This window comes from Coregonus clupeaformis, unplaced genomic scaffold, assembly GCF_020615455.1.
Source record: "Coregonus clupeaformis isolate EN_2021a unplaced genomic scaffold, ASM2061545v1 scaf1668, whole genome shotgun sequence".
In the NCBI taxonomy this organism is placed as follows: domain Eukaryota; kingdom Metazoa; phylum Chordata; class Actinopteri; order Salmoniformes; family Salmonidae; genus Coregonus; species Coregonus clupeaformis.
The window spans coordinates 18,721-90,809 of NW_025535122.1; the positions used below are offsets into that span (position 1 = coordinate 18,721).

Consider the following 72,089-nt stretch of genomic DNA (forward strand, 5'->3'; position numbering starts at 1 on the left):
TGTCCATATGATTACTACACAGGATAAACCAGGTTATACTTTACTTACCCACTAGATGTTTGTCCATATGATTACTACAAAGGATTAACCAGGTTATACTTTACTTACCCACTAGATGTTTGTCCATATGATTACTACACAGGATAAACCAGGTTATACTTTACTTACCTACTAGATGTTTGTCCATATGATTACTACACAGGATAAACCAGGTTATACTTTACTGACCCACTAGATGTTTGTCCATATGATTACTACACAGGATAAACCAGGTTATACTTTACTTACCCACTAGATGTTTGTCCATATGATTACTACACAGGATAAACCAGGTTATACTTTACTTACCTACTAGATGTTTGCCCATATGATTACTACACAGGATAAACCAGGTTATACTTTACTTACCCACTAGATGTTTGTCCATATGATTACTACACAGGATAAACCAGGTTATACTTTACTTACCCACTAGATGTTTGTCCATATGATTACTACACAGGATAAACCAGGTTATACTTTACTTACCTACTAGATGTTTGTCCATATGATTACTACACAGGATAAACCAGGTTATACTTTACTTACCTACTAGATGTTTGTCCATATGATTACTACACAGGATAAACCAGGTTATACTTTACTTTACCTACTAGATGTTTGTCCATATGATTACTACACAGGATAAACCAGGTTATACTTTACTTACCTACTAGATGTTTGTCCATATGATTACTACACAGGATAAACCAGGTTATACTTTACTTACCCACTAGATGTTTGTCCATATGATTACTACACAGGATAAACCAGGTTATACTTTACTTACCTACTAGATGTTTGTCCATATGATTACTACACAGGATAAACCAGGTTATACTTTACTTACCTACTAGATGTTTGTCCATATGATTACTACAAAGGATAAACCAGGTTATACTTTACTTACCCACTAGATGTTTGTCCATATGATTACTACACAGGATAAACCAGGTTATACTTTACTTACCCACTAGATGTTTGTCCATATGATTACTACACAGGATAAACCAGGTTATACTTTACTTACCTACTAGATGTTTGTCCATATGATTACTACACAGGATAAACCAGGTTATACTTTACTTACCCACTAGATGTTTGTCCATATGATTACTACACAGGATAAACCAGGTTATACTTTACTTACCTACTAGATGTTTGTCCATATGATTACTACACAGGATAAACCAGGTTATACTTTACTTACCTACTAGATGTTTGTCCATATGATTACTACACAGGATAAACCAGGTTATACTTTACTTACCCACTAGATGTTTGTCCATATGATTACTACACAGGATAAACCAGGTTATACTTTACTTACCTACTAGATGTTTGTCCATATGATTACTACACAGGATAAACCAGGTTATACTTTACTTACCCACTAGATGTTTGTCCATATGATTACTACACAGGATAAACCAGGTTATACTTTACTTACCTACTAGATGTTTGTCCATATGATTACTACACAGGATAAACCAGGTTATACTTTACTTACCTACTAGATGTTTGTCCATATGATTACTACAAAGGATTAACCAGGTTATACTTTACTTACCCACTAGATGTTTGTCCATATGATTACTACACAGGATAAACCAGGTTATACTTTACTTACCCACTAGATGTTTGTCCATATGATTACTACACCGGATAAACCAGGTTATACTTTACTTACCCACTAGATGTTTGTCCATATGATTACTACACAGGATAAACCAGGTTATACTTTACTTACCTACTAGATGTTTGTCCATATGATTACTACACAGGATAAACCAGGTTATACTTTACTTACCCACTAGATGTTTGTCCATATGATTACTACACCGGATAAACCAGGTTATACTTTATTTACCTACTAGATGTTTGTCCATATGATTACTACACCGGATAAACCAGGTTATACTTTACTTACCTACTAGATGTTTGTCCATATGATTACTACACAGGATAAACCAGGTTATACTTTACTTACCCACTAGATGTTTGTCCATATGATTACTACACAGGATAAACCAGGTTATACTTTACTTACCTACTAGATGTTTGTCCATATGATTACTACACAGGATAAACCAGGTTATACTTTACTTACCCACTAGATGTTTGTCCATATGATTACTACACAGGATAAACCAGGTTATACTTTACTTACCCACTAGATGTTTGTCCATATGATTACTACACAGGATAAACCAGGTTATACTTTACTTACCCACTAGATGTTTGTCCATATGATTACTACAAAGGATAAACCAGGTTATACTTTACTTACCCACTAGATGTTTGTCCATATGATTACTACACAGGATAAACCAGGTTATACTTTACTTACCCACTAGATGTTTGTCCATATGATTACTACACAGGATAAACCAGGTTATACTTTACTTACCTACTAGATGTTTGTCCATATGATTACTACACAGGATAAACCAGGTTATACTTTACTTACCTACTAGATGTTTGCCCATATGATTACTACACAGGATAAACCAGGTTATACTTTACTTACCCACTAGATGTTTGTCCATATGATTACTACACAGGATAAACCAGGTTATACTTTACTTACCCACTAGATGTTTGTCCATATGATTACTACACAGGATAAACCAGGTTATACTTTACTTACCTACTAGATGTTTGTCCATATGATTACTACACAGGATAAACCAGGTTATACTTTACTTACCCACTAGATGTTTGTCCATATGATTACTACACAGGATAAACCAGGTTATACTTTACTTACCCACTAGATGTTTGTCCATATGATTACTACACCGGATAAACCAGGTTATACTTTACTTACCCACTAGATGTTTGTCCATATGATTACTACACAGGATAAACCAGGTTATACTTTACTTACCTACTAGATGTTTGTCCATATGATTACTACACAGGATAAACCAGGTTATACTTTACTTACCTACTAGATGTTTGTCCATATGATTACTACAAAGGATTAACCAGGTTATACTTTACTTACCCACTAGATGTTTGTCCATATGATTACTACACAGGATAAACCAGGTTATACTTTACTTACCTACTAGATGTTTGTCCATATGATTACTACACAGGATAAACCAGGTTATACTTTACTGACCTACTAGATGTTTGTCCATATGATTACTACACAGGATAAACCAGGTTATACTTTACTTACCCACTAGATGATTGTCCATATGATTACTACACAGGATAAACCAGGTTATACTTTATTTACCTACTAGATGTTTGCCCATATGATTACTACACCGGATAAACCAGGTTATACTTTACTTACCCACTAGATGTTTGTCCAAATGATTACTACACAGGAAAAACCAGGTTATACTTTACTTACCTACTAGATGTTTGTCCATATGATTACTACACAGGATAAACCAGGTTATACTTTACTTACCTACTAGATGTTTGTCCATATGATTACTACACAGGATAAACCAGGTTATACTTTACTTACCTACTAGATGTTTGTCCATATGATTACTACACAGGATAAACCAGGTTATACTTTACTTACCTACTAGATGTTTGTCCATATGATTACTACACAGGATAAACCAGGTTATACTTTACTTACCTACTAGATGTTTGTCCATATGATTACTACACCGGATAAACCAGGTTATACTTTACTTACCCACTAGATGTTTGTCCATATGATTACTACACAGGATAAACCAGGTTATACTTTACTTACCTACTAGATGTTTGTCCATATGATTACTACACAGGATAAACCAGGTTATACTTTACTTACCCACTAGATGTTTGTCCATATGATTACTACAAAGGATAAACCAGGTTATACTTTACTTACCTACTAGATGTTTGTCCATATGATTACTACACAGGATAAACCAGGTTATACTTTACTTACCTACTAGATGTTTGTCCATATGATTACTACACAGGATAAACCAGGTTATACTTTACTTACCCACTAGATGTTTGTCCATATGATTACTACACAGGATAAACCAGGTTATACTTTACTTACCACTAGATGTTTGTCCATATGATTACTACACAGGATAAACCAGGTTATACTTTACTTACCCACTAGATGTTTGTCCATATGATTACTACACAGGATAAACCAGGTTATACTTTACTTACCCACTAGATGTTTGTCCATATGATTACTACACAGGATAAACCAGGTTATACTTTACTTACCCACTAGATGTTTGTCCATATGATTACTACACAGGATAAACCAGGTTATACTTTACTTACCTACTAGATGTTTGTCCATATGATTACTACACAGGATAAACCAGGTTATACTTTACTTACCCACTAGATGTTTGTCCATATGATTACTACACAGGATAAACCAGGTTATACTTTACTTACCTACTAGATGTTTGTCCATATGATTACTACACAGGATAAACCAGGTTATACTTTACTTACCTACTAGATGTTTGTCCATATGATTACTACACAGGATAAACCAGGTTATACTTTACTTACCCACTAGATGTTTGTCCATATGATTACTACACAGGATAAACCAGGTTATACTTTACTTACCTACTAGATGTTTGTCCATATGATTACTACACAGGATAAACCAGGTTATACTTTATTTACCCACTAGATGTTTGTCCATATGATTACTACACAGGATAAACCAGGTTATACTTTATTTACCTACTAGATGTTTGTCCATATGATTACTACAAAGGATTAACCAGGTTATACTTTACTTACCCACTAGATGTTTGTCCATATGATTACTACACAGGATAAACCAGGTTATACTTTACTTACCCACTAGATGTTTGTCCATATGATTACTACACAGGATAAACCAGGTTATACTTTACTTACCTACTAGATGTTTGTCCATATGATTACTACACAGGATAAACCAGGTTATACTTTACTTACCCACTAGATGTTTGTCCATATGATTACTACACAGGATAAACCAGGTTATACTTTACTTACCCACTAGATGTTTGTCCATATGATTACTACACAGGATAAACCAGGTTATACTTTACTTACCTACTAGATGTTTGTCCATATGATTACTACACAGGATAAACCAGGTTATACTTTACTTACCTACTAGATGTTTGTCCATATGATTACTACACAGGATAAACCAGGTTATACTTTACTTACCCACTAGATGTTTGTCCATATGATTACTACACAGGATAAACCAGGTTATACTTTACTTACCTACTAGATGTTTGTCCATATGATTACTACACAGGATAAACCAGGTTATACTTTACTTACCTACTAGATGTTTGTCCATATGATTACTACACAGGATAAACCAGGTTATACTTTACTTACCTACTAGATGTTTGTCCATATGATTACTACACAGGATAAACCAGGTTATACTTTACTTACCTACTAGATGTTTGTCCATATGATTACTACACAGGATAAACCAGGTTATACTTTACTTACCCACTAGATGTTTGTCCATATGATTACTACACAGGATAAACCAGGTTATACTTTACTTACCCACTAGATGTTTGTCCATATGATTACTACACAGGATAAACCAGGTTATACTTTACTTACCTACTAGATGTTTGTCCATATGATTACTACACGGATAAACCAGGTTATACTTTACTTACCCACTAGATGTTTGTCCATATGATTACTACACAGGATAAACCAGGTTATACTTTACTTACCCACTAGATGTTTGTCCATATGATTACTACACCGGATAAACCAGGTTATACTTTACTTACCCACTAGATGTTTGTCCATATGATTACTACACAGGATAAACCAGGTTATACTTTACTTACCTACTAGATGTTTGTCCATATGATTACTACACAGGATAAACCAGGTTATACTTTATTTACCTACTAGATGTTTGTCCATATGATTACTACAAAGGATTAACCAGGTTATACTTTACTTACCCACTAGATGTTTGTCCATATGATTACTACACAGGATAAACCAGGTTATACTTTACTTACCACTAGATGTTTGTCCATATGATTACTACACAGGATAAACCAGGTTATACTTTACTGACCTACTAGATGTTTGTCCATATGATTACTACACAGGATAAACCAGGTTATACTTTACTTACCCACTAGATGTTTGTCCATATGATTACTACACAGGATAAACCAGGTTATACTTTATTACCTACTAGATGTTTGCCATATGATTACTACACCGGATAAACCAGGTTATACTTTACTTACCCACTAGATGTTTGTCCAAATGATTACTACACAGGAAAAACCAGGTTATACTTTACTTACCCACTAGATGTTTGTCCATATGATTACTACACAGGATAAACCAGGTTATACTTTACTTACCTACTAGATGTTTGTCCATATGATTACTACACAGGATAAACCAGGTTATACTTTACTTACCTACTAGATGTTTGTCCATATGATTACTACACAGGATAAACCAGGTTATACTTTACTTACCCACTAGATGTTTGTCCATATGATTACTACACAGGATAAACCAGGTTATACTTTACTTACCACTAGATGTTTGTCCATATGATTACTACACAGGATAAACCAGGTTATACTTTACTTACCCACTAGATGTTTGTCCATATGATTACTACACAGGATAAACCAGGTTATACTTTACTTACCTACTAGATGTTTGTCCATATGATTACTACACAGGATAAACCAGGTTATACTTTACTTACCCACTAGATGTTTGTCCATATGATTACTACACAGGATAAACCAGGTTATACTTTACTTACCACTAGATGTTTGTCCATATGATTACTACACAGGATAAACCAGGTTATACTTTACTTACCTACTAGATGTTTGTCCATATGATTACTACACAGGATAAACCAGGTTATACTTTACTTACCCACTAGATGTTTGTCCATATGATTACTACACAGGATAAACCAGGTTATACTTTACTTACCCACTAGATGTTTGTCCATATGATTACTACACAGGATAAACCAGGTTATACTTTACTTACCTACTAGATGTTTGTCCATATGATTACTACACAGGATAAACCAGGTTATACTTTACTTACCCACTAGATGTTTGTCCATATGATTACTACACCGGATAAACCAGGTTATACTTTACTTACCACTAGATGTTTGTCCATATGATTACTACACAGGATAAACCAGGTTATACTTTACTTACCCACTAGATGTTTGTCCATATGATTACTACACAGGATAAACCAGGTTATACTTTACTTACCCACTAGATGTTTGTCCATATGATTACTACACAGGATAAACCAGGTTATACTTTACTTACCCACTAGATGTTTGTCCATATGATTACTACACAGGATAAACCAGGTTATACTTTACTTACCTACTAGATGTTTGTCCATATGATTACTACACAGGATAAACCAGGTTATACTTTACTTACCTACTAGATGTTTGTCCATATGATTACTACACAGGATAAACCAGGTTATACTTTACTTACCTACTAGATGTTTGTCCATATGATTACTACACAGGATAAACCAGGTTATACTTTACTTACCTACTAGATGTTTGCCCATATGATTACTACACAGGATAAACCAGGTTATACTTTACTTACCCACTAGATGTTTGTCCATATGATTACTACACCGGATAAACCAGGTTATACTTTACTTACCCACTAGATGTTTGTCCATATGATTACTACACAGGATAAACCAGGTTATACTTTACTTACCTACTAGATGTTTGTCCATATGATTACTACACAGGATAAACCAGGTTATACTTTACTTACCTACTAGATGTTTGTCCATATGATTACTACACAGGATAAACCAGGTTATACTTTACTTACCTACTAGATGTTTGTCCATATGATTACTACACAGGATAAACCAGGTTATACTTTACTTACCTACTAGATGTTTGCCCATATGATTACTACACAGGATAAACCAGGTTATACTTTACTTACCCACTAGATGTTTGTCCATATGATTACTACACAGGATAAACCAGGTTATACTTTACTTACCTACTAGATGTTTGTCCATATGATTACTACACAGGATAAACCAGGTTATACTTTACTTACCTACTAGATGTTTGTCCATATGATTACTACACAGGATAAACCAGGTTATACTTTACTTACCTACTAGATGTTTGTCCATATGATTACTACACAGGATAAACCAGGTTATACTTTACTTACCCACTAGATGTTTGTCCATATGATTACTACACAGGATAAACCAGGTTATACTTTACTTACCCACTAGATGTTTGTCCATATGATTACTACACAGGATAAACCAGGTTATACTTTACTTACCTACTAGATGTTTGTCCATATGATTACTACACAGGATAAACCAGGTTATACTTTACTTACCTACTAGATGTTTGTCCATATGATTACTACACCGGATAAACCAGGTTATACTTTACTTACCCACTAGATGTTTGTCCATATGATTACTACACAGGATAAACCAGGTTATACTTTACTTACCCACTAGATGTTTGTCCATATGATTACTACACAGGATAAACCAGGTTATACTTTACTTACCTACTAGATGTTTGTCCATATGATTACTACACAGGATAAACCAGGTTATACTTTACTTACCTACTAGATGTTTGTCCATATGATTACTACAAAGGATTAACCAGGTTATACTTTACTTACCCACTAGATGTTTGTCCATATGATTACTACACAGGATAAACCAGGTTATACTTTACTTACCCACTAGATGTTTGTCCATATGATTACTACACAGGATAAACCAGGTTATACTTTACTGACCTACTAGATGTTTGTCCATATGATTACTACACAGGATAAACCAGGTTATACTTTACTTACCCACTAGATGTTTGTCCATATGATTACTACACAGGATAAACCAGGTTATACTTTACTTACCTACTAGATGTTTGTCCATATGATTACTACACAGGATAAACCAGGTTATACTTTACTTACCCACTAGATGTTTGTCCATATGATTACTACACAGGATAAACCAGGTTATACTTTACTTACCCACTAGATGTTTGTCCATATGATTACTACACAGGATAAACCAGGTTATACTTTACTTACCTACTAGATGTTTGTCCATATGATTACTACACAGGATAAACCAGGTTATACTTTACTTACCCACTAGATGTTTGTCCATATGATTACTACACAGGATAAACCAGGTTATACTTTACTTACCTACTAGATGTTTGCCCATATGATTACTACACAGGATAAACCAGGTTATACTTTACTTACCCACTAGATGTTTGTCCATATGATTACTACACCGGATAAACCAGGTTATACTTTACTTACCCACTAGATGTTTGTCCATATGATTACTACACAGGATAAACCAGGTTATACTTTACTTACCTACTAGATGTTTGTCCATATGATTACTACACAGGATAAACCAGGTTATACTTTACTTACCTACTAGATGTTTGTCCATATGATTACTACACAGGATTAACCAGGTTATACTTTACTTACCCACTAGATGTTTGTCCATATGATTACTACACAGGATAAACCAGGTTATACTTTACTTACCTACTAGATGTTTGTCCATATGATTACTACACAGGATAAACCAGGTTATACTTTACTTACCTACTAGATGTTTGTCCATATGATTACTACACAGGATAAACCAGGTTATACTTTACTTACCCACTAGATGTTTGTCCATATGATTACTACACAGGATAAACCAGGTTATACTTTACTTACCCACTAGATGTTTGTCCATATGATTACTACACAGGATAAACCAGGTTATACTTTACTTACCTACTAGATGTTTGTCCATATGATTACTACACAGGATAAACCAGGTTATACTTTACTTACCCACTAGATGTTTGTCCATATGATTACTACACAGGATAAACCAGGTTATACTTTACTTACCTACTAGATGTTTGTCCATATGATTACTACACAGGATAAACCAGGTTATACTTTACTTACCACTAGATGTTTGTCCATATGATTACTACACAGGATAAACCAGGTTATACTTTACTTACCACTAGATGTTTGTCCATATGATTACTACACAGGATAAACCAGGTTATACTTTATTTACCTACTAGATGTTTGTCCATATGATTACTACAAAGGATTAACCAGGTTATACTTTACTTACCCACTAGATGTTTGTCCATATGATTACTACACAGGATAAACCAGGTTATACTTTACTTACCCACTAGATGTTTGTCCAAATGATTACTACACAGGAAAAACCAGGTTATACTTTACTTACCTACTAGATGTTTGTCCATATGATTACTACACAGGATAAACCAGGTTATACTTTACTTACCTACTAGATGTTTGTCCATATGATTACTACACCGGATAAACCAGGTTATACTTTACTTACCCACTAGATGTTTGTCCATATGATTACTACACAGGATAAACCAGGTTATACTTTACTTACCCACTAGATGTTTGTCCATATGATTACTACACAGGATAAACCAGGTTATACTTTACTTACCTACTAGATGTTTGTCCATATGATTACTACACAGGATAAACCAGGTTATACTTTACTTACCTACTAGATGTTTGTCCATATGATTACTACACAGGATAAACCAGGTTATACTTTACTTACCACTAGATGTTTGTCCATATGATTACTACACAGGATAAACCAGGTTATACTTTACTTACCCACTAGATGTTTGTCCATATGATTACTACACAGGATAAACCAGGTTATACTTTACTTACCACTAGATGTTTGTCCATATGATTACTACACAGGATAAACCAGGTTATACTTTACTTACCACTAGATGTTTGTCCATATGATTACTACACAGGATAAACCAGGTTATACTTTATTTACCTACTAGATGTTTGTCCATATGATTACTACAAAGGATTAACCAGGTTATACTTTACTTACCCACTAGATGTTTGTCCATATGATTACTACACAGGATAAACCAGGTTATACTTTACTTACCTACTAGATGTTTGTCCATATGATTACTACACAGGATAAACCAGGTTATACTTTACTTACCCACTAGATGTTTGTCCATATGATTACTACACAGGATAAACCAGGTTATACTTTACTTACCACTAGATGTTTGTCCATATGATTACTACACAGGATAAACCAGGTTATACTTTACTTACCTACTAGATGTTTGTCCATATGATTACTACACAGGATAAACCAGGTTATACTTTACTTACCACTAGATGTTTGTCCATATGATTACTACACAGGATAAACCAGGTTATACTTTACTTACCCACTAGATGTTTGTCCATATGATTACTACACCGGATAAACCAGGTTATACTTTACTTACCCACTAGATGTTTGTCCATATGATTACTACACAGGATAAACCAGGTTATACTTTACTTACCCACTAGATGTTTGTCCATATGATTACTACACCGGATAAACCAGGTTATACTTTATTTACCTACTAGATGTTTGTCCATATGATTACTACACAGGATAAACCAGGTTATACTTTACTTACCTACTAGATGTTTGTCCATATGATTACTACAAAGGATAAACCAGGTTATACTTTACTTACCCACTAGATGTTTGTCCATATGATTACTACACAGGATAAACCAGGTTATACTTTACTTACCTACTAGATGTTTGTCCATATGATTACTACACAGGATAAACCAGGTTATACTTTACTGACCTACTAGATGTTTGTCCATATGATTACTACACAGGATAAACCAGGTTATACTTTACTTACCCACTAGATGTTTGTCCATATGATTACTACACAGGATAAACCAGGTTATACTTTACTTACCTACTAGATGTTTGCCATATGATTACTACACCGGATAAACCAGGTTATACTTTATTTACCCACTAGATGTTTGTCCATATGATTACTACACCGGATAAACCAGGTTATACTTTACTTACCCACTAGATGTTTGTCCATATGATTACTACACAGGATAAACCAGGTTATACTTTACTTACCCACTAGATGTTTGTCCATATGATTACTACACAGGATAAACCAGGTTATACTTTACTTACCTACTAGATGTTTGTCCATATGATTACTACACAGGATAAACCAGGTTATACTTTACTTACCCACTAGATGTTTGTCCATATGATTACTACACAGGATAAACCAGGTTATACTTTACTTACCTACTAGATGTTTGTCCATATGATTACTACACAGGATAAACCAGGTTATACTTTACTTACCCACTAGATGTTTGTCCATATGATTACTACACAGGATAAACCAGGTTATACTTTATTTACCTACTAGATGTTTGTCCATATGATTACTACACAGGATAAACCAGGTTATACTTTACTTACCCACTAGATGTTTGTCCATATGATTACTACACAGGATAAACCAGGTTATACTTTACTTACCCACTAGATGTTTGTCCATATGATTACTACACAGGATAAACCAGGTTATACTTTACTTACCTACTAGATGTTTGTCCATATGATTACTACACAGGATAAACCAGGTTATACTTTACTTACCCACTAGATGTTTGTCCATATGATTACTACACAGGATAAACCAGGTTATACTTTACTTACCCTACTAGATGTTTGTCCATATGATTACTACACAGGATAAACCAGGTTATACTTTACTTACCTACTAGATGTTTGTCCATATGATTACTACACAGGATAAACCAGGTTATACTTTACTTACCTACTAGATGTTTGTCCAAATGATTACTACACAGGAAAAACCAGGTTATACTTTACTTACCTACTAGATATTTGTCCATATGATTACTACACAGGATAAACCAGGTTATACTTTACTTACCTACTAGATGTTTGTCCATATGATTACTACACAGGATAAACCAGGTTATACTTTACTGACCTACTAGATGTTTGTCCATATGATTACTACACAGGATAAACCAGGTTATACTTTACTTACCTACTAGATGTTTGTCCATATGATTACTACACAGGATAAACCAGGTTATACTTTACTTACCTACTAGATGTTTGTCCATATGATTACTACACAGGATAAACCAGGTTATACTTTACTTACCTACTAGATGTTTGTCCATATGATTACTACACAGGATAAACCAGGTTATACTTTACTTACCCACTAGATGTTTGTCCATATGATTACTACACAGGATAAACCAGGTTATACTTTACTTACCCACTAGATGTTTGTCCATATGATTACTACACAGGATAAACCAGGTTATACTTTACTTACCTACTAGATGTTTGTCCATATGATTACTACACAGGATAAACCAGGTTATACTTTACTTACCCACTAGATGTTTGTCCATATGATTACTACACAGGATAAACCAGGTTATACTTTACTTACCCACTAGATGTTTGTCCATATGATTACTACACAGGATAAACCAGGTTATACTTTACTTACCTACTAGATGTTTGTCCATATGATTACTACAACGGATAAACCAGGTTATACTTTACTTACCACTAGATGTTTGTCCATATGATTACTACACAGGATAAACCAGGTTATACTTTACTTACCTACTAGATGTTTGTCCATATGATTACTACACAGGATAAACCAGGTTATACTTTACTTACCTACTAGATGTTTGTCCATATGATTACTACACAGGATAAACCAGGTTATACTTTACTTACCTACTAGATGTTTGTCCATATGATTACTACACAGGATAAACCAGGTTATACTTTACTTACCCACTAGATGTTTGTCCATATGATTACTACACAGGATAAACCAGGTTATACTTTACTTACCCACTAGATGTTTGTCCATATGATTACTACACAGGATAAACCAGGTTATACTTTACTTACCTACTAGATGTTTGTCCATATGATTACTACACCGGATAAACCAGGTTATACTTTACTTACCCACTAGATGTTTGTCCATATGATTACTACACAGGATAAACCAGGTTATACTTTACTTACCTACTAGATGTTTGTCCATATGATTACTACACAGGATAAACCAGGTTATACTTTACTTACCACTAGATGTTTGTCCATATGATTACTACACAGGATAAACCAGGTTATACTTTACTTACCCACTAGATGTTTGTCCATATGATTACTACACAGGATAAACCAGGTTATACTTTACTTACCTACTAGATGTTTGTCCATATGATTACTACACAGGATAAACCAGGTTATACTTTACTTACCTACTAGATGTTTGTCCATATGATTACTACACAGGATAAACCAGGTTATACTTTACTTACCACTAGATGTTTGTCCATATGATTACTACACAGGATAAACCAGGTTATACTTTACTTACCACTAGATGTTTGTCCATATGATTACTACACAGGATAAACCAGGTTATACTTTACTTACCCACTAGATGTTTGTCCATATGATTACTACACAGGATAAACCAGGTTATACTTTACTTACCCACTAGATGTTTGTCCATATGATTACTACACAGGATAAACCAGGTTATACTTTACTTACCCACTAGATGTTTGTCCATATGATTACTACACAGGATAAACCAGGTTATACTTTACTTACCTACTAGATGTTTGTCCATATGATTACTACACAGGATAAACCAGGTTATACTTTACTTACCTACTAGATGTTTGTCCATATGATTACTACACAGGATAAACCAGGTTATACTTTACTTACCTACTAGATGTTTGTCCATATGATTACTACACAGGATAAACCAGGTTATACTTTACTTACCTACTAGATGTTTGTCCATATGATTACTACACAGGATAAACCAGGTTATACTTTACTTACCCACTAGATGTTTGTCCATATGATTACTACACAGGATAAACCAGGTTATACTTTACTTACCCACTAGATGTTTGTCCATATGATTACTACACAGGATAAACCAGGTTATACTTTACTTACCCACTAGATGTTTGTCCATATGATTACTACACAGGATAAACCAGGTTATACTTTATTACCTACTAGATGTTTGTCCATATGATTACTACAAAGGATAAACCAGGTTATACTTTACTTACCCACTAGATGTTTGTCCATATGATTACTACACAGGATAAACCAGGTTATACTTTACTTACCTACTAGATGTTTGTCCATATGATTACTACACAGGATAAACCAGGTTATACTTTACTTACCTACTAGATGTTTGTCCATATGATTACTACACAGGATAAACCAGGTTATACTTTACTTACCCACTAGATGTTTGTCCATATGATTACTACACAGGATAAACCAGGTTATACTTTACTTACCCACTAGATGTTTGCCCATATGATTACTACACGGATAAACCAGGTTATACTTTACTTACCACTAGATGTTTGTCCATATGATTACTACACAGGATAAACCAGGTTATACTTTACTTACCTACTAGATGTTTGTCCATATGATTACTACACAGGATAAACCAGGTTATACTTTACTTACCCACTAGATGTTTGTCCATATGATTACTACACAGGATAAACCAGGTTATACTTTACTTACCTACTAGATGTTTGTCCATATGATTACTACACAGGATAAACCAGGTTATACTTTACTTACCTACTAGATGTTTGTCCATATGATTACTACACCGGATAAACCAGGTTATACTTTACTTACCCACTAGATGTTTGTCCATATGATTACTACACAGGATAAACCAGGTTATACTTTACTTACCCACTAGATGTTTGTCCATATGATTACTACACAGGATAAACCAGGTTATACTTTACTTACCCACTAGATGTTTGTCCATATGATTACTACACAGGATAAACCAGGTTATACTTTACTTACCTACTAGATGTTTGTCCATATGATTACTACAAAGGATAAACCAGGTTATACTTTACTTACCCACTAGATGTTTGTCCATATGATTACTACACAGGATAAACCAGGTTATACTTTACTTACCTACTAGATGTTTGTCCATATGATTACTACACAGGATAAACCAGGTTATACTTTACTTACCTACTAGATGTTTGTCCATATGATTACTACACAGGATAAACCAGGTTATACTTTACTTACCCACTAGATGTTTGTCCATATGATTACTACACAGGATAAACCAGGTTATACTTTACTTACCCACTAGATGTTTGTCCATATGATTACTACACAGGATAAACCAGGTTATACTTTACTTACCTACTAGATGTTTGTCCATATGATTACTACACAGGATAAACCAGGTTATACTTTACTTACCTACTAGATGTTTGTCCATATGATTACTACACAGGATAAACCAGGTTATACTTTACTTACCCACTAGATGTTTGTCCATATGATTACTACACAGGATAAACCAGGTTATACTTTACTTACCTACTAGATGTTTGTCCATATGATTACTACAAAGGATAAACCAGGTTATACTTTACTTACCCACTAGATGTTTGTCCATATGATTACTACACAGGATAAACCAGGTTATACTTTACTTACCTACTAGATGTTTGTCCATATGATTACTACACAGGATAAACCAGGTTATACTTTACTTACCTACTAGATGTTTGTCCATATGATTACTACACAGGATAAACCAGGTTATACTTTACTTACCTACTAGATGTTTGCCCATATGATTACTACACGGATAAACCAGGTTATACTTTACTTACCCACTAGATGTTTGTCCATATGATTACTACACAGGATAAACCAGGTTATACTTTACTTACCCACTAGATGTTTGTCCATATGATTACTACACAGGATAAACCAGGTTATACTTTACTTACCTACTAGATGTTTGTCCATATGATTACTACACAGGATAAACCAGGTTATACTTTACTTACCCACTAGATGTTTGTCCATATGATTACTACACAGGATAAACCAGGTTATACTTTACTTACCTACTAGATGTTTGTCCATATGATTACTACACAGGATAAACCAGGTTATACTTTACTTACCCACTAGATGTTTGTCCATATGATTACTACACAGGATAAACCAGGTTATACTTTACTTACCCACTAGATGTTTGTCCATATGATTACTACACAGGATAAACCAGGTTATACTTTATTTACCTACTAGATGTTTGTCCATATGATTACTACAAAGGATTAACCAGGTTATACTTTACTTACCCACTAGATGTTTGTCCATATGATTACTACACAGGATAAACCAGGTTATACTTTACTTACCTACTAGATGTTTGTCCATATGATTACTACACAGGATAAACCAGGTTATACTTTACTTACCTACTAGATGTTTGTCCATATGATTACTACACAGGATAAACCAGGTTATACTTTACTTACCCACTAGATGTTTGTCCATATGATTACTACACAGGATAAACCAGGTTATACTTTACTTTACCTACTAGATGTTTGCCCATATGATTACTACACAGGATAAACCAGGTTATACTTTACTTACCCACTAGATGTTTGTCCATATGATTACTACACAGGATAAACCAGGTTATACTTTACTTACCCACTAGATGTTTGTCCATATGATTACTACACAGGATAAACCAGGTTATACTTTACTTACCTACTAGATGTTTGTCCATATGATTACTACACAGGATAAACCAGGTTATACTTTACTTACCTACTAGATGTTTGTCCATATGATTACTACACAGGATAAACCAGGTTATACTTTACTTACCTACTAGATGTTTGTCCATATGATTACTACACAGGATAAACCAGGTTATACTTTACTTACCCACTAGATGTTTGTCCATATGATTACTACACAGGATAAACCAGGTTATACTTTACTTACCCACTAGATGTTTGTCCATATGATTACTACACAGGATAAACCAGGTTATACTTTACTTACCCACTAGATGTTTGTCCATATGATTACTACACAGGATAAACCAGGTTATACTTTACTTACCCACTAGATGTTTGTCCATATGATTACTACACAGGATAAACCAGGTTATACTTTACTTACCCACTAGATGTTTGTCCATATGATTACTACACAGGATAAACCAGGTTATACTTTACTTACCCACTAGATGTTTGTCCATATGATTACTACACAGGATAAACCAGGTTATACTTTACTTACCCACTAGATGTTTGTCCATATGATTACTACACAGGATAAACCAGGTTATACTTTACTTACCCACTAGATGTTTGTCCATATGATTACTACACAGGATAAACCAGGTTATACTTTACTTACCTACTAGATGTTTGTCCATATGATTACTACACAGGATAAACCAGGTTATACTTTACTTACCCACTAGATGTTTGTCCATATGATTACTACACAGGATAAACCAGGTTATACTTTACTTACCTACTAGATGTTTGTCCATATGATTACTACACAGGATAAACCAGGTTATACTTTACTTACCTACTAGATGTTTGTCCATATGATTACTACACAGGATAAACCAGGTTATACTTTATTTACCTACTAGATGTTTGTCCATATGATTACTACACAGGATAAACCAGGTTATACTTTATTTAAGCAAATACACCATAAAGTTTGTGATATTGACATTGAGTGATATTAACAGAAACATGATCATCTGTTCTTTACATGTAGCACCTTTCTCCGACTGACCACAGACCAAAAACAGTCACAGATCAGACCAACTGAAAGAGAAGGACCACAGACCCAGGAGACCAGAAACATTCACAGATCAGACCAACTGAAAGAGAAGGACCACAGACCCAGAAGACCAGAAACATTCACAGATCAGTCCAACTGAAAGAGAAGGACCACAGACCCAGGAGACCAGAAACATTCACAGATCAGACCAATTGAAAGAGAAGGACCACAGACCCAGTAGACAAGAAACATTCACAGATCAGACCAATGAATGACAGATTAGGGTGCAGTTCCACAGGTAGTCCCAGGGTAGCATAGTCTCTCCCAGTCCTAGGGCCAATACTGTGGCCTTTTATCAATTTGATTTGCTCACCTCCTGCATCCTCTCTCCTCCGTCCTTTCTCGCCTCCTTTTGAAAAAGGTCAAAGTTAATCAAGGAGAGTCGGCGAGGAGCGTGAACGTGGATGGAAATGCAGTTGCTTGAAATAAGACGCTCCTTTTCCACTCGCGCATCATGAGGCATATTATGTTTACAGGGGTGGATTCCCCAAACATGTGTAAAGCGCTCAAAACAAATTAAGTTAGTTGTGCAAGACATTTATAGATAAAACAATACGTAGCATATTGTTTTTAAACGTGTTCATTTTTTTCTCCTCTGACAAAAAAAGCTTATTCAAAGGGGGTGTGGCAGATTTAAAAACTATTCCGTGGTAGGATACACATGAGTATCCTTGATGAAAGATGGATCGAGGAGGGGAGGATACTCTTCCGTTCGGCCACTAATGAATTAACACACTCCTCGAACACTAAACCACATCCGTTTCCGGGTCACGGAGGAGAGAGGACGGAGGATGGTCTTTCGCCCAAACGAGAATCTCCCTGTATGTACAGCCTTGATACAGATGCATGCATTGGTATGCTATGGTCAAATCCATAATGTACAGTTCATGTGGTTTATCCCATTGCTTCACTATTGTCCTTGATCATGTCTCTGAGAAATACAGGACAGTTTCATCTGTAGTAGTTTCCCTCCGACAGTGGTAGTTCCATTGAACAGATGCTGGACTGATCCTGATGCTCATTAATGCCTGCTAACATACAGCAGAGATCACTGTAGTGCCATCTCCACTCCTTCAACCATTTCCCATGCCAAAGATACAAAACCATTGACAGTTAATTTGACTTGACTTGAACCATTGACAGTGAATGGAACCATACATCACTCCCCAAATCAGTCAGGTACTGAACATGATTTAAATACCCATCAGGAATAATTTAACAGCAACTGATGACTGTAAGACTCCCAGACAGTCAAACCTTATCCTCAGGTATGTCCCCTCCACGCTCCACACAGGGGAACGAGAACACCCCCTGGCTGGACTCCCTGTGAGACATCCCCCCCTGAGTCCCTCCACCCCCCACCCCCCCCCTCAGTGTCCCCAGCTGGCAGTCAGCAGGACTCCCAGGCAACAGAGAGGAGGGCCTGGAGGCGGCTGAGGCCCAGCAGGTGGAGAGGGTATCCCCTTCTGCGCAGGGCGGCAGGTAGCTGGGGCTGGGGCTGGCTGAGGAGGGCAGGGTGCGCTGGCTCCCGTTGAAGCAGGCAGAGTTCTTCCATGAGTGACCAGACTCTGCAGAGTTCTTCCGTGAGTGGCCAGAGGAGTTGAAGTGGGAGGTGCGGTAGTTGTAAGCCCGCCATCCTGGGCGTCTTCTATGGTGACACTGGCATCTGATGATGGGGAGGTGCGTGAACATTTTTAATTGAAAAACATTGTCCATTGAAATGTGTCTGTTGTTTCCACAGTTACAGACATAATGTACATACTCTAACATCATTTTACATCATTGGCCTAAGAAATATGAAAGGCCAACTGGAAGATGCAGATGAATGAAGGAGTACAGTAATATGATAGGTAGTGAAGTAATAGACCAACCGGAGGATGCGTATGAAGGCCAGTTTGAACTCTCGGCTGTAGCAGGGGTAGATGATGGGGTTGAGACAGGAGTTGAAGTAGCCCAGCCAGAAGATCACCTTGAACAGCGTCTCAGGAGGACGGAAGTCTTGGTTGAAAGACCCTGGGGGAACAAGAACAGATAAAGGTTATACAGCTTTATATTGATCTGTATTTATCTGTGTTGATCTGTATTGATCTGTGTTCACTCTTCATAACATCAGCCTTTATATCAATGAAGTCAGTACATAAAGCTCCACACATCGGGCTTCTTCCTAAGCGCTCTAGTGTACTTCTATTTTTGTCCAATAGATGGCAGCATGCTGTAATAAAACCATGTGGTTCATGTTGGACCAAATCAGCTGGACATGTAAACTACCTCAGTGAAAGATAAATAACAGGGGACAAAAACAGCCCATTGAGGCCTATTGCAACATTGCCAGAAGACACAATAAAGGAGGGCAGTGATTCTAAACTAGATAACTATGATTTTTATGTCTTCTGACAACGACGCCACATTAGTCCCAGGTATGTGACTAGTGGACCTGGCTGGCGGATACCGGCCTAGCCACTTGGAATGGACACATAACAACACTAACAGGGCCTGGGATGACCCAACATTCTGAGGGAGGACAGATGTGTTCCAGACGAGATGCATCTCTTCAAAAAGAGGGCAGGAATTGTTATGTGTTCAAGGCTACATAGCATCGTCAACTTCGTCAAGTGCTTTCCACTTGCAATGTCAAATCTGCCCTGTCTCAGGTTGATGTCACTACAAATATTCCCAATGACACAGAGAGAGAGATGAAATGGGAGAGGGTGTGAGAGAGCATGATGAGAAGAAGAAGAAGAAGAAGAAGAAGAAGAAGAAGAAGAAGAAGAAGAAGAAGAAGAAGAAGAAGAAGAAGAAGAAGAAGAAGAAGAAGAAGAAGAAGAAGAAGAAGAAGAAGAAGAAGAAGAAGAAGAAGAAGAAGAAGAAGAAATAGATGTGTTGCAGTATAAAGGATGTACATATGTTTTTTTATTAAATAACTGTTAAATAAAACACAACATTTATCAGTTGTCATGTGTTTTTACATGGTGCCAAAGTCAAGGGACAGCATTTACAACCACAATAAAATAATGACCCATGAGTGAAAAGCGAGACCACATGCATTTACCTACTAAATGTCGAAAACCTGGACTCATCAATTACAAACGTTCCATGCATTCCAACACCTAGCTAGTCAACAAGATTAGCATGGATTCTCATCAAACAAATTTATTCAGTAAAATAATGAGAGCAGCTAATCTGTGTTATGTTGTGTCACACTCCCCACTGCTACGGCCAAGCATCGCTGGTGAGAGGGAATCTCATAGGCTAATGATGTGAGAGTGGAAACTAGGAAGTCCGCCTTAGGAATGAAAACAATGAGTTATGAAACACATACAGGAAGTATGGAATAGCTGGACTGTTTATTTCTGTGTGTGTGTATGTGTGTGTGTGTGTGTGTGTGCATGTGTAGTGTGTTTGTGTGTGTGTGTGTGTGTGTGCCTGCCTCTGTGTGTGTGTTTGTGTGTGTGTGTGTGTGTGTGTGTGTGTGTGTGTGTGTGTGTGTGTGTGTGTGTGTGTGTGTGTGTGTGTGTGTGTCTGTATGATGTCTGTGTGTGTGTAAGCCGCACTTGGTCTCTGAGGAGATGAACGGCCCAAATTAATATCACATTCCTGGTAAGATTGTGGATGCCCTATAATCCCAAGCAATCGTGTGTGAAAGTTAGGACAAGTTAGGACATAATATCTGGAGAACAAGATATTGTTAACCTCTTCCAGGACACCAATATCAAGGCAAGAGCATCTGGTAGTGGTAACACCTGTCAACTGAAAGTGGTAACACCTGTCATCTGGTAGTGGTAACACTGTCATCTGGTAGTAGTGGTAACACTGTCATTTGGTAGTACTGGTAACAATGTCATCTGGTAGTAAGGTAACAGCTGTCATCTAAAAGTGGTAACACTGTCATCTGGCAGTGGTGATAACACTATCATCTGCGAGTAGTGGTAACAATGTAATCTGGTAGTATTGATAACATTGTAATCTGGTAGTAGTGGTAACAATGTCATCTGGTAGTAATGGTAACACTGTCATCTGCGAGTAGTGGTAACAATGTCATATGGTAGTACTGATAACACTGTCATCTGGTAGTAGTGGTAACAATGTCATCTGGTAGTACTGATAACACTGTCATCTGGTAGTAGTGGTAAAAAGTAATCTGGTAGTACTGGTAACACTATCATCTGGTAGTAATGGTAACACTGTCATCTGGTAGTGGTAACACTGTCATCTGGTAGTGGTAAAACTGTCATCTGGTAGTACTGGTAACAATGTCATCTGGTAGTAGTGGTAACAATGTCATCTGGTAGTACTGATAACACTGTCATCTGGTAGTAGTGGTAACAATGACATATGGTAGTATTGATAACACTGTCATCTAGTAGTAGTGGTAACAACGACATATGGTAGTATTGATAACACTGCCATCTGGTAGTAGTGGTAACAATGTTATCTGGTAGTACTGGCAACACTATCATCTGGTAGTACTGGTAACACTGTCATCTGGTAGTAGTGGTAAGAATGACATATGGTAGTATTGATAACACTGTCATCTGGTAGTAGTGGTAACAATGTTATCTGGTAGTACTGGCAACACTATCATCTGGTAGTACTGGTAACACTGTCATTTGGTAGTGGTAACACTTTCATCTGGTAGTACTAGTAACACTGTCATTTGGTAGTGGTAACACTTTCATCTGGTAGTACTAGTAACAATATCATCTGGTAGTACTGGTAACAATATCATCTGGAAGTGGTAACACTGTCATCTGGTAGTGATGATAACACTATAATCTGGTAGTAGTGGTAACAATGCCATCTGGTAGTACTGGTAACACTGTCATTTGGTAGTACTGATAACATTGTCATCTGGTAATACTGGTAACACTGTCATCTGGTAGTACTGGTAACACTGTCATCTGGTAATGGTAACACCTGTCAACTGTTAGTACTTGTAACACTGTCATCTGGTAGTGGTAACACCTGTCATCTTGTAGTATTGGTAACACTGTCATCTGGTAGAACTGGTAACAATGTTGTCTGGTAGTACTGGCGAAACTGTAATCTGGTAGAACTTGTAACACTGTCATCTGGTAGTTAAAACACTGTCCTCTGGTAGTACTGGTAACACTGTCATCTGGTAGGGGTAACACTGTCTTCTAGTCGTACACGTAACACTGTCATCTGGTAGTGGTAACACTGTCATCTGATATTGGTAACCCTGTCATCTAGTCATACGCGTAACACTGTCATCTGGTAGTACTGGTAACACTGTTATCTGGTAGTGGTAACACCTGCCATCTGGTAATACTGGTAACACTGTCATCTGGTAGTACTGTTAACACTATCATCTGATAGGACTGGTAACAATTCCATCTGGTAGTGGTAACACTGTCATCTGGTAGTGGTAAAACTGTCATATTGTAGTACTGGTAACACTGTCATCTGGAAGTAGTTGTAACACTCTCATCTAGTCGTTCACGTAACACTGTCATTTGGTAGTGGTAACAATTTCAACTGGTAGTAATGGTAACACTGTTATCTGGTAGTACTGGTAACACTGTCATCTGATAGTAGTGGTAACACTGTCATCTGGTATTACTGGTAACACTGTCATCTGGTATTACTGGTAACACTGTAATCTGATAGTAGTGGTGACACTGTCATCTGGTATTACTGGTAATACTGTCATCTGGTATTACTGGTAACACTGTCATCTAGTAGTACTGGTAACAGTGTCATCTGGTAGTATTCTTAACACAGTCATCTGGTAGTACTGGTAACAACTGTCATCTGGTAGTAGTAACACTGTCAACTGGTAGTGGTAACACTGTCATCTGATAGTGGCAACTCTGTCATCTGGTATTACTGGTACCACAGTCATCTGGTAGTACTGGTAACAACTGTCATCTGGTAGTAGTAACACTGTCATCTGGTAGTGGTAACACTGTCATCTGGTAGTGGTAACACTGTCATCTGGTAGTGGTTACACTGTCATCTGGTGTGCACACTGCCCACAAAATGAGGTGGAAACTAAGCTGCAAAGATTTAGAAAACAAATCACATTTTAATGGGTGAAATACCACAGTGTGCCATCACAGCAGCAAGATTTGAGACCTGTTGCCACAAGAAAAGGGCAACCAATGAAGAACAAACACCATTGTAAATGCAACCCATATTTATGTAGATTTATTTTCCCTTTTGTACTTTAACTATTTGCACATCCTTACAACACTGTATATAGACATAATATGACATTTGAAATGTCTTTATTGTGAGTGTAATGTTTATTGTTTATTTTGTATTGTTTATTTCATTTTTGTTTATTATCTATTTCACTTGCTTTGGCAATGTAAACATATTTTCCCATTCCAATAAAGCCCTTTGAATTGAATTGAGAGAGATAGAGAGAGAGAGAAAGATTGAGAGAGAGAGATGGAGAGAGAGATGGACAGAAAGGGCGAGAGAGAGATAGAGAGAAGGAGACAGAGAGAGAGAGACAGAGAGAGACAGAGAGAGAGAGACAGACAGACAGAGCGAGACAGTGAGAGAGACAGACAGGCAGACAGACAGACAGACAGACAGAGAAAGAAAGAGGGAGGTAAATGGGGGGAGAGAGGGAGGGATAGAAGTAGATAGTTTGGGGTTTAATGCCCAACCTATTCTGCACTTCAAGCAGTCCTACGCTGAATCAATTCTAGGTTACGTAAACCCATTTACTGTGGACATCTAAGGGTGAAAATAGCATTTGAAAATACAAGCCTGTAAACACTGTTTGATACATGTACTGTACAGGAGGCCAAGACACATACAGAGAACATTCTCCCTCTGTCTCTCTCTCGATCTCACAGATTGTCAGACCAAAACACACACACACTGAGATTATCCTAATTGCAAATGCATTGTGCCATCTGCGACTCAAGCCTCACAGTAAACAGTGCATACTTGCCGTCCCTGCCACAAACAGAGAGATTGGCTGAACCACAGAAAAACAAGCCCTCACTCATAATCAATAAAGAGGCCAAAATTCTCTCTCTCTCTCTCTCTCTCTCTCTCTCTCTCTCTCTCTCTCTCTCTCTCTCTCTCTCTCTCTCTCTCTCTCTCTCTCTCTGCCTCCTTGGCCCGAGCTAAAGGTTTTGTGCCAAATAAAAGGAGCAGTGTACTGGGACTGAGGGGAGAGCCAGTGGGTACTGGGAAGCTTCACTATCCTCCAAAGAGCCAGGGAACCACAGATGGGCCGTTAGGCTGGTATGAGCCCGGGCCAACACAGCTGTGTTCCTATCTGCCTCTCCCTCAGGAGTGGGCCCTATATACACAGAGAGTCCCCTGGGGGACACGACCATGGGTCAGTGCCTAGACCACAGTGCCTGGACCAATACACACAGCCACTGCGTCAACTCAACTCAACCCAACACACACGCATGTCCTTTGGATTGTTAAAGTTGCAATGGAGCCGTTTTTAGCTCAGTATCAAATCATTTCTGGGTAACAATTAAAATGGTCAAAAAGAAACAAAAATAGCTTCTTAGCAAAGAGCAATTTCTCAAGCAAGAATTTAGCTAAGACTGTCTGTGTGATGCGTGTGATAGAAGGAGTCAGGCGCAGGAGAGTAATACGCCTCCAAAAGTGTATTCCGTCGATAAACAGTTGCGCAAGCATGCGACAACAACACTCAGGCACAGGGGAAATATCTACCCTGGCAACAACAAGGTAAGGGTAGCTCGAACGAGCTACACACAGCTCACAACAAACAAACACCCACACAGACAAGGAAGCAGAGGGAACACTTATACAATGGCTAATTGGGGATACGGACCAGGTGTGTGTGATATATTAGACAAGAGAAGTGGAGTGATGATAAATGGATCGGCAGCAGCTAGTAAGCCAGTGACGACGAACGCCGAAACCTGCCCGAACAAGGAGGGGAGGCAGCCTCGGCGGAAGTTGTGACAGTCTGGGAGCGGTCTGAGTGGGAAGGGGAAAACTGATAACTAGCTGTTATTGGCAGATAGATTTGGAACTCTCTTTCTTATTGGTCTATTAACTATATATACCACCAAAACATACATACATCATACAGCTCTTACAATAAAAGGGCATTATCATCATTTTCACAATTTCACAGTATTATTCCAACCTCCTAGTGTGGAAATATACAGTGCATTCGGAAAGTATTCAGACCCCTTGACTTTTTCCACATTTTGTTATGTTACAGCCTTATTCTAAAATGGATTAAATAAAATAAAATCCTCATCAATCTACACACAATTTCCCGATAATGACAAAGCGAAAACAGGTTTCTACCGTCCTGTAGGAAGGTGAACCTTCGCCGCAGTCTGAGGTCCTGAGAGCTCTGGAGAAGGTTTTAATTAAGGATCTCTCTGTACTTTTCTCCGTTCATCTTTCCCTCGATCCTGACTAGTCTCCCAGTCCCTGCCACTGAAAAACATCCCCACAACATGATGTGCCACCACTATGATTCACCGTAGGGATGGTGCCAGGTTTCCTCCAGATATGATGCTTGACATTCAGGCCAACAAGTTCAATATTTGTTTCATCAGACCAGAGAATCTTGTTTCTCATGGTCTGAGAGTCCTTTAGGTGCCTTTTGGGAAACTCCAAGCTGGCTGTCATGTGCCTTTTACTGAGGAGTGGCTTCCGTCTGGCCGCTCTACCATAAAGGCCTGATTGGTAGAGTGCTGCAGAAATGGTTGTCCTTCTAGAAGGTTCTCTAATCTCCACAGAGGAACTATGGTGCTGTGTCAGAGTGACCATCTGGTTCTTGGTCACCTCCCTGACCAAAGCCCTTCTCCCCCGATTGCGCAGTTTGGCTGGGCGTCCGGCTGTAGGAAGAGTCTTGGTGGTTCCAAACTTCTTCCATTTAAGAATGATGGAGGCCACCGTGTTCTTGGGGACTTTCAATGCTGCAGACATTTTTTTGTACTCTTTCCCAGATCTGTGCCTCGGCACAATCCTGTCTCGGAGCTCTATGGACAATTCCTTTATCCTCATGGCTTGGTTTTTGCTCTGACATGCACTGTCAACTGTGGGACCTTATATAGACAGGTGTGTGCCTTTCCAAATAATTTCCTATCTATTTAATTTACTCCAGGTGGACTCCAATCAAGTTGTAGAAACATCTCAAGGATGATCAATGGAAACAGGATGCACCTGAGCTCAATTTCGAGTCTCATAGCAAAGGGTCTGAATACTTATGTAAATAAGGTATTTCTGTTTTTTATCTTTAATAAGTTAGCAAACATTTCTAAAAACCTGTTTTCACTTTGTCATGATGGGGTATTGTGTGTAGATTGATGAGGGAAAAAATAATTTAATCAATTTTAGAATAAGGTTGTAATGTAACAAAATGTGGAAAAAGTCAAGGGGTCTGAATACTTTCCGAATGCACTGTATATAGAAAACACAGGAAAATTATATTTTGGACTGCATTGGGCTATAATACCAGTAAATCTGTGTACATGAGCAATAATCTTTAATTGTATTTGACACACACAGAGTTTTAGAGAGGGTAGTGGAAAAGTAACACAGCAGGATAGAAACTGGCAGAGCTTTTCCTGCATGCTTGTTCAGGAGGTCCTTTGTGATCTTTAGCTTTGAAAGCTATGTGTATTATTGTAGGTTGTTTGTGTGTTTGTGCTACGCTTTGTGTGTATTGCACTTTGTTGTACAGTATCCTCTTGCCAGTGTTTATATTGAATTCCTATACATAACTGTCAGTGTAAACTGCCAACTGTTTGGCAAGGATGTAGTCAGTGTCCGGTAGTATGTGAAAGACAATGGGGTGGGGGAAGAACTGAGGGAGAACTATTGTTTCTCCTCTGATCTGATCACATCCACTGAAAACAGTGTTTGCACCTCCTTCCTGCAGACAAACAACAATCACTCACACATTACTTTACACATTATTTTACACATGGAACAAAACGTTTAATTTGTTTTGTATTCTCTGTGTATTTTTATTTTCCGGTGTGTTCCCTCTGTGTAATTTGTTGTTGTAAGATGCTCCCTTCCTAAGGAGACCTTGGTCTCAATGGGACTTCCTGTTAAAATAAAGGTAAAATAAATCAAACATTACACAGGGTAAGAAACAACAGGAGCGTCTGCAGGAACGTCCTAAGGAAGCAAGGCATCCTGTTATTCTCACTTACTGTGTGTTTGATACCTTTATGAACACACACACGTGCAAAGAGGTGTCTAAGATCAGCAGAAGAGAAAATCACATACTCAGACTGGAATGATAGAATGTCCCTTAGGTATGTACAGTAAGATGTATCTGGTGTTATAAAAACTTGGTTTCTTGGTGACATAGCCTACATACATATGTGATGCACGATGTAAGCGGAGGGAAAGTGTTATTGCTTTAAATGAAAGACATGGAATGAAGCTATTATTGGTAAGTTCAATTGATGTCCCTGCGGCCTTGCTTTAGTGCCCTTGTCCAGTGGTCCACAGCAGCTTTGTCACAGGACTCGTCTGCCATCCCCTCTACCTCAGCATCACTCCTCTCACACTCATTATTCTTCCCCTCCAAACACCAATTCAATCACCCCCAGAGCACAGGGGCCAGCGAACTCACTGCGTAAGCACAACATGGATGCACACAGATGGAGACGTACACGCATTGAGACACATCGAGATACACACACAGCCCCACCGCCTCAATCACACACGAACACACAACACCGCCTGACACAAACATTCTTCTGTTTGAACATTCTTCTGTCACGTTTGGACATGCTGCCTTCACCATTTGATAAATGAGAAGCCTTTAGTGCTGGGCGTTAATATAATGGGTTAGGGGTTAAAGTGGCCAGAAAAATGTGTGCAGAGAAAATAACACAATTATCCCCTGAGTACTAATGATTTGTCACTGACTGGCTGAGATGAGAGATGACAGAGAGACAGCATTTAGATGTGACTTCCTCCATAGGATGACAATGCCTCCATCCACATGGCACGAGTGGTCACTAAATGGTTTAATGAGCATGAAAACATTGTAAACCATATGCGATGGCCGTCTCAGTCATCACATCTCAACCCAATTGAACACATATGGGAGATTCTGGAGCGGCACCTGAGACAGCTTTTTCCACCACCATCAACAAAACACCAAATGATGGAATTTCTCATGGAAGAATGGTGTCGCATCCCTCCAATAGAGTTCCAGACAAATGTTCAATGCCAAGGTGCATTGAAGCTATTCCGGGCTCATGGTGGCCCAACGCCCTATTAAGACACTTTATGTTCGTGTTTCCATTATTTTGGCAGTTACCTGTATATTGAATGTATATTTGTTGATAGAGGCTAATGGATTTTGTGCCCTCTGGGACGGCAATGTTACAGGTAAAGCTCTGAACCTCATTCTCATTCTATTGAGATAAAATTTGACATATTGGTTTACTGTAATTGTTGAAGGATGGGTGTTTCTTTGGGAATAACACATTATCTCCATGAGAAAGTTCAGTTCAGTGAGCAGGTCTGATAGAGCATGAATCCTACAGGTTATATAGCTGTGTGTCTGACACACATAGAGATGAATACTGACACCTGTGTATCCTCTCAGGAAGGGATTAACACTGGGCTACTGGTTGCCCATGTCAGTGACCTTCATTAGTCAGTGTGTGTGTGTGTGTGTGTGTTTGTGTGTGTGTGCGCGTCCATCTATTTTGTGCTTTGAAGTGAGGCCGCTGACCCCTATGAGCCATAGTTACCCTAAACATCCACGCTAGAAAAAAGACCCTCGGGGCACCTGGCATGGAGCAGCTTGGAGCACAGCCAGCCGTCACTCTAGTTACATTACATAGACCACAGACTAGTGATTACAGTGGTTGGGTGTAGTGAGCGGCTCACAGGAAATCCCCCTTAGTGGGTGGAAGTAGGCTGATGAGGGCAGTGGGAGCGGAGCTGTGCTGGGAGGGAGAGGATGTGTGTTGTGTGTGTGTGTACATGTGTGTGTGTGTGCATGCGTGTGTGTGTGCATGCATGTGTGTGTGTGTGTGTGTGCGTGCGTGTGTGTGTGTGTGTGTGTGTGTGTGTGTGTGTGTGTGTGTGTGTGTGTGTGTGTGTGTGTGTGTGTGTGTGTGTGTGTGTGTGTGTGTGTGTGTGTGTGTGTGTGTGTGTGTGTGTGTGTGTGTGTGTGTGTGTGTGTGTGTGTGTTTGATGGAGCTTGTGTGTTTCTGCTCCTATCAGGCTACAATTACTGGGGTTTAGAAGTTGAGCCAATGAGCCAGACAGTTAAGCTCAGAAGAGCAGCAGGGGATTATTATTTAAAAAACGATAACCATCCCTTAATCCCTCCATTTACAGACTATAGGATAGGGAGAATAGATGGGTGAGGATAAGCCTACGGGATTGTCATAATAGAGGAGGAGTCGAGAAGATGTAGAGTATTCCATTGTATAGTGTGGGTGTGTAAACAATATGGATGGATGTGGTCCACTGTTCGTACCGTATCTATGCTTGAATTCACAACTTTTGCAGCTCAGCTTAAATTAGCCCCTAAGGTTAAACAAGGTTGTACTGTTAAGTAACATGATGCACTGTATCGTACTGGGCCCTAATAATCAGGATATTAGTCTTGTGGTTATCCATTGATTGGTCTTAAATAAACAGTCCAGAGTTGTCCACATTCTTACGTCCCCCTCCTCCCTTTCCAAAGAACCCTCAGGATCAACAGAACACAACTCCACAATGTTCCCAGAATGTTCCCAGAGTTCCGTGCTTCTGTTATCTAATTAAATGTTCCTTGCAGCGGTCGGAGGAATCTCCTGCTGCTGTCCGACCTTGTTTAGTGACCAGCAACCTCATCCCGGATAGGAACGCATAATGTGTGTGTCTGTGTGTGTATGTGCGTGCGTGCGTGTTTGTGTGTGTGTGTTTGTGTAGCAGCGGGGGCGTAAAGGCACACTCATAGCGAAGCGAACGAGATAGATGGGAGGTGTTGAATGGAGCTGAAGGATGGGACTAATAACAACTAACAACAAATAATAACAAGATAACTAATAATGTTAGCATACTGTGTCCACAATAAGTATATAGGTTGTAGGTTGGGAGCTTTTGTGAACGAGCACAGTTAGAAAGATATGGCATATAGAAGCAAACCGGATGGACATCATGAAAATGATCAGAGAGGTTGAGAGTAGAAGAAGTTCAGGAGAAAAAACAAACAAAATATAATTATTGTAAAATTGACTGTGTCCATAAAATGTAGATAGTAAGTATAAGCTGGAAGTAGAGGCCTAAGCATTGTTGTTCACTAGTTTACTCCAAGTATATATATATATTTTTAAGGATATGTATGTGTGTGTGTATGTATGTGTGTGTGTATGTATGTGTGTGTGTATGTGTGTATATGTGTATATATATATATGTGTATATGTATGTATATGTATGTGTATGTGTATGTGTATGTATATATATATATATATATAAACATGGGGGATTGGAAGTGATACAGACAATTACATTGATGGAAGTTACAATCAATCTGATATATTAAACTGATCTACCCCTGACGAACACCAAAACGAACAAAAACGTCACAAAATGTACTCATAAAATATGCGCAAACTGTTTCGACTGGGAAGCATGCGACAGGATTAAGGCAAGGTCCTGTCAAAAAGCACGTTTCCATATGGCTGCAGTAATTATAGGCGCATTGGTTGGCTCGACTATAGTATGCATTGGTTGAAGCTCAATGTTAAATTTAAATCTCCTTATTATATCTAAGCCAATATGAAACAAATGTCAATGAAAATTCACAAATAAACTTGATTGGAGGTACACAACACACCGAGAACCACTATAACGGATTTCTGACAGGGTCGTTATTATTAGGGTCGTCAGCCAATTTTTGGAGGGAGTTGTATTACGGTTTAACCGGGCAATGGCCATCACGCCATCGAGCGAAAGTGGGGAGGAACATCCTTCTCAAATCAAACAGTCATCTGCGTCAAACAGTAACAAGGCAGCATGGTGCATCGTCTAGAAGCATACAATCTATATTCCATAAAATAAATGTTTGAATTTTCAAACTAGTTTTCATTAGGAAGGCAGATAAAGCGTTTTTATCAAAAGCAATCACTTCTGCATGTGAAAACAGCATCCTACTCATGTGGTCCTCTGTAGCTCAATTGGTAGAGCATGGCGCTTGTAACGCCAGGGTAGTGAGTTCGATCCCCGATACCACCCATACGTAAAAATGTATACACACATGACTGTAAGTCGCTTTGGATAAAAGCGTCTGCTAAATGGCATATTAAATTATTATTATTATCACTCCTGCTTGACCACACCACTTTCGTTTTGAGCCGACTTCGCCGTCCTCGGCCAGAGCGGGGCACCTGGTTCACGCCCAGGTGGCAGCCCAGTACCAAAAATAAATGCAATCACTTTTCACCCAGTAACCTGGGCCAAATAAAGGAACCCCCTCATTCTTGCTTGCGTGATCTGTGAGCAGTCAAAATAAGCCAGAAAAATAAACGTTCAATCAGTACTGAGTGAATGAACAATAAAACAATTTAGGAATGATCCGTGGCTGTCATCACCAGACTGTCCATTTAAATGGAGTGTCAAGTTAACTTATCTATAACAGGGTTTGTAGCGTAACGGTTAGTGTCATCGCCCTGGGATTCGAAAGTCCTTGGTTTGCCTACCGGAGGGGATATTTGGAGCAATTATTTTTTGTGTATAGTTTTTGACACCCCCGCCCTTTCCCGACAACACACACACGGTGTGTGCTTATTTAAATTATTATGTGTTTCTTAAAAGAGCCTTTGGGTTGGTTGGGCATCTTTAGGTGGCAACGGATGAAGCGTGACGTGCACTAGTACTAGTGCGCGTGTTTTGCTACTATGGAGGAGAGAACCGTGGAGAGACCAGCTCTCAAACTCTCAAGGAAGTTGTTGTTGCCCTCATCCATCAGATGCACCGCCATCCCAACGGTACATCCCATGGACACACTGCTTAATGGCAGGGTGGTGGATTGTGGGCATGCCCCTGTCCCATAGAAATGTGTAAACCAGCTGATTAATTTAGCACCAGGCCATCTCTATGGGAATATTTCTGTCATTTGAGAAGCTAAGAAATGTGTCAAGCTGGCCCATGTGGAGCTGACAACCAACTTCCACACATTCATATGCACACAGTAGGCTAGCCTACATCACACACTATCAGTAGCACTTATGTATGTTTTCATATTTATACTGCCATTTATAAATGTGGGAATGTGTGCTCTATTACTTGAGTTGGACAGCTGGGTACAGCATTACTAACAACATTTGTAGCTAAAGGATTTAGAGTGAGAACGTTATAGACACACAAACATCATACCCCCAAGACATGCTAACCTCTCACCATTACAATAGCAGGGGAGGTTAGCATGTCTTGGTGGTATGATATTTGTGCCTCTGTAACTTTCTCGCTCATCGTTATTCACAATTTATTCAGGATTATTTGTAAACATGGTAGAATCCACATTAATGTAGAAGTGTTTAGAAACATATTCTATACCTATTTACAATACAAATGACACAATACATTATTTACCATTCATTTCTATTGGGCACAAAATAATCTGAAACACAACCAAAACGAACAGCAAATGCATCCAGCAAGTTTGTAGAGTCACAAGCTTGATGTAGTCATTCCGTGCTAGGAATATGGGACCAGATAATACACTTTTGACTACTTTAATACACATATAAGTGAATTTGTCCCAATACTTTTGGTCCCCTAAAATGGGGGGACTACGTACAAAAAGTTCTGTAATTTCTAAACGGTTCACCTGATATGGATGAAAATACCCTCAAATAGCCTTTAACCTCATAGCCATTGTATCATTTCAAATCCAAAGTGCTGGAGTACAGAGCCAAAACAACAACAGAAATATGTCACTGTCCCTATACTTTTGAAGCTCACTGTATGTATTCATAAAAGTGTTTTGTACTTGTTCAATGACTGTATTTTACAGGTGTTTCTCAGCAGTTTGTCATTTGTGACAGTGTTTGTATCAAGAGTTACCAAAATTGCTATTGACGAGCCACAGGGTTATGTAGGCATTTTTGTTTAAGCCTACCGCACCTGATTCTACTACTTAGCTGTTCATCAAGACCTCAGCTGTTCATCAAGACCTCAGCTGTTCATCGAGACCTTAGCTGTTCATATTTTAACAGCAGGACACTGTAAAGTCCATTATCCTGTGACATTTGTGGTGATCGTAGAGCAAAATGGAGAACACCTTCGTGTTTGTGAGAGTCTCATCTTTCCATAGAGTGGTCATATTCGGCCAAACCGTTCGGACGCTACAGACGTTTTCGTGAGAAGTACGATTTTTCATGGTCTGACAAACATCGCTGTAGCTCGGTCACCTTCCACCGCAGATGAGGAAGGCTGACATAGGCGGATGGGGTGGATTGAGACGCAGCCCATGCAGATATCTCTAGCTTAAACTGACGGATTTTGATGGGGATTTTTTTGTTATGTTACTTAGATTGACGCAAGGTTAAGGATTGCTACCTAGTCATTTGACAGAGGTAATGAACTGTCCATTGACCAGCACAGCAATTGATAAAATAGGACCATGTTTGAAAAACAAGTGGTTCTGAGCTTATGTCAATATTACACAGGTACACAATGTGGTGCTCAGACCAATTCCTACTTCTCACTTAAAACATCATTTTTTGTTTTTAATAAACAAATAGTTCTAGTCGAAGCTAGGACAGCAGGCTCCTAATATGCGCACTACGGATCAGTACTTCCTGATAAGCACAAACTCCTGCACAATTCAAGTTATCTACATTCTTTGTAATGACTGGAGATCTGCATGCTCTGGTTTAGTGCATGCATTCACAACTGTCCCAAGTCAATCCACAGTGGTGGAAAAAGTACTCCATTTTCATACTTGAGTAAAAGTAAAGATACCGTAATAGAAAATGACTCAAGTCAAAGTTAAATTCACCCAGTAAAATACTACTTGAATAAAGGTCTAAAAGTATCTGGGTTTTAAATATACTTAAGTACAGTGGTGGAAAAAATAATAAATTTTCATAATGTTACTGGAGGAAAAGTACATTCTTTATATTAAGCAAACCAGACAGCCTAATTTTTTTGTTGTTGGTCAAGACACCCAGTGGCACACTCCAACACTCAGACATAATTTACAAACGCAGTATTTGTGTTTAGTGAGTGCGCCAGATCAGAGGCAGTAGTGATGACAACACGTTATATGGATAGGTGCGTGAATTGGGCCATATTGCTGTCCTGCCTGAGCATTCGAAATGTAACGAGTACTCTTGGGTGTAAGGAGAAATTTATGGGAGTAAAAAGTACATATTTTCTTTAGTAGTAAAAGTAAAAGTTAACTACTTTAAATATTTGTACTTAGTTACTTTACACGACTGCCAATGCATGTATTAGGAGTTTTAGTGATTGACTGCTTCTGGTTTATTAGGGGTTATAAAAGATAGCTGACACAGTACATTACCATACTGGACCTGACCTCTTGGAGAGAGAGGCACAGAGAAGGGGAACTCCTCTCTTTTCAGAGGTCTCCTCTGAAAACAACAGTAGTAAATAATGATCTACGTTTTCTTGGCCTCCATTCTTAGCCTCCCCTCGTCTATCTGCACTGCTCTGTCCCTCGCCACAATGTGCCCGCAGCACGAGTCTCTTCTCCACAATATATATTGTTTCATTTCCTCTAGATGTTGTCTCTACAGCCGTGATGGTGGCGGTGGGCCCTTTACTGCTGTCAGTCCCAGTGGAGTCTGGCTTGGGCCCCCACAGGCCCCCACCGGCCCCCCCACTGGTCCCGCTAGACTCCATTAGCCCCCACCGGTCCCCCAACTGGTCCCTCTAGACTCCACTAGCCACTTCCACCCCCACTGGTCCCTCTAGACTCCACTAGCCCTTACCACCCCCCACTGGTCCCTCTAGACTCCACTAGCCCCTACCACCCCCACTGGTCCCTCTAGACTCCACTAGCCCCTACCACCCCCACTGGTCCCTCTAGACTCCACTAGCCCCTACCACCCCCACTGGTCCCTCTAGACTCCACTAGCCCCTACCACCCCCACTGGTCCCCTCTAGACTCCACTAGCCCCTACCACCCCCACTGGTCCCTCTAGACTCCACTAGCCCCTACCACCCCCACTGGTCCCTCTAGACTCCACTAGCCCCTACCACCCCCCACTGGTCCCTCTAGACTCCACTAGCCCCTACCACCCCCACTGGTCCCTCTAGACTCCACTAGCCCCTACCACCCCCCACTGGTCCCTCTAGACTCCACTAGCCCCTACCACCCCCACTGGTCCCTCTAGACTCCACTAGCCCCTACCACCCCCACTGGTCCCTCTAGACTCCACTAGCCACTACCACCCCCACTGGTCCCTCTAGACTCCACTAGCCACTACCACCCCCACTGGTCCCTCTAGACTCCACTAGCCCCTACCACCCCCACTGGTCCCTCTAGACTCCACTAGCCCCTACCACCCCCACTGGTCCCTCTAGACTCCACTCAGCCCCTACCACCCCCACTGGTCCCTCTAGACTCCACTAGCCCCTACCACCCCCCACTGGTCCCTCTAGACTCCACTAGCCCCTACCACCCCCACTGGTCCCTCTAGACTCCACTAGCCCCTACCACCCCCACTGGTCCCTCTAGACTCCACTAGCCCCTACCACCCCCACTGGTCCCTCTAGACTCCACTAGCCACTACCACCCCCCACTGGTCCCTCTAGACTCCACTAGCCCCTACCACCCCCACTGGTCCCTCTAGACTCCACTAGCCCCTACCACCTCCACTGGTCCCTCTAGACTCCACTAGCCCCTACCACCTCCACTGGTCCCTCTAGACTCCACTAGCCCCTACCACCCCCACTGGTCCCTCTAGACTCCACTAGCCCCTACCACCTCCACTGGTCCCTCTAGACTCCACTAGCCCCTACCACCCCCACTGGTCCCTCTAGACTCCACTAGCCCCTACTGGCCCTGGGGCTGAGGATCAACAGACCAGATAAGAGAGGGGCCCAGGCAGCTCAGGTCAGACCAGCGTAATATGTGGGGTTTCCTTGACCATATTACTCCGGCTCAGGAAAACCTCCTAGGACCTAGTAATATGATTAAGGAATTATGTTCCATACCTCTGAGCATGATGTCTTACAGCTGGTTAAGTTCACCCTGACACAGTGACACCAATAGCCTGGGTATTAGTCTCTGCTATAGACAACTGGTTGTTGTTTGGCAAGGTAGTAGACCCCCACTACAGTATAATAAAGTCCACTATGCCACACACATTGTCTGCGTCCCAAAATACTTTTGACCAGGGTCCACAGGGCTTTGGTCAAAAGTAGTTCACTATAGGGAATAGGGTGTCATTTGGGACGCAGGCATCATGCTGATAAATCATGGCAGTAAATTAATGGGTGCATATTATCATATATGCCATTGTCTGCATCAGTGCCAACTTTCTGGAGATGGGATTTATGGGACAGTTCTCTATGAATGGGACCCAAGTGCCACTTAGATTTACTTCCAGATATTAATGAAAAATCTTCTCAGACACTTTTCAGCAGTTTGCTTGCGAAATGTAATATGGCACCAAAATGTATATACATTTACCATAATAGGTATATTATCACATATTGAGGGTTGTTTTAATTGTAGGCTATAGTATCATAATATTATGATTATTATCATTGTTTCATTCAACTGCTGGACTGCTGTGTCAAATAATCATATCGATCAAGATAGTTTTCTGTAATAGGCGTACTTGGATATTCGTTTGGAAAAGGGTAAATAAATATGGAAAAATATACCTACCAATGGGTAAGGCTAGGAAGAACGGCAGCCAACAAAGCGTAAACATGCCAACCACGACCCCCAAAGTTTTTGCTGCTTTCTTCTCCCGGGAGAATTTCAGAAGTTTCACTGCCAGGGAGCTCCTCGCCTGCGTCACGCGGCCCTTGCCAGTGCCTCCGCCTGTCTCATCCTGCAACTGGGATCCCCTATGGATCCTGAGCGTGAGCTCGCTCGTGTTCATCCTCTCCCTCATCACCCCGGCCTCCAAGTTCTTGGTGGTCCGTTTGGCAACTACATAAACCCTAAAATACATGGACAAGATAACAACCAGCGGTATATAGAAGGACCCGAGGGAGGAGAAGAGTGCATAAAACGGTTCCTCGGTGATGAGGCACACCGTGTCGTCCGGCGATGGAGGCTGCTTCCACCCAAGGAGGGGTCCAATGGAGATGACCACCGAGAGCACCCACACCCCGAGCATGGCCAGAAGTGCCCGCTTCTCGGTCACTATGCTTGGGTACTGCAGCGGGTGGCTCACCCCGATGTAACGGTCGATTGAAATTACGCACAGGCTCATAATGGACGCGGTGCAGCACAGAACATCTACCGCCGCCCAGATGTCACAGAAGATCCTGCCGAACACCCAGTAGTTGAGGATCTCCAGGGTGGCAGACACCGGCAGCACGGTGGTACCCAGCAGCAGGTCAGCGATGGCCAGGTTGATAATGAAGTAGTTGGTCGGGGTCCGCAGGTGCCTGTTGGTCACCACCGCCAGGATGACGAGGATGTTGCCCACGATGGCGAACACGATGAAAGCCCCAAGGACCAAGCCAAGCGGGATGGCACGGGTAAGATCCACTTCACCGATCTCAGTCCCGTTGCCAGTGGAGTTTGTGGTGTTGACAGGCGACTCTGAAAGCCACGGTGTCCCCACTTTCCCACCTTGAAATTCCAAATAGGAACCATTTCCCCATAAATTGGCATGGTCAGTGCTCAGATTCATTTTGACTAAAGAGGTCCTCCATAGCAGGTTTCTAATCACATGGAGCTGTAGAAAAAGAAAATGAGCAACACCTAAATAAATCTACGCTGCTCGACTAAGTGTTGTTAGGCTACATTGTTAATGGAGAGGTTATCAAGGATTACAATTCCATTTCCAAGCCGGTGCATTTTCATAACGTCCCACTCAGTTACAAAACCAATTGGGTGAAATTTTATCATAAAGGTCTTGTCACATCCGTCCAATTGCAGTGCAGTTGTCTCTCTCTGTCTTCTCTGGGAACTGTCTGCATGAAAAGTACCGAGCAGACAGCAGTCCCCCCTGTGCCTCCTGTCAAACCTCACTGCTCGGCGCGCTGCACTGTATGTGCTTCAGCAGCTCTCTCCTTAATGCAGCCTGACTGTATGAATGGGTAGATAGATATACGGCCAAACAGAAGAGACGTACTATATATGACGCAAACGCCCAAGAATAACTGCACTAGGAAAATGTCTGTGGCAGCACAGAAAACGCATGGATTTCTGTGTTGGTTTTGTGGCGAGGTTTATGCATGCAACTCTTTCATGAGTCGGGCGGGGAGTGGACTAGTGGCTATGCTGTCATTGATGTATGTTTTCAGAAGAGTAGATTAGATTGTTGTTTTGGGAGCGTAGTCTATAGGCTACTATGTTATGCATGATGTGGGCAGGGGTTAAAATGGGATTTTCTGGTGGAAAAATGCTTTTCCATATCATTATTGAGTAATATTTGACTGAAGGCCTAACCTAAAATCAAACAATTATGCCTTTATGTTCATAATGGGTTTCAATGAGAGCTGATTCTGTTATGCAATTAATTCCTTAAAAAATATATAGTTTCTCCGACATTATCATGACGTTATGTGAGGAATAGCTGTCTGATCTAAACATGGCATGGTTCAAATTTGGCTTGGGATTTGTCTATGTTTTCAGAAGGGATTATTCCCTCAATCTCTCTCTATCCACCATGAAACTCCACAATATCTAGGTAATATGAACAATGTTCAGAATAAATAATCAAAAAATCTATCACTACATATCCTAAACAGGATTCGCACTAGATTGAATATCTTGGGCTTTGAAAACAGCTAAGGTTTTTCTGTGCCTTTTGTCTTGATCTGTCATTTTTAGTTCAAATGGAGAGGAGGCTTAAAGGGAATCAACAAGGTGAACAAGGCCAACAAGCATATGGCTGAATTTGGCCTATGTATGAACCCATAGAATAATACCAGTAAGCAATGCATAGCTGTTAACATTTCTTTCCCTATCAAGACAGACTAATATCCTATCTTATAATTAAGATTCAGGTGAATATATTTTTCCCACAGGTGTTGCAGTCACTGTAAAAAAAAAATGTGTATCAACCCCCCAAAAAATACTTCAACTGGTCACGTAAATTAGTTAGGTTTTCTCAATTGAAAAATACTACATTTGTTGAAACCAAATATATGATTCAATACCAACTGTTATTTCATTATTACCAAACCTATATTTCAAGTTGCAACTTACAGTTGAAGTCTTAGCCAAATACATTTAAACTCAGTTTTTCACAATTCCTGACATGTAATCCTAGTAAAAATTCCCTGTCTTAGGTCAGTTAGGATCACCACTTTATTTTAAGAATGTGAAATGTCAGAACAATAGTAGAGAGAATGATTTATTTCAGCTTTTATTTCTTTCATCACATTCCCAGTGGGTCAGAAGTTTACATACACTCAATTAGTATTTGGTAGCATTGCCTTTAAATTGTTTAACTTGGGTCACAGGCTTCCCACAATAAGTTGGGTGAATTTTGGCACATTCCTACTGACAGAGCTGGTGTAACTGATTCAGGTTTATAAGCCTCCTTGCTCGCACACAATTTTTCAGTTCTGCCCACACATTTTCTATAGGATTGAGGTCAGGGCTTTGTGATGGCCACTCCAATACCTTGACTTTGTTGTCCTTAAGCCATTTTGCCACAACTTTGGAAGTATGCTTGGGTTCATTGTCCATTTGGAAGACCCATTTGCGATCAAGCTTTAACTTCATGACTGATGTCTTGAGATGTTGCTTCAATATATCCACATGATTTTACTTCCTCATGATGCCATCTATTTTGTGAAGTGCACCAGTCCCTCCGGCAGGTAAGCACCCCCACAGCATGATGCTGCCACCCCCGTGCTTCACGGTTGGGATGGTGTTCTTCGGCTTGCAACTTCCCCTTGTAAGGGATCGGGGGTTGGCTGGGTCTAGACAGAGTCTGACACTTCCCCGATCTACAGAGAGGGGGAGTCACCAGACTCGATCTGGTTCACCTGAGTTCTGAGCACACCTGTCAGTAATTAGTGTAGGATTTAAGGTGTGCTCAGAAGCTCAGTCGGTGCGAGGTATTGTTCCTTTGTGACTTGCTAAGTGTTTTGTTCAGAGAGAGAGAGAGAGAGAGTTTGTTGTTTTTGATTACCCGTGTATCCGACCTGTGCCTCGTTGTTTGACTCCCCGAATTGCTTAATCCTCTGCTTGTTTATCCCAGTGATTACCGTACTCTGACCCTGTGCCTGTGCCCTCGACTACGACTACGCCCGCTCCCTTGGTACCTCTGCCTGTCTCTGCCTGGCCCGGTTTTGACCACAGCCCGCCCGACTACGATTAAGCTATTCCCTAGTTTGTACTCTAATAAAGCATCGCAATTCTGCGATTGGATCTTACCACTCTGTCCGAGTATTCATAACAGAATACCTCGCCAAAACCATGGATCCAGCGGAATTACAGAGGCGATGGGAGATACAGGAGAAACGGATGGATGAACTCCTGCAACTACTCAACGCTGGTGCGGCTGAAGGCACCACCCCGAGCACGGTCAGTCCTCGTCATGCACCTCCGATTTCTCTACCGACAAGGTACGACGGGGAACCTGGCAAATGTCAGGGGTTTCTACTCCAGACGTCCCCTGTATATGTCGTATAATGTACTATGTTTCCCGGTGACCGTAGCAGGGTGGATTTCATGATTTCTCTGCTAACGGGAAGAGCACTGGATTGGGCTACTGCGCTTTGGGCAGCTGAGGTCCCCGAGTTGAATGCGGAAGTTCAGTTCAAAAGACTGTTCCAAGAGGTGTTCGACCACCCAGTATCTGGGCGTAGTGTGGGAGACCAACTATGCGAACTTCAGCAGGGCCGCATCGCACAGTAGCCGACTATGCTTTAGAGTTCCGTGACTATAGCAGCCCCGGTAGCGGATGGAGCGAGACTGCTTTGCTCACCGTTTTCCGAGAGGGCTGCGCAAAGACGTACAGACTGAGTTGGCTTGTCGAGGAGATATCACTGCGCTACATGAGTTTATCAACATAGCCATCTCTATTGATAATCTGATAGTGCAACACAAGGTATCCACAGCCCGGAAGCCCTCGATCACTGGTCCTAAGCAATCGACAGAGCGGAGGAGAGAATCTGAGGAGGAACCTATGCAACTGGGACGTTCACCCCTACAAGGTTCGGTGAGACAACAACGTCGGCAAGACGGACTATGCCTGTATTGTGGTCAGTCGGGTCATTTCATTCGGCAATGTCCGGGTACGACCAAACCGTACCCCAGAATATCGCCTCGGAACTGCCAAACCGGTGAGTGAGACTCAAGTTTTCAACATCACATCTAAACAAATGTATGTGCCAGTTACCTTATCTGTTGGAGAGAGAGTGCGCAGATTGGAAGGTCTTATTGATTCGGGCGCTGCCAGTTTTATGGATGTGGGTCTCGCTGAGGAATTGGGAGTTCAACTTATCCCCAATTCAACCTCCCCTGCGAGTCAACGCGCTAGACGGTGAGCCCATGGGCACTGGGTTCATTACGCACCGTACCGAGGAAATAAAGTTACAAGTGGGCTCCCTGCACCATGAGAACATCATTCTGTTCGTCATCTCCGCTCCACGGGAGCCGCTAGTCCTTGGCCACCCCTGGCTCGTTACCCATGATCCGGTCATCTCCTGGAGATCTGGCGATATCACGGCTTGGAGTGAGGTATGTAGGGCAGAGTGCCTCAATTTACCTTGCAAAACGTCTACTGTGGAGGATGCGCAGGGTGCGGTGTCTACTGTTGTTCCTACAGAGTACCAGGATTATGCGCAGGTGTTCTCCAAGGAGAGGGCTACCGTGTTACCACCGCATCGGGCCTGGGACTGTGCAATTGATCTGCTATCCGGGGCTACACCTCCTCGCGGAAGAATCTACCCTTTGTCACAGCCGGAACGAGAATCTATGAGCAAGTATATTGATGAGGCACTACAGCAAGGGGCCATTCGCCCATCTACGTCTCCGCCGCATCCAGTTTTTTCTTTGTTAAGAAAAAGGATGGCGGACTGCGTCCTTGTATAGACTATCAAGGTTTGAACGATATTACCATTAAAAATCGTTACCCTCTTCCTTTGATTCCAGCAGCCCTCGAGCAGGTGGGGCAGGCCTCCATCTACAGTAAACTGGACCTCAGGAGTGCGTACAATCTGGTGCGCATTAGAGAAGGGGATGAATGGAAGACCGCCTTCATCACCCATCGAGGACATTATGAATATTGTGTCATGCCCTATGGACTTACTAACGCGCCCTCTGTGTTCCAGGCGTTCATGAATGACATTTTCAGGGACTTGATTGATCGCTTTGTTATAGTGTACATTGATGACATCCTAATCTACTCTAACTCTCTGAGTGAACATGTGTCCCATGTACGACAGGTTCTGGACCGACTCCGACAACAGTAATTAGTGTAGGATTTAAGGTGTGCTCAGAAGCTCAGTCGGTGCGAGGTATTGTTCCTTTGTGACTTGCTAAGCGTTTTGTTCAGAGAGAGAGAGAGAGTTTGTTGTTTTTGATTACCCGTGTATCCAACCTGTGCCTCGTTGTTTGACTCCCCGAATTGCTTAATCCTCTGCTTGTTTATCCCAGTGATTACCGTACTCTGACCCTGTGCCTGTGCCCTCGACTACGACTACGCCCGCTCCCTTGGTACCTCTGCCTGTCTCTGCCTGGCCCGGTTTTGACCACAGCCCGCCCGACTACGATTAAGCTATTCCCTAGTCTGTACTCTAATAAAGCATCGTAATTCTGCGATTGGATCTTACCACTCTGTCCGAGTATTCATTACACCCCTTTTTTCCTCCAAACATAACGATGGTCATTTTGGGCAAACAGTTCTATTTTTGTTTCATCAGACCAGAGGACATTTCTCCAAAAAGTACGATATTTGTCCCCATGTGCAGTTGCAAACCATAGTCAGGCTTTTTTATGGCAGTTTTGGAGCAGTGGCTTCTTCCTTGCTGAGCGGCATTTCAGGTTATGTCGATATAGGACTCGTTTTATGAAAAGCAAGGTATGAAAAAAAGTATGAAAAATGTATGCACTCACTAACTGTAAGTTGCTCTGGATAAGTGCGTCTGCTAAATGACTAAAATGTAGAATGTTTTACTGTGGATATAAATACTTTTGTACCCGTTTCCTCCAGCATCTTCACAAGGTCCTTTGCTGTTGTTCTGGGATTGATTTGCACTTTTCGCACCAAAGTACGTTCATCTCTAGAAGACAGAACGCATCTCCTTCCTGAGCAGTATGACGACTGCATGGTGTTTATACTTGCGTATTATTGTTTGTACAGATGAGCGTGGTACCTTCAGGCATTTGTAAATTGCTCCCAAGGATGAACTAGATGTGTGGAGGTCTACAATTTTATTTCTGAGGTCTTGGCTGATTTCTTTAGATTTTCCCATGATGTCAAGCAAAGAGGCACTGAGTCTGTAAACAATTGTTGGTAAAATTACTTGTGTCATTCACAAAGTAGATGTCCTAACCGACTTGCCAAAACTATAGTTTGTAAACAAGACATTTGTGGAGCGGTTGAAAAACAAGTTTTAATGACTCCAACCTAAGTGTATGTAAACTTCCGACTTCAACTGTATGTCTTTCAACACTTACTTTTCCCATTTGGTTAATTCTAATATATAACAAATAAATACAACCCTTTTTTTCCCCGTTCCAAGTAAATTTTTTATTTGGAATTACCCATCCACATTTATTCAACTGGGTTACAATGAAATACATTTCCTGTAAATCAAGAAATAAGTTGGTTCAATAACTTGAAATAATGTTTTCAAACATACTATTTACACAAGACTGTCATATATAGTAGACACAATATATAAACCTTACCCTTCTCTTTAGTAGCGCATGCACTTATGCAAGTATAATTACAAAAATGGTGGCAGTGTATCAGTTTAAGTATAAATAACAAATGCAAAAGACCACATTAACTGGAATGACATTCATTCTCACGGGTAGGCAAAAATAACAAACTGAAAGCCACGCCATCAATAAGCCACGCCTCCAACTCTTCTTATAGGCTGCCACCACTACATTCAATGCACATGCGCATGAGGTGTTGAAAGCAATTTAAAAGCTTTCATTCAATTAAAAAAATCACATTGATCTGTCAAAATTGTTATTTGACATCAGAAAAATGGAATAATAGGTTGAACGAACCAAAGCGTAATTTTAAATATTTCCAACAGTGTCATCCCATTTTGTACAGTGTAGGCTCTAGGGTGGCCTAATGCAAGGGATAGTTCATCCATTTGCAGAAAAATTTATGTTCTTCTCCAATTTTTGCCGATCAGGCATTTCAATTTCTGCTTTGGCACAGACCGGATTTCTCTTGTAGGATAATTACGCAGCAATAGAAATTAAACACAATATATACTGCAGCTTCCCTTTATACTGGCACTGCCTGGAACCTAAACTACCTTGTGTTTATATAGAAAAAACATTCCTACACAACGCAGCACGCATTGGTGGTGGATTGAGGTGTTTTATAGGCTTATGTAATGGAATGCAAATAAAAGTCCTAATAATTGCTATTTTTTTCTGTAGCTTGTCTGCAAATAGTCTGGGTTGCATTTCTACCTTGATTTCTTCTTCACTACAGCTGTTTCCAATAGGGGTTCACTAGCAGTTTGGTCACTGTAATGCCATGCCACATTCATTCATAATGTTCTGTGTGTTCCGGTCCAGCACGAGCAACAAGTCCATCTAACAAGGGGTTACTAGTGTTAACATTGTGAGGGGGTGGCAAAGCCGATTACGGACCTCTTCATGCAAAATGATTGCTAGCGATTAGCAAGGCACGAAGGCTAACTGAGAGGTTACTCTGATGGTGGCCTGTCAGTCAGTCTGGAAACATTTTTGAGCTGAATTCATAACACAATAACACAATAACCTTAATGATCTGTCATTACCCCTGGAGTTAGATGTGTTGATGTTTTCATCCTGATGATTAGCACATGCCAGAGAAGCTAATGTGGCTTACCCCACACGCATCCCCCGTCTGGTCAAATATACAGTACATAGATCACATTTGTACCAGTCAGTGCTCTATTTAGAGTGGTCTCCAGATGTCTGATTCTGTATAGAGAGTCTGTCCCTGCCCATATATGTTTGATCTGTAGAAACATAACTAAGGAGACCACTTTGTTTAGCTGCATGTGAGACTTATTTACATCATATGATTTTGACACCACAGCAAAACATGCTCTCACTCATAATCAATGAAGAGGCCAAAATTCTCTCTCTCTCTCTCTCTCTCTCTCTCTCTCTCTCTCTCTCTCTCTCTCTCTCTCTCTCTCTCTCTCTCCTCCCTCTCTTGCTTTCTCTCTCTCTCTCTCTCTCTCTAGCTCTCTTTCTCTCTCTCTGTCTCTTGCGCTCTCTCTCTCTCTCTCTCTCTCTCTCTCTCTCTCTCTCTCTCTCTCTCTCTCTCTCTCTCTCTCTCTCTCTCTCTCTCTCTCTCTCTTCTCTCTCTCTCTCTCTCTCTCTTCTTTCTCTCTCTCTCTCTCTCTCTAGCTCTCTTTCTCTCTCTCTCTCTGTCTCTTGCGCTCTCTCTCTCTCTCTCTCTCTCTCTCTCTCTCTCTCTCTCTCTCTCTCTCTCTCTCTCTCTCTCTCTCTCTCTCTCTCTCTCCCTCTCTCTCCTCTACCCTTTGCTGATAATTGAGCTTCAAAGGAGTATTTCCTAGAAAGACCGCATTTCTCAAATCCTACTCTTATTGTCAGCCAGCACACTGTAAATCCATGACAAAACAACCTATTAAACTGGGAATCCAAGTCCTAAATCCCAGGAATTGCTACTAGAAAATAGCGGCCTGGTGATGTTGTTGGTCAAAATGCTTGTCACAGCTGTACGCTGTAAAAGTATGTTAAACTGGTCCTCGATGATTTTCAGACACTGTATTGTGCTGTGCTTTTGTTGTTGTTGTTTGTTAATGTAACATATGACCTCCGGGACCCCTTCAGAAACAGGGGATATCGACTTGCCGAAAGAGCTTCAGCACACAGCCATGTCCATATCTGGAAGAGTTTACGATTCTGAGCACCCTAACTTCAAACGCATGAATAGCCCTTGTCTTTGTTTAGGGAAGACAAAATCCTTTAAAACAAGAGAAACCATTTTTTGATTATGTTGCTTGGCCACAGGCCTCTACGCAGTACTATGTTTTATTATTATTATTTCTCCCCCTCTGAAAAAAAGCTCTAGATTCTACTAGTCTTCTGGAGCAGACCGACTGTCCCTGGAGATTGTGATTGAGCATCAAGCAATGAGAGCCATTTGTGTGAGACAGCATGCAGGGAGAGAGGGAAAGAGAGAGAGAGAGAGGATACCCGCTAATTATCAAAATCCAGAAAAGAGCCGTTAAATTCTATAACCACTTAAAAGGAAGCGATTCCCAAACCTTCCATAACAAAGCCATCACCTACAGAGAGATGAACTTGGAGAAGAGTCCCCTATATAAGCTTGTCCTGGGGCTCTGTTCACAAACACAAACAGACCCCACACAGCCACAGGACAACAACAACAACAACAACACAACTAGACCCAACCAAATCATGAGAAAACAAAAAGAGAATTACTTGACACATTGGAAAGAACAAACAAAAAAACAGAGCAAACTAGAATGCTATTTGGCTCCTAAAAGAGAGTACACAGTGGCAGAATACCTGACCACTGTGACTGACCCAAACTTAAGGAAAGCTTTGACTATGTACAGACTCAGTGAGCATAGCCTTGCTGTTGAGAAAGGCGCCGTAGGCAGACCTGGCTCTCAAGAGAAGACAGGCTATGTGCACACTGCCCACAAAATGAGGTGGAAACTGAGCTGCACTTCCTAACCTCCTGCCAAATGTATGACCATATTAGAGACACATATTTCCCTCAGATTACAGCGATCCACAAAGAATTCGAAAACAAACCCAATTTTGATAAACTCCCTTATCTACTGGGTGAAAAACCACAGTGTGCCATCACAGCTGCAAGATTTGTGACCTGTTGCCACAAGAAAAGGGCAACCAGTGAAGAACAAACACCATTGTAAATACAACCCATATTTATGTTTATTTATTTTCCCATTTGTACTTTAACTATTTGCACATTGTTACAACACTGTATATATACATAATATGACATTTGGAAATGTCTTTATTCTTTTGAAACTTCTGAGTGTAATGTTTACTGTTAATATTTATTGTTTATTTCACTTTTGTTTACTATCTACTTCACTTGCTTTGGCAATGTTAACACACGTTTCCCATGCCAATAAAGCCCTTAAATTGAATTGAAAATTGAGAGGAAGAGAGGGAGAGAGGGGGAGAGAGAGAGAGAGAGAGAGAGAGAGAGAGAGAGAGAGAGATAGAGAGAGAGAGAGAGAGACAGAGAGAGAGAGAGATATAGAGAGAGAGACAGATATAGAGAGAGAGACAGAGAGAGAGAGAAAGAGAGGAAGAGAGGGCGAGAGAGCGCCAGGTTCTCACTCATTGCCCAGCATTGCGCAACACACATAGTTCGCTCCATAAACCCTTCTCCAATGGCACGCAACAACAATCAGCACGCAACACCACTCTGCAAGCTCATGTATTCATATAAGGACACAGCATACATTCACTCAGCCATTGGAACATATAGAGGGTAGGTTAGAGACCTTTACCTGTAATGTATACTCTGTAACGCAAGACCACGTTAGCCTACTGAGCCAACACCTCCACTCGCTAACCTCTAAACATTGAATTAAATTATATCACTATCCTCAGGTCTCTGGCGATCTCTCTACAACAGCCAAGCAATTGAACTATCCCATCCACAATGAGAAAGCCAGCCTTATAAAAACGTCAGAATGGTGGAAGTTGGATACATATTTTGTGCTCTCCAGGGACAGACATCGTGGTTCCTGTTGAATGTTTCTGTGTTATACGATGACTCGAAGTGACAGAAGATATTTCGGGAGGGAAATTCGAATGACTCACTCTGCCTCCTGGAATGGCACTTTAAATGGGAACTGAATTTAGGCAGTCGTTCACAGCTTTGATTGGAATACATCTCACAGAGAGAATAGCGCTAGAGAGATATTAATCGCTTGAGTGGTTAGAGTACGATAATATTTCACCGTTGTTACTTTTTATTTTCTAATAATACCGAGCAGTTTGAGTTGTTTCACACCCCAGAAAAAAACAGCGCTGTAACTGAATGGCTTTCATTTAGAAATAATGGTCTGTTCTTAAAGTTTCTAATTCCATGCAGATATTTTTGTCTTGCCTTTGCAGCTTGAAAATGTATTATTAATATACATCCCAGCAAATTGAGTACTGGGTTGAGATTAAATAACTCCCTTGACAGAGACAGCCATTCAATAAGTATTTCAGCTAAAATGTTATGGTCCCCACTGAATAGAACACATTTTCCCTCATCCTAACCCAAAAGGCTGATTCAGTTGGTTAATGTGGTCTGTTGTTCGAAACACACAGCACTGCTATTTAATTTTTAGGGCTATCCTGCAGACACTGTACAATAACACAAACACAGTTTCTAAACTCTGGTGGGATGGTTTGTCAGCGCTCTTATATACAGTAGATCTCACCCAGTCCCCTCAGATCACTGGCCATACAGGAATAGAGATAAGGAAAGAAAGACGGTAATGATAGTTGGCACCCAGCCATAGCCCTCTTAACGTATTGACTTTGATCTTTCCCTATAGATCGCCAGTGTAATATGGATTTCTGGACCTGTCAATCACAGGTCTGTTAGGCGTGGTAAAGTTCAGAGAGGCTTCTCAGGTTTCTGTCCCTAGATGAGCTGTTATTAACAAAGGTGCTACGTCCCAAATGGCATCCTATTCCTTTAGAGTGCACTACTTTTGACCAGAACATATGGGCCCTGGTCAAAAGTAGTGCGCTATAAAGAAATAGGGTGTCATTTGGGACGCACTTAGGATGTTCTAATCACATTAATAGCCCCACATTAACGCCCCCCTCCCAGAGGCCCTGTTGTTGCCACGTTGAGCACAGCACAGTTCAGAACAGCACAGTACAGTTCAGAACAGCACAGAACAGCACAGTTAAGAACAGCACAGAACAGCACAGTTAAGAACAGCACAGAACAGCACGGTTCAAAACAGTTCAGTTCAGAACAGCATAGCTCAGAACAGTTCAGAACAATTCAGTTCAGAACAGCACAGCACAGTTCAGAACAGTTCAGTTCAGAACAGTTCAGAACAGCACAGAACAGTTCAGAACAACACAGAACAGTTCAGGGAGACAATAAATGTGTATTGCTCTCTCTCTGTCTGTCCCTCTCTCTTTGTATTGCTCTCTCTCTCTCTCTCTCTCTCTCTCTCTCTCTCTCTCTCTCTCTCTCTCTCTCTCTCTCTCTCTCTCTCTCTCTCTCTCTCTCTCTCTCTCTCTCTCTCTCTAACCAGCTAAATAAGTTCAATCATGTAGTTTTGTTGCCACTGTGCTAGAGAGGGCTATAAGGACACCGTAATCTTTTGGCTGTTGAGTAGTATGGATGAATAGCTTTTGTTATTGGCAATGGGGCTTGGATAGCATGCAGCTCTGATGACTGACAGGGGAAGAGAGATACTGTGAAACACTGTGTCCTGCCTTCTGTCGGACAAAACACACACACACACACACACACACACACACACACACACACACACACACACACACACACACACACACACACACACACACACACACACACACACACACACACACACACACACACACACACACACACACACACACACAAACACACAAACACACAAACACACACTGCTCCTCTCCTCTTTTCTCACTTCTTCTCTCTCACCATCGGGGAGAAGTTACCACGGCAGCCCAGGTGGTGACAGTCACAGCCCATACAGTTATATACACCAAGCCACCCACTATTTACTACCACAGGTCAATATGAAGCCCAGAGGCAATGAACAGGTGGCCACCGGGTGATTTCTGCCCCTCCACAATCAAAATGCAAGCCTGGCACTTTCTGAGGAAAGTGGGGTCATTCAACCTGCTCCATTAATATGATGGAGCAGGTTGTTTGACAGAAAAAGGCAGGGGAGTATGAGAGGTTAGATAGCCACTGTGTGTTGTCATGTGGGGTACAGGTTGGCATGTCTATCAGGTTGAATGCCTGCATGGGCCTCGGCTGGCTGATGAAGGGGGGACTGTTGTTGGATGAAGGGATCTGTCTGGCAGTCACCCAACCTGCTCGCAGCAGGTTGCTGAGTGGACGCTTTAGCTCGGAGTCTGACCATTAGATGATTGAATTTCTGGCTTTCTGAGGAGTGTGGTTCGTTATACAGTATATCTTCTGTTGGGTCATGGTGATTAGAACTCTGACCTCACGGTCCAGAACTGTCCTCTGTGCTCTATACAATACACACATAATCCAGATTTATTTTTATAACTATAATTATATACTGTAGGATGAGCCATGACTATAATAATGTATATACATATAAAGTGGGTAAAACAGTATGGAAACATTATTAAAGTGACCAGTGTTCAATGACTCTATGTAAATAGGGCAACAGTCTCCAAGGTGCAGGGTAGAGTACCGGGTGGTCTAAGATGAAGAGGTGATTTTCCATAGACAGAGAAAGGATTAATGGGAAGGTGGAAGTATCATTAGTGTGGTATCTCTGATGAACAATCTCAACCATATTGTTATTCACATTCTCAGACTGGAATGTGTGTTTTAGCAAAGAACTTAGAACTATTAATAGTAGTAAAAAAAAAGAACATTTCACACGCATACACACATGTACACGCACACCACACACACACCATACACACACCACACACCACACACACACCACACACTACACACTACACACTACAAACACACACCACACACCACACACTACACTCCACACACACACCACACACCACACACACACCACACACTACACACTACACACTACACACACACCACACACCACACACTACACACCACACACGCACCACACACTACACGCTACACACCACACACACACCACACACACCACACACTACACACCACACACACCACACACTACACACCACACACACTACACACCACACACACTACACACCACATACTATACACTACACACTACACACATACCACACACTACACACTACACACTACACACTACACACTACCACACACCACACACTACACACCACACACCCACACCACACACCACACACACCACACACACACACCACACACAACACACACCACACACCACACACAACACACACACACACACCACACACAACACACACTACACACCACACACACTACACACCACACACACTACACACCACACCACACACCACACACTACACACTACACACTACACACATACCACACACCACACACTACACACCACACACACACAACACGCCACACACACCACACACACACACCACACACAACACACACCACACACCACACTCAACACACACCACACACACCACACACACCACACACACCACACACACCACACACACACAAACACACAGGCTCTTCTTTCCTCCAGACTGAGATAACAGGACATTCTTACTGGGATTAAATGAAAATAAAGCTGCTACAATAACATCAGTCTATTTTTTGGATCATAGACTTACAGCGGCAATCAGCAGTTGAAACAATAACAAAGCTGTCCCCGCCCCTGTTTTGGTAAAAAGCTGAGAGATGGGGCTGGAGAAATGTAACCACTCTCAAATTCATAGACAGAGCTATGGATACAAGGACTGACCATCCATGATATCAAAATGATAGTTTAACCATGTTTTGAGGCTATACAGTCTTTGTTTACATTTACTTTGTTTACAAACATTGGAGTATAACAAGCTTATATGTTGGGTTCTGATGGGGTACGACACTTGAACTCATGAGGCATTTGTAAGTTATATTCTTTAAGAATAAATGGGTACATGTCATTCATTTATAAGTCAAAAAATGGATGGAGCAACTGCAGATTGCCCCTTTAACCAACTCACCCAACACAAAGTTGGACAAAAGTTCAGAGTTCTTTTTTTTTAACATTGCTGATCAAAGAAAATAAGGTACTGGTACTGGCCTGTATATACAACCACTCCAGTATCCCTGCACATTGAATAAGGTACTGACACTGACCTGTATATACAACCACTCCAGTATCCCTGCACATTGAATAAGGTACTGACGCTGACCTGTATATACAACCACTCCAGTATCCCTGCACATTGAATAAGGTACTGACACCGACCTGTATATATAACCACTCCAGTATCCCTGCACATTGAATAAGGTACTGACACTGACCTGTATATACAACCACTCCTGTATCCCTGCACATTGAATACGGTACTGACGCTGACCTGTATATACAACCACTACAGTATCCCTGCACATTGAATAAGGTACATTTCATTTAAATCAATTTCCCTCTTTGTTTTCCTCATCCGTCCCATACAGTGAATTGCTACAGGAGACCAAAGAATCGACTCTGTCATCACTCTGTGTCTGAGAAACTGAAAACATATTCAACTCTGCTACTTATGTAATTCCTCTACTCTGTCCATCAAGGAAATTAGCTTTTAGCAGGAGAGGAGAGAGACCTTTTAGAAAATGAAGTCAATGAAAGGCTGGCATCAAGGAGCACTGTTTAATGGAGCATTTGAAAAGGAGGCCTTTTTTCGTTTGTCAATGAGGTGCTATAAAAATGACATTCGATTTGGCATTATGCCTTCACTACGTAATGGAATGCTTTCAGCTAAAGGCTACTCAGAATATAAATTATGAATTTATAATCCCTCCACAGATTTGCAATCTGTCATTTTCTATTCCAGTGGCCCAGACTGTGTGATTTTGTATACTGTAGTAAATTAACTTTCTGTTCAAAGCATACAACAAAAGAACAATACTCAGTGTACTGTTTGTATTTAGCTCTATCTGTGTGTTCAGCTTTTCCATCTCTTCCAGAGTAATGTGAATTTGAGACTAACGTCATTAAAATTAGGACAAACAAAAGTCATTAAAACTGCAAAAACCCAGACAGAACAAACAACGCAAGAAAAAACTTAGTGGTGTTCCATAGGCCTCAATATCTTGTAACTCACTTGAACCGGACCACCAGCCAGTTAGTGGAACATAACTCTTATGAAGTTTCGAAGAACCAAATGTCAACGTTAGCAGCTGGCAGAATCAGGAGGAGAGGTAGAGGCAGAGATAACCACAAGGCATCCATGCAATTACAGGGATCATCTGCTGAAGTGGTCAACATCATTGATTTTTCATTTCCTTGGGTAGAGATGCAGAATCGAGATCTGTTCAATTTTTTTATCAAATAATTGGGATGTTTTGCACGAAACGTTCATCTCAAATGTGCCCTTTTGTAAAATATTTTTCGTCTTTTACGACACATCTGAGCAAAAAAGTATGTTTAGTTTCATCTTATGCAGATCAAAACATACACACCATATGGCCATAGGGGAGAGTGGGGAAGTTGAGCCAAAGGGGAGTTCGCCAGGTTTATGTTTCTAGGAAACCATACACAAAATGTATCATTTTACCAAATAAGTAAGGTACAAAACATTGGTTTTCACCAAGTCAAATGAATGTATTGTGTTAGAGGTTTCATAATGCTTGTATCTAAACCAAAGTAGATCATTTAAGATTGTTCTATAGATCAGTTGGGGTCTTTTTAAGCTTCAATATGAGGTCCTAAACCTACCATGAAAGTGCATCCTTGTAGCTGTGTGGGCTAATATAGTCCAAATGTTTGCCTTGGAGTAAGTTGAGCCAATGGTTGAGCCAATGGCAAGTTGAGCAAATTGAAGTGTTTTCTTCCCAAGCCTAATGCAAGGCATTATTGCTGGGATAGAGGTAACAACAGGGTCTATGTTAAAGTGTTTAAAAAAGTACAAAGTGTTTGTTAGGTGTTAAGGATGTGTTAAAATATGCTTAAAATTATTTAAATAGTGATTGTGATCGTGTTTAATTGTGTTTGGGAAAAAAGATAGACATGGTTTTAAAAAGGTTGTGGTAATATTTAATTCAGTACAGAAATGTGTAGGCGGCTCAACTTTTACCCCGTCCCACTGCTCAACGTACTCCATACCCAGGGTAAGAGAGACCACTTTTTTTGGACAAGTTATGTTTTCAAAATTGGAATGTGTACATTAATTCTGATTATTTCCAGGGATACACAACATCCTGAAATATATGTAGATGTTTTTTGTTGTTGAAATAATACTAGATTTCCCTTGACGGAGTGATTCTGAATTTAAACAAATATCCTCTACTGATCAAAAACATACAACAAGACCAACTGGTTCTGTAATCGAGAGGGGGTCTTTCATTCATATATAAATTATATTTATAGATGCTAGCATGCATTTTGCTATATGAAGACTGTATTTCTCACAGAGATCCAGGCCTGTTTAGTGAACCCAGACATCTGACATTGCTGAAGCGCAATATCTTTGAAAGCTGTGAAATCCCTCTGATGGAGCCTTCAGGGGCCCGGGACCCCTTACAGCAGAGTTAAGGCCCCTGCAGGGCCCCTATTGAGATATGAACTGTCAACACAAGGGCTTAGTCCCAAATGGCACGCTATTCCCCATATAGTGCACTATTTTTGACCAGGGCCCGTACTATATAGGGAACAGGGTGCCATCCCGCATTCAAAATACGCTGATTCCACAAGTGAAGATTTCCCCAAGAATGCATTGTCTAAGACTTTCTACTTGGCAGAGTCTTTTGGCTTTATATCTGGTCTGTTGTCAAGTTGCTGAATGTTCTGTAAAGTGTTGTGCAGGCTTTTGTTCTGAATCACTCATCGATCCAAATGTCACTCTATTCCCTTTGTAGTACACTACCTTTGACCAGGGTCCATAGGGCTCTGCTCAAAAGTAGTGCACTATATAGGGAATAGGGTGCCATTTGGGATGCACACATTGAGTGCCACACTCCACCCTGCCAGCTCCCCTCAGCACTGTCCCGATACATGTTCTAGTGAACAAGAAACTTTACTGGAACACCTGTAGAGGGAGGGCTCAATGATGATGATGATGATGATGATGACGCAGGTTAAGGTGTGCTGTGTTGGCATATTGGTTATTAGACAAACAGTCACTGACCGGCAAGAGAGATCCGGGATGAGAGCAGAGATGCTACCCACAGCACAGAGTTATTGGTCTCCAAGATGGAGATTGTATTTATAGGGTCATATGTTTTTGCTGCCATAGTAAATGACAACCCTGGGGTGTTGTAACAGAGTGTGGTCATCAACCATGTCTTTACCGGACAGTCAGTAATCAGTAATAGATTCCATGGATCTGCTGAGGCTGCTGGTCTGACTTTACTGTAGATGATCATAAACCTGGATGGCTGTTCTAGAAGTATTGTTCTGGTCAAACTCATCTCTGAGAGATGACACACACATATGGAGTGATTTCAGTGCCAACATAAATTTTACTTGAAATCCATAATTTAGAATTTTTATTAGGATATTGAATGTGTGTGTGTGTGTGTGTGTGTGTGTGTGTGTGTGTGTGTGTGTGTGTGTGTGTGTGTGTGTGTGTGTGTAGCGATTTCAGTACCAACAGAAGTTGTATATGAATTCCATAATTTTGCATTTGATATTAAATTTGAATTTCAATATTTTGGAATTTGTCATGCACAAATTGAATCATTGAATTCATAAATGTAACTTGTATGTTATGTTTTGAAACTGAATTGAGTCAATGTCACGGTTTCTGCCGAGGCTGCTCCTTCTCCTTGTTCGGGCAGGCTTCGGCGGTCGTCGTCCCCGGAGTACTAGCTGCCACCGTTCGTTGTTTCTGTGTGTGTTTGGTTTGGTCTGTTTTGTTACACCTGTTGCTCATTTTGTCTTGATTATGTGTCCTTTAAGTTCTCGTTGTTTCTGTCTTGTGGTTGTGTGTAGTTGTTCGATGTCAGCAGGTGTTGCTCTATTTTTATAGAGAGTCCGCACTGTTGTGCGTTTGTTGTACTTTTACGCTTAGTGCGTTATTTGCCTTGTTCTTCCGGCTCTGTCTGTAGCCGTTCATTCTGTGGACTTTATTAAAGTATTTTGGACTTGCATCTGCATCCTGCATTTGATTCCACACCACACCTACGCCCGTCCTTGACAGTCAATATTGCATTCAGTTTAAAAATTCAATTTCAATTTAATTTAATATTCAAATTCAGATGCATTCAGATTCAGTTTTCAAATTCAGTTCTCTAAATTCAGATTCAAAACCAGAGACAACATCCTGGTACTTTGCCAGACAGGAAAATTAGAGGAGAACAGATAGAATAAAACACTCTCTGTGGTGAACAGAAGCTTCTGGCGGTTTCTGAAGCCAATGTGGCTTTTTTCTTCCTATGAATTTGGCTCTAGCGTTCGGACTGTTTCGGCTATAAACTATTATGAACCCATTCCTAAGACTGTCTGGAATATATCTGTGCCTTCAGTTTCCCTCTATGATGATCACAGGCCGCGTTAGAAAGGAGTGTCACAAAAACCACAGTTTGGCCCCCATAAGAATACAGTTGAATAGCCCTGTCATAGCCCTTCTAAGGATAGCCTTTCCACTCCCTATTTGACCTTGGTCATGTGACTGACTGGGTTCAAACCAGGTCTCCTACATGTCACAAGACTGTGTTAGCCCACTTAGCTAAAGCCCATGAGTTCAGGAAGCTAACACAAGTCTTCAGCAAGGTTACTCATCAAAAGAGCATGGTCATCGAACCACCTGTGTTACACTTCACCCCCCTTTGACCTCCTCCTTGAAGAGACCCATCCAAGTCACAGGACCAATGCCTAGGCTTTAGCTCAACAGGCTAACACAGTCTTAACCCAGTCAGTCACATGTAACCTTATAATGACTACCCTTGCCAGAAACGTTAAACTAACACACCAAGAGCATTGTATTTGGTACAAATCATTCCCTAAGTTCTAGACCTCAGCTGAATCTGATAATGAATAATGTCGCTGTTGAACAAGTTGAGGAGACTAAATTACTTGGAGTTACTTTGGATTGTAAACTGTCATGGTCAAAACATATTGATTCAATGGTTGTGAAGATGGGGAGAGGTCTGTCCGTGATAAAGAGATGCTCTGCTTTTTTGACACCACACAAAGCAAGTCTTGCAGGCTCTAGTTTGATCTTATCTTGATTATTGTCCAGTCATATGGTCAGCTGCTGCAAAGAAGGACCTAGAAAAACTGCAGCTGGCCCAGAACAGAGGGCACGTTTTGCTCTTCATTGTAATCAGAGGGCTAATATCAATACTATGCATGCCAGTCTCTCTTGGCTAAGAGTTGAGGAAAGACTGACTGCATCACTTCTTGTTTTTATAAGACAAATTGTGTTAAAAATTCCAAATAGTTTGCATAGACACCCAGCTCTGACACACACACTTACCCCACCAGAAGGGTCTTTTCACAGTCCCCAGGTACAGAACAAATTCAAGACAATGTACAGTATTATATAGAGTCATTATTGCATGGAACTCCCTTCCATCAAAGATTGCTCAAGTGAGCAGCAAACCTTGTTTAAAAAAACAGATAAAGCAACACCTCATGGCCAACGCCGCTCCCTATTTGAGCTAGATATTGTGTGTATGTATTGATATATATTGTGGGCTTTGTGTGACATTTTCAATTTATGTAGTTCTGTACTTGAGCTGTTCTTGTCTATTAATGTTCTGTATTATGTTTCATGTTTTGTGTGGACCCCAGGAAGAGTAGCTGCTGCTATCGCAACAGCTAATGGGGATCCTAATAAAATGCCCAAAATAACAAGTCTTCAGGTCTCATGCAAGGTTCTCATCACATAAGCATGGATCACCAAACCTCTTTTGATGATTAACCTTGCTGGATCTTAGTGTAGCAGATGGGGATCTGTGAAACTCACTCATCAGCCTGAAGTGTCGCCCTTTGCGCAGTTGACAAAGGCCTTTTTCAATAGCATGGTGGGCTGGAACACTTCAGGAGAGCTGGGCGACTTACAGGAGCAATTAGGGTTAAGTGCCTTACTCAAGGGCACATTGACATATTTTTTACCTAGCCGGCTCGGGATTCAAACAAGCTACCTTTTGGTTACTGGCCCAATGCTCTTAACCGCTAGGCTACCTGCCGCCCTATAAATCAAATCAAACCAAATCAAATTGTATTAGTCACATACACATTTAGCAGAAGTTATTGCGGGTGTAGTGAAATGCTTGTGTTTCTAGCTCCAACAGTGCAGTAATATCTAACAATTCACAACAATACACACAAAACACTCAAATATAAATAAATATTAGGACGAGCAATGTCGGAGTGGCATAGAATAAAATACAGTAGAATAGAATACAGTGTATACATATGAGATGAGTAAAGCAAAAATATGTAAACATTAAAGTTACTAGTGTTCCATTATTAAAGTGGCCAGTGATTTCAAGTCTATGTATATAGGGCAGCAGCCTCTAAGGTGCAGGGTTACGTAACTCGGTGGAAGCCACCTAGTGATGGCTATTTAACAGCCTGATGGCCTTGAGATAGAAGCTGTTTTTCAGTCTCTCGATCCCAGCTTTGATGCACCTGTACTGACCTCGCCTTCTGGATGATAGCGGGGTGAACAGGCAGTGGCTCGGGTGGTTGTTGTCCTTGATGATCTTTTTGGCCTTCCTGTGACATCGGGTGCTGTAGGTGCCCTGGAGGGCAGGTAGTTTGCCCCCGATGATGCGTTGGGCAGACCGCACCACCCTCTGGAGAGCCCTTCGGTTGCGGGCGGTGCAGTTGCCGTACCAGGCGGTGATACAGCCCGACAGTTTTTTAGATATCTCTCTGGACATCGTCCTTTGCCAAGCCTCAGTGAGGAGTGAGGTATTTTCATCCTCAGAAATGTGAAGTGTCCTGAGATCCTTCAGCTGAGAGGAAAACAGGAGGAGAGTAGGTAGGAACAGAGGACACTATTCAGATCCCTTGACTTTTCCACATTTTTGTTACGTTACAGCCTTATTCTTAAAATGTATTAAATTGATATTTTTTCTGATCGATCTACACACAATACCCCATAAGGACAAAGCAAAAACAGGTTTTTAAAATTTGTTGCTTATTTATAAAAAAAATACAAAATAATTTAATTTACATAAGTAAAGCCCTGACTCAGAGGACGCTTATATGTTGAGTCAGGGTGTGTATATTCATTGTTGTGATGTTCTATGTTGTATTTTCTATGTTTAGATCTAGGATGTCTAGATCTATGTTGGCCGGTGTGGTTCCCAATCAGAGACAGCTGTCGCTCGTTGTCTCTGATTGGGGACCATACTTAGGCAGCCTATTGGCACTAGTGTGTTGTGGGATCTTGTTCCAGTTAAGGTATGTTGTGTTGTGCTGCCTTGGACTTCACGTTTTGTTTTGTTTGTTGTTTTGTCGTTGTGTTTAATATTTAATAAACATGTACGCATATCACGCTGCGCCTTGGTCTGACCGTGTGTAAGCGAACGTGACAGAAGATCCCACCAAAGCGAGGACCAAGCAGCGTGCCCAGGAAGAGCGAATAGCCATGTCACAGGTGGGTAAGTTGTGGTCATGGGAAGAATATTCGCCGGGAAAGGGCCATTGCGGGTAGATGCCCAGGCAGAAGGAGCAACGGCGCACGGAAGCTTCGGCCGAGGAGGACCTGAGAAGCAGCCCCCATAAAATTTTTTTTGGGGGGGGTAAGGTGGTCGGGGAGCGATAGAGAATAGCCCCGACCACTGCACCCGGTCGGGTTTCAGATTGGGTCCCTACGACCTTGGGAAGAGGAGTGGGAACAGTATTACACTGAGGAGTCGGAGGATGGCGACGGCGAGTGTCTGTTCCCCTAACTCGTGGGGGGCTCCCGGGGGAGTCCTCCACGGGAAGAGAAGTGCCGACAACGGAGACCGAGAGGCTACCCCAAGAAAATGTTTAGGGGGTCACACGGTGTGGACGAAAGCAGAAAGGCGCGACAGGGGCGGATCTGCAGGTTGGAGAGGAGGCCACCATGTTACGGGGGCTATTGGTTCAGGAGCAGGGGTTATTCGGTCAGAGGGAGGAGCTCGGGAGGCTAAAGGGAGAAGAAAGATAGAGGCACGGCGAGAGGCTGGTTGGGCAGGAGAAGGAGCGGGGGTTAATAAGACCAGTCGCTCCTCGCACCAAGCAAGTGGTGCGTGTGCGCCATCCGGTCGGCCCGTTCCTGCTCCCCGCACTAACCAGTGGTGCGTGTTCCCAGTACGGCCTGACCCGTTCTGCTCCCGCACTAAGCCAGTGGTGCGTGTTCCCAGTGCGGTCGGGCCGTACCTACTCCTCGCATCAAGCCAGTGGTGCGGCGTCGCCAGCCGGTCCGGCCTGTTCATGTCTCTCGCGCCAGCCGGTTGTGCGCCTCGCCAGCCGGTCCGGCCTGTTTCTGTCCCTCACACCAAGCCAGTGGTGCGCGTCGCCACCGGTCCGGCTGTTCCTGTCCCTCGCACCAAGCCAGTGGTGCGCGTGACCGGTCCGGCCTGTTCCTGTCCCTCGCACCAAGCAAGTGGTGCGCTGTCGCCAGACCGGTCGGCCTGTTCCTGCCCCCTCGCCAGCCAGTGGTGCGCGTCGCAGCCCGGTCCGGCCTGTTCCTCCATCTCGCACCAAGCCAGTGGTCGCGCGAGCCGGCCCGGCCTGTTCTATCCCTCGCGCCACCAGTGGTGTGCGTGCAACCGGTCTGCGGTTCCTGTCCCTCGCACCAAGCCAGTGGTGGGCGTCGCAACGGCCCGGCCTGTTCCTGTCTCGCACCAAGCTGTTGGTGCGCGTCGCCAACCGGCCTGGCCTGTTCTGCCCCTCGCTTTCAAGTCAGTGGTGCGCGTCGCCAACCGGTCTGACCTGTTCCTGCTCCTCGCACCAAGCCAGTGGTGCGTGTGTCCCGTCGGCGTGGCCGTGCCTGTTTCACCTGTGCCTGATCCAGCTCGGTCAGCTGCTCCACTCCGGAGCCAGAGCAATCCGCTCCACCGGGGTCCAGTCCCAGCTCCCGTCGGCGGCTCCACTCCCGACCAGAGCAGTCCGCTCCACCGGTGCCTGGTCCAGCTCCGGTCAGCGGCTCCACTCCGGAGCCAGAGCAGTTCGCTCCACCGTCGTCGGGTCCAGCTCCAGTCAGCGGTTTCCAGTCCAGACCCAGGCGTCAGCCCCTCTCCAGGTTGGGGTCTCCCACACCAGGATCCAGAAGGGCTTGGTGCTTCGTGGGAGGAAGGAGAGGGAGAGCAGTGCGCTGAGGTCCAGACCAGACCAGGGCGCAACAGGGAGGCGGAGAATCGGTGGTTGTCAGTCCTGAGCCGGATCTGCTTCGAGGCGGAATGCCCACCCGGCCCTATCCTGTTATGTGTATGTTGTGCGGTCGGAGTCCGCACCTTTGGGAGGGTACTGTCACGCCCTGACTCAGAGGATGCTATATGTTGAGTCCGGGTGTGTATATTCGTTGTTGTGATGTTCTATGTTGTATTTTCTATGTTTAAATCTAGGATGTCTAGATCTATGATGGCGGTGTGGTTCCCAATCAGAGGCAGCTGTCGCTCGTTGTCTCTGATTGGGGACCATGCTCAAACAACCTATTGGCACTAGTGGGTTGTGGGATCTTGTTTCCAGTTAAGGTATGTTGTGTTGCCTTGGACTTCACGTTTCGTTTTGTTTGTTGTTTTTGTTTAATATTTAATAAACATGTCGCATATCACGCTGCGCCTTGGACTGACCCGTGTGTAGCGCGAGCGTGACACTTTGCCAGCGATTACAGCATTGAGTTTTCTTGGGTATGGGCTTTTCTGCTGCACACCTGTAGTTGGGGGAGTTTCTCCCATTATTCTCTGCAGATCCTCTCCAAGCTCTGTCAGGTTGGATGGAGAACATTGCTGCACAGCTATTTTCCAGGTCTCTGCAGAGGCGTTCGATCGGGTTCAAGTCTGGGCACTGGCTGGGCCACTCAAGGACATTCAGAGACTTGTCCGAAACCACTCCTGCATTGTCTTGGCTGTGTGCTTAGGGAGTCGTTGTCCTGTTGGAAGGTGAACCTTCGCCCCAGTCTGAGGTCCTGAGCGCTCTGGAACAGGTTTTCATCTCTCTGGACTTTGCTCCATTCATGTTTGCCTCGATTCTGACTTGTCTCCCAGTCCCTGCCGCTGAAAAACATTCCCCCAGCATGATCTGCCACCACCATGCTTCACCGTAGGGATGGTGCTTGGTTTCCTCCAGGCGTGGCGCTTGGCATGACAGGCCAAAGAGTTCAATCTTGGTTTCATGGTCTGAGAGTCTTTAAGGTGCCTTTTGGCAAACTCCAAGTGGGCTGTCATGTGCCTTTTACTGAGGAGTGGCCTCCATCTGGCCACTCTACCATAAAGCCTGATTGGTGGTTGTCCTTCTGAAAGGTTCTCCCATCTCCACAGAGGAACTCTGGAGCTCTGTCAGAGTGACCATCTGGTTCTTGGTCACCTCCCTGACCAAGGCCCTTCTCCCCGATTGCTCAGTTTGGCCGGGTGGCCAGCTCTAGGAAGAGTCTTGGTGGTTCCAAACTTCTTCCATTTAAGAATGATGGAGGCCACTGTGTTCTTGGGAACTTCAATACTGCAGAAATTGGGGTGGCAGCATCATGCTGTGGGGATGTTTTTCAGCGGCAGGGAGACTAGTCAGGATCGGAGGCAAAGATGAGCGGAACAAAGTACAGAGAGATCCTTGATGAAAACCTGCTCCAGAGCGCTCAGGACTCAGACTACGAAAGGTTCACTTTTGTCATATTCAGAATTTCTATGTCATGTTCCATATTTGCTCCTTTGGATATAGTCAGCTTAGCTTCTACATTTTCCTTCACAGTATTTAATGAAGGAAGACTCAGTGACTGAGGGCTGAGGACTGCTGAATGAAGCATGATCTCTGTTCTGCCTCCCTATGTCTCTCAGGCTTGGTGACTCTCTAAAAGCAATTAGACGACTCACTTTATCAGCACCTAACGAGGAGAAACAGCTGAGCTTTATTTCATTGAGTACTCTCCCTCCCTCCCTCCTTCTACCTCTCTCTCTCGCTCTTTATCCTTCCCTCTCTCTCTCTCTCTCTCTCTCTCCCTCCCTCAACGGGGCTGTTGTGGAGCAGGTTGAGAGCTTCAAGTTCCTTGGTGTCCACATCAATAAGGACCTGTCATAGTCCAAACACATTAACACGGTCATGAACAGGGAACGACAGGCTGAAAAGATTAGGCATGGGCCCTCAGATCCTCAAAACTTTCTAAAGCTGCACCATTGAGAGCATCTTGACTGGCTGCATCACCGCTTGGTATGGCAACTGCTTGGCATCTGTCCTCAAGGCACTACAGAGGGTATGCGTAAGCTCCCTGCCATCTAGGACCTCTATACCAGGCGGTGTCAGAGGAAGGTCCCTAAAAATTGTGAAAGACTCCAGCCACCCAAGTCATAGACTGTTCTCTCTGTTACCCGCCCGGCAAGTGGTACCGATGCACCAATCCTGGAACCAACAGGACCCTGAACAGCTTCTACCTCCAAGCCATAAGACTGCTAAATAGTTAATCAAATAACTACCCAGACTATCTGCATTGACCCTTTTGCATTACCTCTGACTCATCACATACGCTGCTGCTACTGTCTATCATCTATCCTGTTGCCTAGTCAATTTATCCCTACCTATATGTACATATGTACCTCAATTACCTCGTACCCCTGCACATCGACTCGGTGCTGGTACCCCGTGTATATAGCCAAGTTATCAAACTCATTGTGTATTTATTCCTTGTGTTATTATCTTTCTATTATTTTTCTATTCTCTTTCTGCATTGTTGGGAAGTAAGTATTTCACTGTAAGTTTAAACCTGTTGTTTTCCAAGCATGTGACAAATTTAATCTGATTTAATTTAGACACATTTAATACCATGTGTAGACTGATGCATTTCTGAAATGTGAGCACAATCAAGACACAGGATGAGGTATAGCACCAGGTATAAACAAGGCTTTAGATAGTTTTCAAGATTTACAGAACTCTACAGAGGGGAAAAAAAGACTCTGTTTCGTTACTAATATTACATTGTTTTATTTTCTTGCTAATAAAGTACTGACATCAAAACCATAATTTAATTCAACACTGAAGACAAGACTCTCGCTACAGTGAGGTGGAAGCAGGAAGGATCTAGTGTCATCACTAAGAAACCCCATCTTTCTCTGTAAATTACTGTATTGGTCAGGTCTGCTCTGGCTCTGTATCTGCCTGTAAGATCTCTGGTCCAGACTTCTATCAGGACATTAACCATACATTAACCATACTAGTGTGTCAAACGTAATAAATCTTATACAAGTATCACTCAGATGAATCCCAATTGAGATTCCACGGAGGTGTCAGAAGTGTGTGGAAGGACCTTTGGGGGACATAAATATTTAGAAGAGGTTCAAATTCTTCACAGATGGAAACACATGGTTGCAGTTAAGCAGAAATATATAAAGTCAAATCAAATCAAATGTTATTTTCCACATGCGCGAATACAGCAGGTGTAGACATTACAGTGAAATGCTTACTTACAAGCCCTTAACCAACAATGCAGTTTTTAAGAAAAAAATAGAAAAGTAATTTTTTTTTAAATAAAAATAAATAAAGAGCAGCAGTAAAATAAAATAACAGCAGGCAGGCTATATACAGGGGGTACCGGTACAGAGTCAATGTGCGGGGGCACCGGTTAGTCGAAGTTAGACTTGAAGACAAATGTGAGCTTGTGAGTTTGCGTGAGTGAGCTTGAGGGTGTTTGTATGCATTTTGTTGTGCGTGTGCGTGTGTGTGTGTGCGTGTTCCTGTGTGTGTGTTTGTGTGTACAGTATATGTTGAACACCAGGCATCATGAAACCTGTCAGCTGTAATCAGTTTATTATCTCTGCCTCTCTATTATCTCTGCCTCTCTATTATCTCTGCCTCTCTATTATCTCTGCCTCTCTACTATCTTTGCCTCTTATTGTTTCCTTCATCCAATGGTGACTCATGTTCTATTCTCCACAAATGAACTTTGAACAAACATTTATTTTAATCCAGGTCCATCTCTGCTTTCTAAACATTGGATTCCATTCTGCGGGTCTGATTAAGTCAACTTGTACAAGTGTTTAGTCAACAGAGTACTCTCGCTGCTGAGTGGTATTGAGTTGTAGAGGGGCATCTGCCCAAGCTCTGTGGTCTACTAATGGTGGAGAGACATGGTTACAAGTTTTTCAACTTCAAGGTGAGAAGAAGAACTATGGTTGTCAGCTAATGTCATATTCAGCATTTCTATGTCATGTTCTGTATTTGCTCCTTGGATATAGTCTGCTTAGCTTCTACATTTTCTTTCACAGTATTTAATGAAGGAAGACTCAGTGACTGAGGGCTGAGGACTGCTGAATGAAGCATGCTCTCTGTTCTGCCTCCCTATCTCTCTCAGGCTCGGTGACTCTCTAAAAGCAATTAGACGACTCACTTTCTCAGCACCTAGCGGGGAGAAATAGCTGAGCTTTTCTCTCTCTCTCTCTCTCTCTCTCTCTCTCTCTCTCTCTCTCTCTCTCTCTCTCTCTCTCTCTCTCTCTCTCTCTCTCTCTCTCTCTCTCTCTCTCCTCCTCTCTCTCTCCCCCCTGTCTTTCACCCTTTCTCTCTTCCTTCAGGAGGTGTGTGCTGATGAAGCTGTTTTTCCTAATTAAAAATAAAAAGGTATCGTTCAATTTGAGCGCAGGTAATGGATCAATGCTCTGTGTGATAGACAGAGGAACAGCTAATTTCATGGAACATTTGCTTTTGGAGAGCTGCATGCGTGGGATAAATAAAGGGATATTCATTTTCATTAACCTGGAGTTCTTATAAATGAACTTTTTGTGTGAAAAAAGCATAAATCAAATATCAAATACTGTATATCCTGGAAACTCTGCCATTGTCTGGAAAGACTGCTGTTATCTGGACTGGCCAGACTTTCCCCTTCAATGTACTGCTGCGTTTGAATAATTAGTCTGGAATTAATTTGCCACCGCCACTATGAGTCTCATCAAGAATGAAGACCACCTGGTCTTGAAGGGATGGTTTTGACTAGAGGTATCACTGTTGGCATCTCTGTAATAACATCCTATAGTATGATAATAAAGGTATGTAATGACAATCTGGCAAGATCAGGGGCCATTTGTAGGGTTTGGGTTACAAATAGTAAGCCTCATAGCTAACTCATGGCCCCTTGAATCTATACGTGGTTCTGTATTTCCTTATATAGTTGTGCATAAGTGAGGGACATGAACCATTGAATGGACCCTATCTGTTGGTGCGTTTGCATGGGACTTATGTAAGATGGTTGCTAGGTCAAAAAGTAGGTCATGAAGATTCTGATCACTCATCAGGCTCATGTGGGTTTATTTCTTGCAAATGATCAAAATGAAACCACGCGGAGAGCTTATTTAGATAATTATTTCATTGTAAATCTCTGCATCTTTTCCATGAAGTGGTTACTAATTGCAGGCAATTTGGGTGACCAAAGATAATTGCTTCCAGACTGTACCATACTGTTGTCACCACAGCATTTCAACTCCTGAATCTGTTTCCTTCTGTGTTGGCCTCAATAAAGTTCAAGCTGCTAGCAAACTGGATCACAATCTCACAGCTGTCCACTTGATCCTAAGTGGAGGAGACATATGAGGGTTATCACATGATCATAAACAGAGTCATATCACACCCAGCTCTGACCACATCAGAAGTCAAGATTTGAAAGATAAGTTACTCTACTCTCAATAAACTGGCCCAAAACAGATTTGAGGATTTCGAGGACTCTTTGGCGTTGAGGTCTCAACCCCTGGGAAGTCAGTTGTGTTTGTGGCTTCATAGGAGCAAGGCATTCTAGGATAGGCGAATCTGCCCTAAGGGCAGACATTCCCTCAGCTAGCCATGATCTGAGTTGAGCTGCGACAAATAAATTTTTTTCGCAAACAGGATAATGCTGGAATGCAGCCTAGACTCTAGTGGATTACGGCGTATTTCCGCATATTTGAAATGGTGAAATTACATTGTCATATCATTTCCATGGAAATGCCCTACTGTCCACTAGAGGCAACACCAGCGCCTGTTACCATCTAGTGGGATAGGGTGGTGGGGACGGGGTTGAAGATAGACTTAAACCGTGAGCTTTAGAGGATTGCAGGTTCAATCCCAGTGCTAGGCACTCATTTTGTAAATATTTTCTGTTTGAACCCTATCCCAAACCTTTCGCTTAACCAGTAGGAATTATTGCCAAAGGTTAATAACACTGTTGCCTAAATTTAACCAAAGTCTCGGAATTAATTCCTAAATTAAACCGTCGAGTTACATTTCGGTTTCAATTTTGCACAGTTTGACTGACAGCTAACATACGGCAAAATGTGCCTAAATTAAAATGACAACATACTCCATAATCTACAGACACCATCATTAAAAGGGCAAGCCATGCCATATCTCTGTTGCTGCAGTTATGGCAAAGTATGGCATTTCTTTGGAGATTGCATTGCATCGGCAGTGACAGATGTTGCTGTGTGTTTACACAAGCATCCTTGAGTTTAAAACAAGACTGGGGACCGGAGATTAAGTATCAGCTTCCTGTCTGAGACATGAACCACTGTTTCCTTCCAAAGTGGGACAGGACATGCTGCTTATGAGACTCAATGTGCTGGTTTTAATTAGTGTATCACGATAGATCAAACCCAATGTAAACACTGTCTCTCGGGAACATGTTCATTTTCACTGTTTTGCCAACAGATATAAACATATTTATAAGGAAACTCAATGTTTCAGCTACCTTTATGGCGCAGCTGATCCCAGGGATTGGAGACATTACCTATGTGGCGCAGCCTGATCACAGAGCTTGACCTCCAAAGCTCTAAAAGTCTGACATTTATCCCTCTCATGAACAGGACACACACACACACACACACACAATGAGAAACACCGCAAACATTGAGTTTCCTTATAGATATGTTTATCTCTGTTGGCAAAACACCGAAATGAACATATTCCCCGAGAGACAGTGTTTAGTTGTTTGATCTCTGTGATACTACTAATTAAAACCAGCACATTGAGTCTCATACAGCATGTCTGTCCACTTTGGGGAGACAGTGGTTCATGTCTCAGACAGAAGCTGATGCTTAATCTCCCCCCCAGTCTTGTTTTAAACTCAAGGATGTTTGTGTAAACACACAGCAACATCTGTCATTGCGATACAATGCACTCTACTAAGAAACGCCATACTTTGCCATAACTGCAGCAACAAGAATGGCAGGCTGCCCTTTTAGCGATGGTGTCTGTAGATTTGGAGTATGTTGTCTTTAATATAGCCACATCTTCCCAGTGGCGCGGTGGTCTAAGACACTGCATCGCAGTGCTAGCTGTGCCACTAGAGATCCTGGTTCGAATATAGGCTCTGTCGTAGCCGGCCGCGACCCGGAGACCCATGGGGCGGCGCACAATTGGCCCAGCGTCGTCCAGGGTAGGGGAGGGAATGGCCGGCAGGGATGTAGCTCAGTTGGTAGAGCATGGCATTTGCAACGCCAGGGTTGTGGGTTCGATTCCAACGGGGGGCCAGTAAGAAAAATATAAAATATATAATGTATGCACTCACTAACTGTAAGTCGCTCTGGATAAGAGCGTCTGCTAAATGACTAAAATGTAAATGTAAATGTCTCCAAGCTCTGGATCGCTGCGCCGTATAGAGTACTGTCTCCAAGCTCTGGGATCAGCTGGACCATATAGGTACTGTCTCCAAGCTCTGGGACCAGCTGGACCATATAGGTATAATAATAATAATATGCCATTTAGCAGACGCTTTTATCCAAAGTGTGCATACATTTTTACATATGGGTGGTCCCGGGGATCGAACCCACTACCCTGGCGTTACAAGTGCCATGCTCTACCAATTGAGCTACAGAAAACCACACTCTGGGATCAGCTGTACCATATAGGTATTGTCTCCAATCTCTGGGATCAGTTGTACCATATAGGTAATGTCTAAAAGCTCTGGGATCAGGTGTACCATATAGGTACTGTCTCCAAGCTCTGGGACCAGCTGGACCATATAGGTAATAATAATAATAATATGCCATTTAGCAGACGCTTTTATCCAAAGTGTGCATACATTTTTACATATGGGTGGTCCCGGGGATCGAACCCACTACCCTGGCGTTACAAGTGCCATGCTCCACCAATTGAGCTACAGAAAACCACACTCTGGGATTAGCTGTACCATATAGGTATTGTCTCCAATCTCTGGGATCAGTTGTACCATATAGGTAATGTCTAAAAGCTCTGGGATCAGCTGTACCATATAGGTACTGTCTCCAAGCTCTGGGATCAGCTGTACCATATAGGTACTGTCTCCAAGCTCTGGGATCAGCTGTACCATATAGGTACTGTCTCCAAGATCTGGGATCAGATGGACCATATAGGTACTGTCTCCAACCTCTGGGATCACTCTACCATATAGGTACTGTCTTCAAGCTCTGGGATCAGCTGTACCATATAGGTACTGTCTGCAAGCTCTAGGATCAGCTTGTACCATATAGGTACTGTCACCAAGCTCTGGGACCAGCTGGGCCATATAGGCAATAATAATAATAATAATATGCCATTTAGCAGACGCTTTTATCCAAAGTGTGCATACATTTTTACATATGGGTGGTCCCGGGGATCGAACCCACTACCCTGGCGTTACAAGTGCCATGCTCTACCAATTGAGCTACAGAAAACCACACTCTGGGATCAGCTGTACCATATAGGTATTGTCTCCAATCTCTGGGATCAGGTGTACCATATGGTACTGTCTCCAAGCTTCGGGATCAGCTGTACCATATAGGTACTGTCTCCAAGCTCTGGGATCAGCTGTGCCATTTAGTATTTCTCCAAGCTCCGGGATCAGCTGGACCATATAGGTACTGTCTCCAACTGGGATCAACGTACCATCATAGGTGTTGTCTCCAAGCTCTGGGATCACGTGTACCATATAGTTACTGTCTCCAAGCTCTGCGATCAGCTGGACCATATAGGTACTGTCTCCAAGCTCTGGGATCAGCTGAAAAATATAGGTACAGTCTCCAAGCTCTGGGATCAACTGTACCATATAGGTCCTGTCTCTAAGATCTGGGATCAGCTGAACAATATAGTTACTGTCTCCAAGCTCTGGGATCAGCTGCACCATATATGTACTC

The 72,089-nt window shown here is 41.6% G+C and overlaps 1 protein-coding gene across 1 annotated transcript; it reads right to left on the reverse strand.

The window, feature by feature from the left end:
* Positions 1–18,603: 18,603 nt before the first annotated feature.
* Positions 18,604–40,097, reverse strand: LOC123487346 (alpha-1A adrenergic receptor-like). Its single transcript, XM_045218566.1, has 3 exons — positions 38,591–40,097; positions 20,643–20,784; positions 18,604–20,437 (listed from the first exon to the last, which is right to left on the reverse strand). The coding sequence occupies exons 1-3, from the start codon at positions 39,570–39,572 to the stop codon at positions 20,023–20,025; spliced, it is 1,539 nt and encodes a 512-aa protein (XP_045074501.1). The 5' UTR covers positions 39,573–40,097; the 3' UTR covers positions 18,604–20,022.
* Between the last annotated feature and the right edge of the window lie 31,992 nt (positions 40,098–72,089).

Bases quoted from the DNA above. Each gene is read 5' to 3' on its own strand.
- LOC123487346 (XM_045218566.1), bottom strand. From the start codon at position 39,572: ATGAATCTGAGCACTGACCATGCCAATTTATGGGGAAATGGTTCCTAT. The intron at 20,785-38,590 runs GTAGGTATATTT...TTGTTCCCCCAG, and splicing joins CTTCCTAGCCTTACCCATTG to GGTCTTTCAACCAAGACTTC. The intron at 20,438-20,642 runs GTTGGTCTATTA...CCCCATCATCAG, and splicing joins GCCTTCATACGCATCCTCCG to ATGCCAGTGTCACCATAGAA.